At 43.4% G+C, this 71,765-nt stretch overlaps 3 protein-coding genes and 1 pseudogene across 14 annotated transcripts; 2 read left to right on the top strand and 2 right to left on the bottom strand.

Annotated features, from left to right (window-relative positions):
* Nucleotides 1–1,208: 1,208 nt before the first annotated feature.
* LOC306940703 (bifunctional protein GlmU-like) lies at nt 1,209–7,874 on the top strand. The gene is made up of 3 exons (XM_079525830.1): nt 1,209–1,357; nt 6,466–6,651; nt 7,604–7,874. The coding sequence occupies exons 1-3, from the start codon at nt 1,355–1,357 to the stop codon at nt 7,862–7,864; spliced, it is 450 nt and encodes a 149-aa protein (XP_079381956.1). The 5' UTR covers nt 1,209–1,354; the 3' UTR covers nt 7,865–7,874.
* Nucleotides 7,875–22,148: 14,274 nt separating this feature from the next.
* Nucleotides 22,149–47,290, bottom strand: zfyve1 (zinc finger, FYVE domain containing 1). 3 transcript variants are annotated; one of them, XM_079526928.1, is made up of 13 exons: nt 47,214–47,290; nt 43,869–44,422; nt 42,284–42,527; nt 41,438–41,698; nt 40,837–41,051; nt 40,018–40,124; nt 39,337–39,445; nt 38,447–38,544; nt 37,498–37,615; nt 35,100–35,270; nt 30,688–30,868; nt 25,981–26,100; nt 22,149–25,174 (listed from the first exon to the last, which is right to left on the bottom strand). In XM_079526928.1, exons 2-13 carry the CDS (start codon nt 44,412–44,414, stop codon nt 24,939–24,941), a joined length of 2,406 nt encoding a protein of 801 aa, XP_079383054.1. In that variant the 5' UTR covers nt 44,415–44,422; nt 47,214–47,290; the 3' UTR covers nt 22,149–24,938. The 3 variants fall into 3 exon arrangements, with proteins under 3 accessions (XP_079383054.1, XP_079383053.1, XP_079383055.1); XM_079526927.1 differs by lacking the exon at nt 47,214–47,290 and adding an exon at nt 45,362–45,495; XM_079526929.1 differs by lacking the exon at nt 47,214–47,290 and adding an exon at nt 45,362–45,495 and having other exon boundaries at nt 25,981–26,097.
* Nucleotides 31,906–34,669, bottom strand: LOC306940523 (lactosylceramide 1,3-N-acetyl-beta-D-glucosaminyltransferase-like; annotated as a pseudogene). Its single transcript has 2 exons — nt 34,646–34,669; nt 31,906–32,777 (listed from the first exon to the last, which is right to left on the bottom strand). The product of its transcript is annotated as a lactosylceramide 1,3-N-acetyl-beta-D-glucosaminyltransferase-like (transcript).
* On the top strand, nt 46,533–66,642 carry pigh (phosphatidylinositol glycan anchor biosynthesis, class H). Of its 9 annotated transcripts, XR_013792145.1 has the most exons (7): nt 46,533–46,667; nt 48,961–49,176; nt 59,773–59,982; nt 63,152–63,235; nt 63,985–65,534; nt 65,580–65,648; nt 65,727–66,642. XR_013792145.1 is itself a non-coding variant. In XM_079526930.1 (5 exons), exons 2-5 carry the CDS (start codon nt 48,994–48,996, stop codon nt 64,054–64,056), a joined length of 549 nt encoding a protein of 182 aa, XP_079383056.1. In that variant the 5' UTR covers nt 46,533–46,667; nt 48,961–48,993; the 3' UTR covers nt 64,057–66,640. The 9 variants fall into 9 exon arrangements, 1 of the variants encoding a protein (XP_079383056.1); XR_013792146.1 differs by having other exon boundaries at nt 63,985–65,831; nt 66,177–66,642; XR_013792147.1 differs by lacking the exon at nt 65,580–65,648 and having other exon boundaries at nt 63,985–65,523; nt 65,670–66,641.
* The last annotated feature ends 5,123 nt before the right edge of the window (nt 66,643–71,765 follow it).

Genomic DNA, 71,765 nt, shown 5'->3' with positions numbered 1-71,765 from the left:
CAAGTAAGGCATTAATTTACAAAAATAAAATAAAAAACACAAAAAGTTAGAATATGGAGATGAGAGGTTTCTGCCCGACAGCAACAATGTGGGATTCTTATTCATAACAGTAGATTGTATATTGCGGTATTGACACGTTTAAAATGGGAGTAGCCTATACTTCTTCCACGGCTGCTCACATGTGACCACAGTTTTCTGTGATATCTGATGAATAATAGTGTCACAACTCATGGATCAATGATCCAATCAGCGATAGTTTATTGATTAGCTTTGTTGCATTTGTTGAGGCAATGCTATCAATGGAGACTGTTTTTGAAATGCGATCATTGCTACACTGTCTTTGGATGAGGAAATCCCACAATGTCCAGTCTGTCTGTTAAGCACCAAGATAGAACATACAGTCCACATCATAACATTAGGATTCTTAATACCACTAGTTAAACGTACCATTATGATGAACTGAATTACTGGAAAGAGTGTCAAGCCAAACTGCTTCAGTATTGATAATTGGGGCCTGAGCCGTGGCTCAGCGGTCCAGGCACCCTGGCCGGTAGCCCGAGTCTGGCAGTGTGCCGCGGGCTCGACTCCCGATCCCGACGCCCCTTACTGCATGTCACCCCCCCCATCTCTCTCCCCCATTTCCTGTCAGCCTACTGTCTGTCCCTTTATAAAAAATATAAAATAAAGGCAAAAGCCACAAAAAAACATTAAAAAAAAAAGTATTGATAATTGGATGAAGGTCTTTTGTGACTTGTTGACTTTGGAGCTGGCAGCATTGACCCTCTCTGAATATGACAGTGGAGAGAATGATGGACCCTGGACTTATATATATATGCCTGAACCTATATGTGTTGTCCAAAACTGTTACTTTTCAGGATTCAAATACAAAAGTATCGAAAGTAGCAGATCTACAAGCTCAACTTCGCGCCGCGTTTAAAGCTTGTGGATCTGATACTTTTTATGCTTAATTTACGACAAAATAACACAAAAAGTTAGAAAGTTATATCTGGGGAATGGGATCCCCTGGTACCCTCCAAGGACCCATGGGGGGGGTCACCGGGATGACACTTTGAGACCCCTGTAGCAGAGTCTTCCCAGTGAGCCAACATGCAGGGTAGCAGCACCCTAACTCTGTTTGACCAGAATGGAACTCCATTAGTAGCATTGGTAACACCTGTGATAGAAGATCGAGGCCCAATGTCTTTCCAATATGGCTGCTGTGCATAGAGCCATTGAACCCAGGGTTGTTAACATCCCTCTGGTTAACCTCCAAGTCCAATGTCCAGGCCGGAGAGGGAAAGTTATAGAACACATCTAGGTTATACACAAACCCAGGTTTCTGACCAACAACACCATGGTAAGGTTTCTTGCCTTATTTATTGTTAGTCGGTAACTTAATTAATTAATGTTACCAACTTCATTTTCTTCTGCACTAACATTTAGACATTGTCATCGCAAAGCCTCAGCGTGATGATGAGTGGCAGCAAAACAATGATATCTGGAGACAGATATCATCATCCCTGTGTGTGTGTGTGTGTGTGTGTGTGTGTGTGTGTGTGTGTGTGTGTGTGTGTGTGTGTGTGTGTGTGTGTGTGTGTGTGTGTGTGTGTGTGTGTGTGTGTGTGGTGCAATAACACCATGTTGTGGTGTGAACTATCTTGTTGTTTTGAAATGTCATGCGAGTGTGTTTGTATGGTTTGTACATGTTTCAGTAACACTGTGTCACACATGCAGTTACGATTCCACAAAGCTTCTTTGTTGCCCAAATGATGTTGGTGGGAAATTTGGGAATGGAATGGATCACAAAGCTTTAATGTTGTACAGATAATTGTTATATAACATCTAACCTAATATGTGGATTAATCCCTTCTCGTTTTGTTTTAATAGAGAATAAATACGTCTTTATTCTGTTGCTTTAAACAGCATTTTGATCGTCCAGACCTACTGAAATTGTTATTGGTTTCTGGTGAACCACGTCACCAGGAAGCAATTCAATTATCAATTAGTATACTCTAAGAGACCTACAGTACAAGGCTTGTAGGTCGGTTGTAGGTTACGGAATACGGATGCAACGCGTTGTGGGCTTATAGTCAGGGCCGGATTAACACCTCTGAGGGCCCCTGGGCACTGAAGCTTGAAGGGCCCCCCTTCACATGCACGCGTAAATCTTTGTGCGTGCGCGTATTTCCCCAGAGTGACAGCCAGGCAGTAACAAACACATTATTTTTATTTGACCCACATAGTAAGCAAATGGGTAAGAGAATTCGCCAGTTCCAGTGTGTATTTCAGTGTTTTTACCTTTTTTGTGTCTAACCACCTGACGCGCTATGCATGCAGAATGAAAACAAAGCAATGCTGGATGGCGGACGTACGTCTTTTATTCCACCAGAATCACCTCTCCACCTGACCTCACACAGCCCAGTGGGGCCCACCCACCTTGAACAACAGCCAATCACCTGACCTCACACAGCCCAGTGGGCCCACCCACCTTGAACAACAGCCAATAACCTGACCTCACACAGCCCAGTGGGCCCACCCACCTTGAACAACAGCCAATCTAGTGCATTGTTGCTGCTTTACACACAATTGCACTTTTCAGCTGCCTTCTCACTAACAATAAAACACTACTTTTTAGACACCATTTATTTCATTTGGATTATCAGGAAAAATTCCAGTGGAGCTACAAAAAATTAAAATAAAATAAACATTTTCTTGAGGGGCCCCTGGTGCCCATGGGCCCCTGGGCACGTGCCCAAAGTGCCCATATGGTAGATACGGCCCTTATATGTAGACGAGCAAATCGGCTAACCAACCTATGTGTTGAACATGGGCCTTTCCCTCTGGGCTCAACTTTCTTCCAGAGGGTCTCTGGACTGAATTTCCAGATCAGTGAAGTTCTGGTACCCTTTGCGACCACCAAATATGTACAGCTCTCCATTGTAGGTAAAGGCTGAATGCTCCCAGCGTTCTTCTGGAAGAAGCTGTGCAGAAGGTGTTCTCAGCCAGAGGTTGGTCTCTGTGTCAAACACTCTGAGGATGTTGTTGTAGGCGGCGGCTCCTACCCCAAATACAAACATATTTGTCCCGATGATGGTGGCAGAGTGGTGTGATGAAGCAGGAGGTGGAGTGCCTCTGGTGTTAATTAAAGTCCAGAGGCATGAATTAGCTTGGATATCCATTGTCTGCTGTTCTTATAGCTCCTCGAGCCCACCCTGTTTCTTCAGGAACAGTATTTCCTACTTCCTGTTGCTGCTTTTGGTCATGGCTGCCAGTTCCCACCTGATGTTGTGTGGGAGTCCAGACTGCTTCAGATTGTGCTGAATAACCGCTAGTTTGCACAACGTCTTAAGACTAGGATTTAAGTCCAAGACATGCAGTTCATCAGGTCTGTCCAATGATCCAAAGAGGATGATGCGATCTCCCACCATGCAACAGCACATCCTATATGTTGAACATGGGCCATTCCCTCTGGGCTCAACTTTCTTCCAGAGGGTCTCTGGACTGAATTTCCACAGATCAGTGAAGTTCTGGTTCCATTTGTGACCACCAAATATGTACAGATCTCCATTGTAGGTAAAGGCTAAATGACCCCAGCGTTCTTCAGGAAGAAGCTGTGCAGAAGGTGTTCTCAGCCAGAGGTTGGTCTCTGTGTCAAACACACTGATGATGTTGTTACCACCGTTGGTGGCTCCTCCCCCAAATACAAACATCCTTGTCCCAATGATGGTGGCAGAGTGGAGTGATGAAGCAGGAGGTGTAGTGCCTCTGCTGTTAATTAAAGACCAGACCATTGTGGTAGTGTCCATCTTGTACATGTCATTATAGTCTCCAGTCCCACGTCTCCATCCTCCATGGATAAACATGACCGTCCCCAAGACACAGGCTGAGTGGTTGGCCCTCGCCTCTGGAACAGTTCCAGAAACCTTGTTCTTGAACCATCTGTGGGTGTCCACATCAAATGCATAAAGAACATTACAGTGCCTTTCTGTGTCGCAATTATAACCCCCCCAGATGTAGACGATATAATCTATCATCACAGCTGTGTGGCCCCAGTGATTGGATGGAACCTCAAGGTGACATTCTCCTCTTCCAGTAGTCTCTGGGGTCAACTCCGTCCAGCATAAAGCCACTGTGTTGAACACGTGAACACCAATCTGATCCTTGTTGACATCACAGCACCCTCGAAATGAGTAGACTTTGTCTCCCACGGCAACAGCAGCCTGTCTGTGTTCATTAGGTCCTCTGTTCAGATGCAGCGTCCAGAAGAACATTTCTCACAAACAGCTCCTCCGGGGATCAAAGACAATTCCTCAAATTCTTCTCTGTGAATTAATGGCATCCTATTGTGTGCACTGGCACTTATATTGGTTCAGTGGTGGAAACATCACAAACATTGTGGCCAATCAAAGGAGCCGGTGGCTGTTGCAGTCCCTAATATGGCAAACTGATCAGAGTGACGTCATCAGAAGGCCAACAACTTCCTAACTCCACCCTCACACAGCCCAGTGGGCCCACCCACCTTGAACAACAGCCAATAACCTGACCTCACACAGCCCAGTGGGCCCACCCACCTTGAACAACAGCCAATCTAGCGCATTGTTGCTGTTTTACACAAAATTGCACTTTTCAGCTGCCTTCTCACTAACAATAAAACACTAATCTTTTTAGACACCATTTATTTAATTTGGATTAGCAGGGAAAATTCCAGTGGAGCTAAAAATAAATAAATAAAAACATTTTTTTAAGGGGCCCCTGGTGCCCATGGGCCCCTGGGCACGTGCCCAAAGTGCCCATATGGTAGATCCGGCCCTGCTTATAGTACAAGCCCACAACGTGTTGCATCCATTCAAATATACATAAATTATTAACCACAAATGTCACTGTTATTGCAGGGAGTGACTAACCCTTTCTGAAAGCCACGTCGGCATCGCTTGTCTAGCCTGGTTTCTTGCCCCCAGGAACCCAGGCTATCTCGGTCCATTAGCTGAGATCAAGTGTAGGCGATCTCGGTCCATTAGCTGAGATCAAGTGTAGGCGATCTCGGTCCATTAGCTGAGATCAAGTGTAGGCGATCTCGGTCCATTAGCTGAGATCAAGTGTAGGCGATCTCGGTCCATTAGCTGAGATCAAGTCTTGACAGTATCTGTTCTTCTCGACCCAAGAGCATATATGACATTTTTGGAAGTGGGTGTGCACGCCACGCATCGACCTGGTATTGCAGTACCTCCAGGAACAGTGTAGGCCTACCCCCTCTGCTTGTCAAAAGGAATATTAATTTGTATTTGGTATAAATTAGTAAATCACATTTTTTTATAGGACTTAATTTTTATCACGTGCTGTTTACATTTCTGTTCTGACTACTACTTAGTAATCAATCAATCGAAGTCCACAAGGGCATTCCAAACCGTATTTATTTGAATATCAATATAGACAGCAGGCTAAAGTACATTTTTTCCTTTTGATTTCTAACCGTTTTATGTTGTGTTTTTTCTTTCTTTTACATGGTACTGTAGGCTATATTTGTATGTCATTACATATACAAATGTATAATGTAATTAAATGTTCTGATGAATTGAAAATAGAGGACTATGTAAACAAGCCATTGTGCTTTTCTGAGTATTTCAATCCTCTTAGCAGACCTTGTGACCTTGTGACTGACCTGTGCTTCCTTCAAACTGTGCTTACTCTACAAACTGTTAATATTGTTAATTTCAATCAATCAATCAATCAATCAATCAATCAATCAACATTAGGGAGAGAATTATGGGGGTACCTGGCATATCTTTTCCAATGGGGGTCCGTGGGCTAATACGTGTCAATTTGGGGGTCCCTTAACATGAAAACATTTGAGAACCACTGGCATCTAACTATAAATGCGCCACGTCTCTGTCTGTCTGTGTCTGCGCGTGTGTACGGTAATGCAAGTAACTTGAGAACCGTTTGCCCCACCGACTTCACATTTGACACACGTGTTCCACACCCCCACAGGGAGTACAGTTCCCAGCCTTGAGTCGGTGGCATTTATACTTAATGCTAACTTTATGACCTTAAATACAAATACATTGGACATTAAAAAAGACAATAAATCATTAAGTTACCTTACTACTAATATAGACTAGAATATAAATGAAAGCGGGTCATGTTTGGAATAGTAACAGCTGAAGTCAATAATATTATCAGTATTCCCATATTAACCTGCTGCCTCATTAAGTGAAGGTGGGGGCCCTGGGGTATTCTTCTTCTTCTTCTTCTTCTTCGTGTGTGTGTGTGTGTGTGTGTGTGTGTGTGTGTGTGTGTGTGTGTGTGTGTGTGTGTGTGTGTGTGTGTGTGTGTGTGTGTGTGTGTGTGTGTGTGTGTGTGTGTGTGTGTGTGTGTGTGTGTGTGTGTCACTTATTTTAACAATAGAAAAGCATTGCTGATTCAGATCCAAACAATCCGAGTACTAGGCCTATACTTCTTCCACAGTGGACGGGTGGTTCTGCCCTGCAGGTCCATGCGGTGCGGTTTGGACCGGGCCAAGAGCTGCTGGGTGGCCTGCAGGCCTTTGTGGAAGAGAGGGGTCTCTCTGCCCCCTTCATCCTCACCTGTGTGGGCAGCCTCACCAAGGCCTCACTCCGGCTGGCCAATGCCACGGCCACCAATACTAATGAGGTATGCTACTAGCCTATGTCGTCTTATCGCCTGTCCTCTTGAAGTTTCAAGGAGCCCTACTCTTCTAGTGTGATGTGTATTAGGCCACTAAAAAGAATCACACCCGTGTGAAGTGAGGCGCTAATATATTAAAGTCTAACTCATGTTGATTAGGTGATGTAAGGGTGATGTAAAACAAACCAATGCCATTAATAATAAAGAGACAATATGACGTAATGAGTTACAAAATGATGTTTTCCCTTCATTGTCAATGGCGTTTATTAAACAAACATTGAACTAAAGACAAACATTAAACCTGTATATAGGAGGGGCTAGCTCCCCTCAAAAATCACACCTGTGTCAAGTGAGGAGCGCTCTTATCATCGACATCATACATAATCATGACGTTTTGATTGATTGATTGAAGTATTTATTAACAGTTTACAGAATTACAGTACATTTCAAGCACAACTCAATACAAAAACTGAGTGGACGACCAATAAAGCACTACGCTTGTGGGAGAGGGTCCACCATGTTCAATTCATCATAACATTTAGAGACATACAAATAAACACTTCTATATAGCCAAAAAACAGGAAATCATCATCATAAAGGAGGTAAAAGAAAACATATACAGTGAGGGGGAAAAGGGGTGGGTGGGCGATTCAGATTTTACGTAACGTCTATTTGCTCAGACACATATGACGTAAATTCCCCATTCATTGTCAATGGGAATTTAATCTTTCATCTCAGCCATTACCATAAGGAGTTCCCAATGCATCTATGCCTGAATATGGAGTGTGTTGTCTAAGCCCAATTTGTTATCATGGCGTCGGCATAAACCAGCACAAATCAGTCGGCTCCATATATGGGCATGAAAGGGACATGGACTGACACATACAGAGATCTCCATATATGGTCAGATTGGTGTTGCGGACAGTACACATCAACTAATGAACACGTGTTCATCCAGGTGTTGGAGCTCAACGGGCGCTTTGAGATTGTGTCTCTGGTGGGAACGCTCAACAAGGAAGCCCACCTCCACATCTGTCTGGCGGACAACGACGGCCGCACGGTGGGGGGCCACGTTCTGGGCGACCTGGAGGTCTTCACCACGGCGGAGGTGGTCATTGGCGAGGCCGTCGACCTGCGGCTCACCAGAGAGATGGACCAGCAGACCGGCTTCCCCGAACTGGTTGTCCACAGTCGACTCGTTGATATAATAAATAAATGAATCGTCAAAACCCCCCGCTCTCGATTATTCAGTTATCCTACATGAGCCAAGATTAAGTCAGTGAGAGGTTCTACATTTTGGTTTCGATTCTCTTTTCGGGGAATTGCCCCAGCCATAGTATTATGTACTATGGTACTGTATGTACATGACAGTTTTAAGTTTTAACACGAAAAAGGTGTGTCGTCGGAAGTGTCCTTGAGCAAGGCACTTAAATGAAATACTCCCTGAGCACTGTAGGGTGCCCACTGCCCAGTGCATCTAATAGTCTTCAACGTTTCTCAGCCCAGCAAGCACCCCTTAGCTGAGAGAGATATGGCAGGGACCCCACTATACAGTATTGTATAAAGAAATATATTTAATTTATGATGGGGTTAGCAAGTTCTTAATAATTAACACATTGGGCTTTCGGTGAGGGACAAAACTATTGTAAATGATGATGAATGTTTTGGAAAGACAGACGCTTAAAAGATCTCTTTGAGATTCTCCAGTTATGAGCATATATGAAAACAACAGGAATTCAGGTTGATATAGCTGTAATTTTTCATCTCTGACCTATGGGAAGGGTGTGTGTGTGTGTGTGTGTGTGTGTGTGTGTGTGTGTGTGTGTGTGTGTGTGTGTGTGTGTGTGTGTGTGTGTGTGTGTGTGTGTGTGTGTGTGTGTGTGTGTGTGTGTGTGTGTGTGTGTGTGTGTGTGTGTGTGTGTGTGTGTGTGTGTTGCAATAACACTCCATGTGGTGTGAACTATCTTGTTGTTTTGAAATGTCACACGAGTGTGTTTGTAAAATTGTACCTATGGTTTGTACATGTTTCAGTACAGTACAGCACAGTACAACCATACATACAGACAGGACAAAACAAAAGCTCTCCCAAAGATAGCCGCTCCTCCCACCCCACTGTTTCAACCCTAAATAGCAAAGTTCATATGAAGAAAATATACCCATTGAACAATAAAACCATGTTACTAAGCAAAATACAAACGTGATAATAAACAGCAGCATCGAACAAGCAGGGTACAAATATGAGGTTACATGCAAATCAGTCAGTAGCCTATATTATGTTTGTTATAGAAAGACAACTGCCAAGAAGGATACGTTAATTAGAAGCATGAGCACGGTGTTAGAAGGTGTATGAAGATTGATTATTTAAATAAATTTAAGTTTGTAAAATTGTACCTATGTTTTGTACATGTTTCAGTAACTGTGTCACACATGCAGTTACGATTATGATCCACCAGGGGGTGCAGAAGCTTCTTTGTTGCCCAAATAATGTTGGTGGGAATGTTATGGAATGGAATGGATCACAAAGCTTTAATGTTGTACAGATAATTGTTTTATAACAGCTAACCTAATATGTGGATTAATCCCTTCTCGTTTTGTTTAATAGAGAATAAATACGTCTTTATTCCGTTGCTTTAAACGGCATTTTGATCGTCCGGACCTACTCAAATTCTTATTGGTTTATGGTGAACCACGTCACCAGGAAGATATTAAATATATAGAGACCTACAAGCCCACAATGCGTTGCATCCGTAACTCGCTGTGGGCTTGTAGCTCTGCTATTTTTCGATGAGCAACACCGTCGTGCGACGAAGTATGCGTCTGGCTTAAACGTTTTAATTCTCGTTCTTAATTTCTTTTTAAATATTTGACTCCAGGACGTCAGTATGGCTCCTTGTGTCAGGGCGTTGTTCACATTGTAGTGTCACGTGACGCTTAAAATATACATGAATTAACCACAAATGTAACTGTTATTGCAGAGCGTGGCGAGCCCTTTCTGAAAGCCTCGTCGGCGTGTTCATTCGAAAAGTGTTGTTTAGCCTTGGTTTTCATTCCAAGCTATTTATCTCGGGCTCTCACCGAGAACAAGGAATTTTTGCCGGGTGCGCGTCCCATATCGTGCACCCTCTTTGAATTCAAGACAAATATTATTTTTTTCATTTAGTAAATAATTTATTTAATTATAGGATTTTTTTTTATTTGTCTTAACGTCTTGTGAATGACGTGCTGTTTGCATTTCTGTTCTGACTACTACAGAGTAGGACGCCTAATCAATCATTGGAAGTCCACAAGTGCATTCCATTTCCTTTTGATTTCTAACCGTTTTAGGTTGTTTTTTCTTTCTTGTACATGGTACTGTAGGCTATATTTGTATTTCATTACATACAAATGTATAATGTAATTAAATATTCTGATGAAATGAAAATGGAGGACTATGTAAGCAAGCCATTGTGCTTTTCTGAGTATTTCAATCCTCTTAGCAGACCTTGTACTGACCTGTGCTTCCCTCAAACTGTGCTTACTCTACAAACTGTTAATATTGTTAATTTCAATCAATCAATCAACATTAGGGGGAGTCTTATGGGGGTACCTGACATATCTTTTCCAATGGGGGTCCGTGGGCTAATAAGTGTCAATTTGGGGGTCCCTTAACATGAAAACATTTGAGAACCACTGGCATAAATGACTAATTCTTGACTAAAGTGGTGATATGAAAACATTCAGCCACTAGATGTCGGCATGTCGCACTACCCCTTTCACACACTGACTGGTGGCGAGCATCTTTTCTCAAACATTGTCCTGATGTGTGGTTTTGAGGACAACTGTTTTTAATTGCTATTATTGTTCACACACAACAGAAACCAATGGATTATATATTTCAAGGGCAAGAGATCACAATAAAAATCCTTTTTTCGTTCCCGATCCTCCACTCCCACCACTCTAGCTGAGAGTGGGGTGGAGTATAGTAGCAGGTTGCCTTGTTGGTTGGTGGTGTGGGCGGGGCCTTCTATTTGCCTTACTGACTGTTACCCATTTCTTTCCTTGTCAGTTAAAATCATCATACACCACCCATCATTCAGCCTCATCCCACCAATGTCATGTCTTTAACCATCTGTGAACTGAAGACTGAATAAATCTATCGAAATGCCTGGTCTGTGGCCCTCACTAGCTCTGGTCCATAGCCCTAATGCTTCTATGATTCTGCCCTGCATTAAGGCTATGCTACTTTTCGCTTTTAAATCTCACATGGAACTCAGACCAGCCTCTCCTCTTTAGTGGAAATCTCAAGAACGTTTGACCTACTCACCAATACAAAGACGGGTTGTGTCATTAGAAAGCCTACTTTCCTTAGTGAACGCACTCTGAGCACACGTATAAACGGTACTTTTTGGCCAGAAAGGGATTTTTTTCACCGGAGGAAAAATATTCTCTGTGGCAATTCTCTGGGCAATATCGGTAGAGGGTGCATTGGAGTAACTAAAAGTATTTTTTTCCCGGTGGAAACAAAATCCCTTTTTGGCCAAAAAGCACAGTTTATACAGTACGTGTGGTGGGGGGCTCAGAGTGCTCCCACTAAGGAAAGTAGGCTTTCTAATGACACAACCCGTCTTTGTATAGAGGGTATGCACGTGACATCATCATCAGACCCGGAAGTTATGCAGGAATGCCTACTGAGTGGCAAAAAACGACTTTCTGGCCTTGACAGCCCATACATCCAAACAGAAAAGTCCTATCTGATTGCATTAAACAACGTTAAACAATGTTAAACTCATTTTGCATGTTGCTTTGCCACTCGATTTGCCACTCGATGTGCCATTCACTTTAAGCATGCGCATACCCTCTATTGGTGAGTAGGTCAAACGTTCTTGAGATTTCCACTAAAGAGGAGAGGCTGGTCTGAGTTCAATGTGAGATTTAAAAGCGAAAATGGTAAATGGTGCATTTATATAGCACCTTTATCCAAGGCGCTTTACATAGATTGTGCATTACATTCAACCATTCACACACACATTCATACACCGATGGCGGAAGAAACCATGCAAGGCACCAACCAGCACATCAGGAGCAATTAGGGGTTCAGTGTCTTGCTCAAGGACACTTCGACACTAACTCTGGGGGAGCCCGGGTTCGAACTGCAGCCACTCTACCCCTGACCCACCGCCGCCCCGAAAGTAGCATAGCCTTAATACAGGGCAGAATCATAGAAGCATTAGGGCTATGGACCAGAGCTAGGCCCTCACATGCTCTTATAGGCATGCAGGTGTAGGAGTGCACATACAATATATAGCCAGCCTCCTTTTCCCAGTCGGAATACTTTTCCCAGATACCATAATTTCTGTGTTAGCTGATACCGAAGACTGGCATATTCGCCGATGCCGATATCCCTAACCCATGACACGGTATGACAAATAAGGGCAGACACCGCATTAAGTGTGTGTGTGGCCTTTGTGGAAGAGAGGGGTCTCTCTGCCCCCTTCATCCTCACCTGTGTGGGCAGCCTCACCAAGGCCTCGCTCCGGCTGGCCAATGCCATGGCCACCAATACTAATGAGGTATGTTACTAGGAATACGAGACTGCTCACCCCAATTCCAACTCTCCCCAAACGGCGAAGAACGGTCGCCCCGACCGGGAAGAACGGTCGCGGCGAAGTCGCCCCCAAAAGTCCGGAATAATCGCCCCCAAAAGTCCGGACAAGTCACCCCGTAAAACCGTTGTATTTTCGAGGTAACAGGAGAGAGAGAGAGAGAGAGAGAGAGAGAGAGCGAGAGAGGGAGAGGGAGAGGGAGAGGGGGGAGAGAGGGAGAGAGAGGGTAAAGTGTCTACAACTAATTTCAGTGGACAAACAATGGAGGGTAATTCATGCATCAGGTGATGCATGGTAATGCATATGGTAATTAGCTATCCATGGCTTTCCAGAATGGAATTTCCAGAACAATGGAGGGGGGTGAGCCATTCATTATCCATGCATAATTTGACCAACAACAACAAACTGGTTCTAAATGTTCTAATATGAGAAATAAGGTAAAATAAACATGGGGCAAGATATCCATGCTTTGGGGTGAGATATCCAAGCTTTGGGGGCGAGCTATCCACAGCTTTGGGGCGAGCCGCCTTCACTTTTCGAAATTCCGGGGCGACCGTTCTTCACTTTTCGCGGGGGCGAGTTGGACAAGGGGTGAGCGTACCTGTTACCGTTACTAGCCTATGTCGTCTATCGCCTGTCCTCTTGAAGTTTCAAGGACCCCTACTCCTCTAGTGTGATGTGTATTAGGCCACAGACCCCCCCCCATTGGATATTATCGTCGCTGTTGAACATCAATGCTATTGAACATGCTTTGTCTTATCGTACAAACATCATCATGACATAACATGTCTATTTGTTCAGACACATATGACGTAAATTCTCCATTCATTGTCAATGGGAATTTAATGTTTGTAAGATGAAAATCTACACTAATAGCTGAATATAGGAGGGGCTAGCGCCCCTCAAAAGTATTGAACCAATGAAAAGTATTAACTAGAGAATTCGCAATTTTGGGAAATTGAAAGTGTGGTTGCAACACTGATCTGATCTCCATATTCTAGCTGAATATGCAGATCTCCATATTCTAACAGAAGAAACAGCGTTGGCTTGAGTAGCTATATACTATACACAGAATGATGATGATGTCTGATGATGATATATTGGCCCACAAGATGTCACAGGGGGTGGAATAATACATACAAAACTTTTCCACACTAAAACGTTCTGACAAAACCAGCTAACTGCATTGGACCGTCAAACTGTCTGCTGAAGCAGCTACTGTAACTCCACCACCTCTCCCCCTGAGTCTCATGCAAGAATCTGACAATATATAAAGTCACAATACCAACAATCTCAAGTCCGGGAGTGGAAGGCTGTTTTTTGGTTGAACGTGGTTTCGCCAGTAAAAGTTTTTTTCTCAACTGATTCTTGTAGCTTGGGGTCACCTCTTAAGAATTCAAGAGGGTGCCCAGTGAAAATCCAGACAAAATAGAGTTTTATGGCATTTCATGCAAAATGTGTGGTCTAAATGCATCAAATTTGCTTTCTACAGTGTTTATGAAAGTGGATATGCACAACGTATTTGATGATGAATGCATTATTAATTAATGCGTATTAACCCCTTCATGCCCGAAAATTCCATAAAATATATCTTTTGAGATTGTATGCACTATAATCATGTCAAATGTATCAAATTTGCTTTCTACAATCTGTATTAGTGAAACTGTAGCATATTTATTTTCAGGTGGTTGCATATTAACCCTTTCAGGCGATCTATCGAGCATCTTGCACCAAACATGCACCAAACATTTCCCACAAAAATTGTAATGAGATTTCATGCAACGATACTATCAAATCCAATAAAATGTACTATTTAATAGAAATAAAGATGTATTCATACATATGGTCCTTGTTTTTAATTGACAGAACCCCATTAAATAATACAGGTCTATAGAACACAAATATTATTCCACCAAAATTAATGAATAAAGTAACTTTTTGTAAATCATTAGGCCTAAATCATTACAGCTATGAATATGATACAACCACAATTCATACATGTGTAACATTTTTCCTGCTATGCATACCTTGATGATTTTGATCCATTCACACACACATTCACACACCGATGGCGGCAGAAACCATGCAAGGCACCAACCGGCACATCAGGAGCAATTAGGGGTTCAGTGTCTTGCTCAAGGACATTTTGACACTAACTCTGGGGGAGCCCGGGATCGAACTGGCAACCTTGTGGTTACCATCCGGTCACTCTACCCCTGAGCCACCGCCGCCCCCATTTGCAATAGCAAGATTGCAATAGCTGATGTCATACATCTAGTCTGAACATGAGATGACTTTCCACCGCTTCGACTGTGGACAAGACCGCAGTGATCACTTAGGAATGGATCAGTACGATTGTTTTCGACGAGTATGGGTATGCTCTGCCGATTGATAAAATGAAAACCCGGAAAACGACAGGATTAAGGTTGGTGAACATGCGTTAATATTAGGACCGCGCTGCGACATCTTGCGGTTATGTTTAGGTGAGGGTATGAGGAGGCTTGTCGTTTTCAGTAGGCAGTAGACCAAAACGACCGGATTAAGGTTGGCGAACATGCGTTAATATTGGGACCGCGCTGCGACATGCTTGCGGTTATGTTTAGGTGAGGGTATGAGGAGGCTTGTCATTTTCAGTAGGCTCCCAGCATGTCCAGTAGACCGATAAGATCGGTTAACGTGTCATCAACTCCAATCGCAGCCAGTAGGCTCCAGACTACATGCAGTAGGTCCGATCGGCTAGATAAGATCGGCGTAATAAGTAACCTACTGGGAATTATCGGTTGATTTTCGGTCGAATTCTCCATCTGATGTTATGGCCTCTACTACCTGAAAAGCTACCTCCACATGTTCAAGGGTATTTTTATGTGACACCACCCATTGCTAGTTAAGGAAACTATGGAGAAACTAGACTACTATTCTGGGAGAAAATAACCTACAGGTAGCTGCTCTACCACCAACACATCAATCATTAATTGAGAATGTTAAGAGCCCACTTTTAAAAAAAAACAAAAAAGCCAAAAAAAACCCTGCTCTCAATTATTCAGTTATCCTACATGAGCCAAGATTAAGTCGGTGAGAGGTTCTACATTCTGGTTTCGATTATCTTTTCGGGGAATTGCCCCAGCCATCATCATCATAATTTTTCGACCGCGGTCGAGATCATGGATTTCACAATGCCACGCCAGACTTTCCGGTCCTTCATTGCCATCCCCAGTTCCTGTCCTGACTCCCTAGCGATGATCAGGGAACGACAGTTTTCTACCTCTGGTCTGCTTTGAGGCAGGACTCCAGAGAAGAAGGGAAGATATAACCTCATTGTCAGCTCTGTAGCAGTGGCCGGCAAACTGTGTTCTTCTGGATCGGACTAGTGAAGAAACACGGGGAAGGTTGCCGTATATTAGATCAGTCGACATGGGTGGCTCTTCCAAGACAGATTTTGACAGATCATGACTCTGATGAAGACCGCAAGGTCGAAACGTTAGTCTTTTGTATACTTTAGCACCTAATAAAAGGCTCTAAATGTCCGTGCTTCTCCAGTCTCTTCTCCTTCTGCAACTCCAGTCCTTGTACCTGTGAAGCACCGGATCAGCCGCTTTTGGCTTGAGGCGCGTTGGTAGACTCCCTTTGTACAGATTTTGCGCTCTCATTAGAAGGTGGGTGTAAGTGCCATCCAACCGTTTCTCTTGTTTCTTTAAAAGTGTCCATGTCTCGGAGCCATAGAGTAGAATCGGCTCAACGGTCGTCCTAAATATTTTTACTTTTAACATCTTCCTAGATCTTATGCATGTCTTTGCAGGCTGATCAGGCCATACCCTTCCTAGTTTGAAAGTCCTTTTGGGAAGAAGATATGAACCCAAATACTTGTAGTCATCAACCTGTTTCAGATGAGTGTTGTTAAGTGTTTTTATAATGTGGTTATTGTTGGATTTGCATATATTTACGTATTCAGTTTTTGTCTCGTTGAGATAAAGACCAACACAGTTGGAGGCCTGCTCAAGAGACTGAAGGAGAGCCTGAGCGTATTCCAATGATTGACTGATAAGCGTGATGTCATCAGCTAAGTCAGTGTCGGTTAGGTATTTAGCAGGATGACGAGAGCTTCTCCTAGGGTTTAGTTGGTAGCCCTTATCATTGATAGTATCAACTGACATACGAAGAACATAATCAACAACAATAATAAATAGAAACGGGGCAAGTGTGTCACCTTGGAGAATGCCAGCAAGGATGGGGAATGATGGTGTTTCTCTGTCAGGGGTAAGGATGATCGCTGAGGTATTTGTATATAGAACTTTTATGGCATTGATCATTTTAGTCCAGCCATAGTATTATGTACTAGTACGGTGCTGTACATGACAAAAGAGGTGTGTCGTCGGAAGTGTCCTTGAGCAAGGCACTTAAATGAAATACTCCCTGAGCACTGTAGGCTTAACCTGACTCCGCTAGATGGGGCAGCAGAGTGTACTCTCTGCTGCCCCATCTGGCGGAGTCAGGTTACTGTAGGGTGCCCACTGCCCAGTGCATCTAATAGTTGTAAATAGTCTGCAGAATGTGGCAGATGTTACGACACTGAGTGATTCAAATGGTCTTCAACGTTTCTCAGCCCAACAAGCACCCCTTAGCTGAGAGAGATATGGCAGGGACCCCACTATACAGTATTGTATAAAGAAATATATTTAATTTATGATGGGGTTAGCAAGTTCTTAATAATATCACACATTGGGCTTTCGGTGAGGGACAAAACAATTGTAAATTATGATGAATGTTTTGGAAAGACAGACGAAGATCTCTTTGAGATTCCCCAGTTTATTACATGAGATGAGCATATGAAAACAACAGGAATTCAGGCTGATATATCTGTAATATTTTTATATTTCATCGCTGACCTATGGGAAGAAAACTGTGTGTGTGTGTGTGTGTGTGTGTGTGGGGGGGGGGGGGGGGGGGGTGGTGCAATGCAATTACACTCCATGTTGTGGTGTGAACTATCTTTTATCGACTATCAACTATCGTTGTTTTGAAATGTCATGCGAGTGTGTTTGTAAAAGTGTACCTGATGGTAAGTGTCACACATGCAGTTACAATTATACTCCACGAGGGGGTGCAGAAGCCTCTTTGTTGCCCAAATAATGTTGGTGGGAATGTTATGAAATTGAATGGATCACAAAGCTTTAATGTTGTACAGATAATTGTTTTATAACAGCTAACCTAATATGTGAATTAATCCCTTCTCGTTTTGTTCCATAGAGAATAAATACGTCTTTATTCCGTTGCTTGAAACGGCATTTTCATCGTCCGGACCTACTCAAATTGTTATTGGTTTATGGTGAACCACGTTACCAGGAAGCTATTCAATTCAAGCATAGAGTAGGCTAATATATAGAGACCTACAAGCCCACAATGCGTTGCATCCGTAATCCGCTGCGGGCTTGTAGCTCTGCTATTTTTCGATGAGCGATACCGTCGTGCGACGAAGTATGCGTCTGGCTTAAACGTTTTAATTCTCGTTCTTATTTTCTTTTTAAACGTTTAAACTCCAGGACGTCAGTATGTCTCCTCGTGTCAGGGCGGTGTTCACGTTGTAGTGTCACGTGACGCTTAATATACATAAATTAACCACAAATGTAACTGTTATTGCCGAGAATGGCGAGCCCTTTCTGAAAGCCATGTCGGCATGATCATCGCTTGTTTAGCCTCTGGTTTCTTTGATCCCATGCTACTCGGGCTCTCACCCTGAGAAACAAGTGTAATTTTTGCCGGGTGTGCCGGCCTCGGTGCACTCTCTGTGACTACGAAGATAATTTTTTTGTTTGGTATAATTTAGTGAATCATTTAGGGGAGAACGGGGTAAGATGAAAAACTTTTTGCTTAAGTTGTCAAAATGAGATGGCAGTAAAATCTAATGATCTACCCATATTTCAGGATGTCTTATTGTGGTCATGTGGCTCAATTTGCCTGAGGTATTAAGGGGTAAGTTGAACCACATGATATTTTAATGTTAAAAGCTTAAACTTGAACAGATAATGTATTCACTTACCGACAATAATATAATAACAGTTTTCCCTTTTGCAAATAGTGTTATTTATTTGTTTATTATTTAAACAATATTAAGATAATTAAATAAAGTTTGTTATTCAGAACCTTATATTTGCAATATTGTTAATACAGTATTGCAAACTTCTCTTAAATGAGTATGTACATGCAAATTAAAGGTCATTCAGTATAATTTGAGTAGCAAAGACTTAATAAAAAAAATATGAATAGTGATTCCCATTGACTCAATTTACCCCTGGACATTTGTTCATTTTACCCATAGCCACCATTTTAGAAAACACTAGACTAGAATAAGCTACAGACAATTTATTTGCTAAATGATTCACATGGTTCTATCCATTGGCAAATCATCAATGTGTATGATATTACATTTTAGACCTAGGTAAATTTTACTTTGACTGTTTTTTTTGTGTAAAAGAATGTTTTTTTATTTTCCCCATGTGCTTCCCAACTTCACAGCCAGGTGTAAATGATGGATGCTTACTAGATTTAAGGTCACATTTTTGATGAATTGAACATGGTGGACCCTGTTGTAAACAAGTGTAATGCTTAATTGGGTCGTCCACTCACAGTTAACAGCCTTTGTATTGAGTTTGTGCTTGAAATGTACTGTAATTCTGCAAACTGTTAATACAATTTTCAATCAATCAATCAATGGCAACACAGTTTTCTAGTTTTCTAGATAAAGGGGGTGGTTCAACTTTAGCCTGGCTAATAAGCCAGACTAATATCACACAACACTGTCGCGGTATATTAGTCTGGGCTGGCTCCACTTGGATTTCATTTCCCGGGGGGCGGGTTCAAACATTTTCTCTTTGACGCAATTGGTCAGAGCTACTGTCAGTCAAAGGTCTCAAGCATTGAACGTCACTGTACCAAAGCCCGCCCATATTGCATACCGTGTCCCGATTGGCCCGACCTGTTCTCGGTTGTAGGAAAGAGGCGTGCTACTGAGCCTCGCCAGACCCTAATCCGCTGGCAGGCAATTTTTTTTGCCAACGGCTGATTCGGTCTGGTTTATTAACCAGGCTAGTTCAACTTAACCCGCTGGCTCATCTTCCCCGTTCTCCCCTATTTATAGGATTTGTCTTGTGTATGACGTGCTGTTTACATTTCTGTTCTGACTACAGAGTAGTAATCAATCAATGGAAGTCCACAAGGGCATTCCTATCCCTAAGTACTTTTTTTCCTTTTGATTTCTAACCGTTTTATCTTGTGTTTTTTTCTTTCTTTTACATGGTACTGTAGGCTATATTTGTATGTCATTACATACAAATGTATAATGTAATTAAATGTTCTGATGAATTGAAAATAGAGGACTATGTAAACAAGCCATTGTGCTTTTCTGAGTATTTCAATGTGTGTTAGCTGATACCAAATACCGATACCAGTGTCGTGATCTCGTGTTGTGTTTATAGCTATCTAGCTATATATCTCGTGTTGTGTTTATAGCAGACTCCTCACTCATATGTGCACTTGCAGTTTTGGCAACTCTTAAGCAAACTCCACATGCCCCAACATACATTTTAGTTACCTGCCATAGTGTCAACCCCTTACCCCTGTGTCGGATTGGTGGTTAGACTGGCATATTTGCCGATATGACCCAATATGACAAATAAGGACCGATACAGTATCGGGACATCTCTAGTTACTAATATAGACTGAAGTAATTAAAGCGGCTCATGTTTGCATGTTTGGAATAGTAACAGCTGAATTCAATAATATATCAGTATTCCCATATTAACCTGCGGCCGCATTAAGTGAAGGTGGGGGCCCTGGGTATATTTTAATAGAAAATCATTGCTGCACTTTTTTTTAAAAAGTCCAAACAATCCAAGTACTATGCCTATAGAGCGTCGCAGTCCCGCCTCCTACCCTGGACCAGGAAATGAAATCCAATGCATTATTCTCATAGACATTTCTTAAAGTATTTATTTAAAGACGGTTACGCCGCGGACAAAGCCAACTCGAGTCGTGACAACTCATGACAACACAAACAATATTTTGGACCAAACAAATAATTACAAAGAAGAAAAACAACAAAAAAAGTGTTGTAACCTGCCGTTTTTTTCTTCTTTGTAATTATTTGTTTGGTCCAAAATATTGTTTGTGTTGTCATGAGTTGTCACGACTCGAGTTGGCTTTGTCCGCGGCGCAACCGTCTTTAAATAAATACTTTAAGAAATGTCTATGAGAATAATGCATTGGATTTCATTTCCTGGTCCAGGGTAGGAGGCGGGACTGCGACGCTCTATACTTCTTCCACAGTGGACGGGTGGTTAAGCCCTGCAGGTCCATGCGGTGCGGTTTGGACCGGGCCAAGAGCTGCTGGGTGGCCTACAGGCCTTTGTCATCCTCACCTGTGTGGGCAGCCTCACCAAGGCCTCGCTCCGGCTGGCCAATGCCACGGCCACCAATACTAATGAGGTATGTTACTAGCCTATGTCGTCTTATCGTCTGTCCTCTTGAAGTTTCAAGGAGCCCTACTCCTCTAGTGCAGCGGTTCCCTTTTTGGCCATGCACCCCCGTTACCTCCTGACCTAGCTGACGCACCCCCCCACATGGAAATATAAATTGCATAAGCTATATAGACACATACATTTCCTATTTATCCACATATATGCACATACATGAACCTGAATATGGCTTATATATGCAGCCATTGCAGCGTAGGCTATATTCTGCATATACTTGCCAAAGTTGCCATATATTGGCAAAATATGTTAATATATTTAAGATAAAACCATAGGACCACCAATTGGCCTTTTCATGTTGCGCACCACAAGGGGTGCACGCACCACAGTTTGGCAACCACTGGTCTAGACGACCAATTTGGAAGAACCCCCCTCTAGTGTGATGTGTATTAGGCCAGGGGTTCTCAACCCGTGGGTCGCGACCCCTCGGGGGGTCGCCAAATTATTTTAGGGGGTCCCCAAATTATTTTCAAAATAGCAGACCTACAAGCTCGTAGCGCGCCACTCGGTGGCGCGCTATGAGCTTGTAGATCTGCTATTTTTAAATAGCTAAATTATAACAATGCTTAAAACACCAAAAGGGGTTCCCGCCCAAAATGGTTTAAGGTTATTGTAGCAGTCAATTTATATTGGGGGTCGGGAGGGGGCGGGGCGGGGGTACCGAGATGTTGCCAAAGCATTTTCGGGGGTCCCCGGCCAAAAACGTTGAGAACCCCTGTATTAGGCCACAGACCCCCCCCCATTTGATACTATATATCGTCGCTGTCTGACAGAAACTAGCTATATATTTTTTTCTTCTTTTTTTCATAAATCAATGCTATTGAACGCGCTTTGTCTGTGTCTGTTTAAAAAATCACACCCGTGTGAACTGAGTGGTGTAAGGTCTTATATAGACTGATCAGCTGTGGTCTGACGTAATGTCTGACGTAATGAAATCACACCCGTGTGAACTAGATGACCATAGCAACCATGCTCATTTTTTTGGTACAGACAGACAGACAGACAGACACGTAAACTAACAAAGCCAGTCGTAGGAGTGGTTTACACCACTCAAAAAATCACACGTGTGTGAGTGAGGGGCGCTCTTATCATCGTACATCATCATGATGTAACGTGTCTATTTGCTCAGACAAAATAGCTACACTGGATCCATATGGATCCACAGGTTTCGAAGCGACGCGTTTCGAGCTTGTAGATCTGCTATTTTTCTACTTTTTAATTTGAATCCTGAAAAGTAACGGTTTTGGACGTATGAGGTTTCCACCCGACAGACAAGACCTTGTACATTAGACCCGAGCACTCAAACTTGCTTGAATTTCAACCTGTGACATGTAAAATGCACACGCACACACACAATTCGATGTCACACAGGAAAAAAATAACTATATGTAGGATTGATAACAATAGTTTATTCTTTGACTTCAAATGCCAATTTTACAGTATGTGTATGGACATTTCATGCAAGTGCAAATGTACACCTGTGTAGATCGTGTTTTACGAGCTCAAATCTACAAGCTCTTGAATTTTGCAACACATCTACCTTCATTTTATTAATATTGCACTTTACATTGAAAACAAATCTAGATACCATACAGATGTAACTAGTGAGATTAGACTAGAGGACCTGAGCTGTGGCCAGAGAAAACAATAATTTCCTAACATGACTGAATATTTTTTGAGGGGCCAGCCTCATGCAAAGAGTCTTGTTTTCATCTAAGACTTTTATATTCCACAGTTCTCCTGTGTGAGGCGGACAGGCGGTCAGTCTCCGATAGCAGTTCCTGACACGTCGGTTTGGATTGCAGTCAGATTATGTCTGGTCAATAGTGGTGATGATATACTATACCTATAAAACACACAAAGAGGCCATTTATAAAATCGAATTTCCCCCTTTATACAGTAACACAGTAGAAGACAAAGAAAGGAAGAAGCTTGCAGGGCTGTAGGAAGACTAGGGAGTAGACTGGAGGAATGGGATTCATTTTAACCAATCTTTCCCTGCTTTACATTATTAAACTACCTACCTAGGCCCTCACACATAGTCATATTTGGTCTGTCGGGTAGAAACCTCATATGTCCAAAACTGTTAACTTTCCAGGATTCAAATAAAAATACCAAATAAAACGGCAAACGTTGCAGATCGACGAGCTCGAAATGCGTCGCTTTGATGCTGCAGCTTTTGATACTTTTGTGTGACGCTGTATGATCAAGGAGGGCGTTAAATTTGCGGAAATAAATAATAACAAACAAAGTCAAAATATGGACATGAGATTTCTGCCCTGACAGCAACGACTTAATAAAAGTGCTTATATGAGAAAAGTAATGTAGTCGTGTGGAGTGAGCCATACATCGGCTTCTCCACATCAACAGATACATTGAGGGGAAAAAAGAGAAAGCATTGTTTAAAAAGACAAAAAAAAGACGAACGAAAGTATTGAATTTTGTTCATTAAAGGCCCAATCAATGATACAAATGTAAACAAAGCGGGGAACCCCACCACCGAAAAGGAAAAATAATAGAGACATTTGTTTTTAATTTCTAGATGACTGACTCAGTAAAGCAGTATATTTGTATTTGAGGGCTGTTGTATGTTTGTTTGTAAAGATGGGAAAAAAAATAGACCTACAGTATACTTTGATTGATGATGGTGATAAGTAGCATTATTTTCCCTTATTATTATTAATTATTATTCTCCCAAATCAAAGTCTAGAGATTGATTTGTTTGATAATATAACCCTAATAAGAGGCAGGCAGAGACAGTCCTGGATGGACAACATCAAGGAATGGACAGGCTGCAGCTTCCAGACCCTGCTACGCACAGCTGAAGACCGAGAGCGCTGGAGATCCCTGACTGCCCAAGCATCCACCATGACACCCCTACGGCCCCCTAGGCCATGGGATGAGTAAGATAACCCTAATTTATATCAACAGATTGTCAAAAAGGTTGCCGTGGTTTTATACAAAATGGACGAGACGGGACGGAAGAGGTAACGTCAGAATTATCCCAAAATGTACTCAAAACAAGCATGTCTGATACTCGCGCATCAATGTATTGCATTGTCTAATAAATCAGTGGTTCTCAAACGTTTTAATTTCAAGTACCCCCCAGTTTGGGGTGAATTAAGCCACGGACCCCCATAACTCGTGCGTACAAAAGGAACGAGTCTGTTTGGTTCCATTTGTACGCGCTCAGAGTTGTAGACCTGTAAAGGTCCATTTGGTTCCTCCTATCTTTGAGAACCACTGCTATAGATCCAGGGTGTCTTACCGCCCCTTCTGTTCTGTCTTAACAAAGGTACTCTGCACACTCTAAAAGGTGTGTTCACACCGGACACAATAACCATAATCGAGTCACTTGAATCGCGGAAGCCGAGTTGCCCCGACTGACATTTTGTGAATTTGGTCGCGGCAGCATCGGCTATAGCCTACTGTATTTGTACTGTATGTTCACTTGTGTGTTTGGTAATATCTTTCTGTTTAGCGAGCACAAGCACAACGTGTCCTTAATGTTATGTGTTAAGCACTTTGTATTGCTTTGTTGTTGAAATGTGCTATACAAATAAATTTGCCTTGCCTTGCCAGAGACAAGAGACAAATCTCTTCCTCACTAGTCCATTCACGCACAACATCAAATAAACTACTTCTCCGACTGGATACTTGAGTCGGATGTCACTCTTGTTTGCCTTTGCTTCAGTTGAAAACGTTTCAACTTGATGGCGAGATTCCCGCTAGAAGCGAAATACATCGATGTCGCCATCTTAACGTTGATTTAACATTGAAACGCCTCGCTCTGGCAAAAAAAAGAGAAGGTGTTGAGTGCGGACAGGAAAAGCCAAGATTAATACTGGAGTTACGCATCGAAAATAGCCAATCCACACACTCACAACAAGCTTGTAGATCTGATACTTTCAGTGCTGAGGCATGATGCGCAACTGCGTATGAATCAGGCTAAAACGACAACCAACATCAGCTGGAGCTCTTCAGACGAGACTGGAAGCTGTAATCCACCCCCCCAACCACCTAAACCCTATATGATTGACTGGTGGCCAGTGTATTTTCTGTTATTGTGGGGAAAGCTTTTGCTGAAAATAGCCGATTGACACGCTCACGGATGCTGGGGTTTTAAGTGGATAACGGGGCGGCTCTTCTGGACTGTGAACCCGGTCTCGTTCCGGTCCGGTTCCTGCTAGAGCTCCCCGGGTTTCTGGCTGCACCCGTTGCAGACCCTGACGTGGTGGTCCCAGCCGCGGGAGGGCACGGCCCGCCGCTCCTGGGAACAGTCGTCGCACACGCCCTGGCCGCAGGCGCGGCAGTGGTGGATGGACAGGCGGGCGGCGCAGAACTCCTTGCGACACCCGCAGCACGCCTGGATGTCCTGGTCCGGCACCCAGTAGGCCGGCCGCGCCGCGTCTTTCACCAGACCTGGAGGGCAAGTGGTGGAAAAAAAGCGCTCAAATGTTTTACTTAAGTGAAAGTATCAATGCTGCCATGTAGAACTACTCCGTTACAAGTAAAAGTCCGGAATTCAAAATGTACTTGAGTGAAAGTGCAAAAGTATTGGTGTCTAAATGTACTTAACATACCGAAAGTAGAAAGTGGTCATTATGCAGAATGTCTCATTTCAAGTTTTCAAATGTATAAATATCTTTTGAAAATAGCAGATCTACAAGCTCACAATCACAGTCACGATGTGACACATTGTGAGCTTGTAGATCTGCTATTTTGAAATGGCCAAACCCAAAATCTACCATTTTCCACTGACAAACTAAATGAAAACTAAACTATGATGACTAAAACTAAGACTAAACGAATAAAAACTAGAATAAAATGTCAGGAAGGGACTAGTGGACAAGAGATCCAGTATAAGTCATTTTACACTTGGTTGCATGTGGAAGTAGCAGATCTACAAGCTCACAACGCGTCGTGCTGCGACGCGTTGTGAGCTTGTAGATCGGCTATTTTCAGCAAGTGTAAAAACAGTCATTACGACAGCATCAAGGCCCGCCAAAACACATTTTAGTCGACTAAATCAACTGTAGATTTAGTCGACAAAAATCTTATGATAGCCTATTTAGTCGACAAAAACTAGACTAAACACTTCAGCCCTCAAATACAAATATACTGCTTTACTGAGTCAGTCATCTAGAAATTAAAAACATTCCAGGCGACTAAAATGTGACTAAAACAAAAAATAAACTATTCAAGAGTTGTACGGAGCGTGGTCTCACCCAGTGGGATGTCTATGGCTCCTACCACAGCTCCCAGTGTGTTCTGGACCGCCTCTCCCACCTTCCTGGCGATCAGAGTTCCTCCTTCCTCTTCCTCCAACGCAGCATCCAGCAACTCTGCTAGAGGGAAGCGCACGCACGCACGCACGCACGCACAGAAAAGCAAGTGTGCCTTTAATATTCTGTTCTTTATAGCGCAGTACAAGTACAAACATGTACAAGTATACAAATGTATAGCTACATTTAAGCAGAGGGCACGTCAGATAGAACAACACTAGACGCACAGCCTTCTTTATTGTGGTTCATAACACTTACACTGAGTGCAGCTTTAAAGGAGTGCTGTGATGTTTGTACCTTTTCTGTTTTGCATGTGTCTATGGAGTTAACATTACTCTACTAGACCCCCAGGTGTTTTGCATGTGTCTATGGAGTTAACATTACTCTACTAGACCCCCAGGTGTTTTGCATGTGTCTATGGAGTTAACATTACTCTACTAGACCCCCAGGTGTTTTGCATGTGTCTATGGAGTTAACATTACTCTACTAGACCCCCAGGTGTTTTGCATGTGTCTATGGAGTTAACATTACTCTACTAGACCCCCAGGTGTTTTGCATGTGTCTATGGAGTTAACATTACTCTACTAGACCCCCAGGTGTTTTGCATGTGTCTATGGAGTTAACATTACTCTACTAGACCCCCAGGTGTTTTGCATGTGTCTATGGAGTTAACATTACTCTAATAGACCCCCAGGTGTTTTGCATGTGTCTATGGAGTTAACATTACTCTACTAGACCCCCAGGTGTGCATGTGTCTATGGAGTTAACATTACTCTACTAGACCCCCAGGTGTTTTGCATGTGTCTATGGAGTTAACATTACTCTACTAGACCCCCAGGTGTTTTGCATGTGTCTATGGAGTTAACATTACTCTAATAGACCCCCAGGTGTTTTGCATGTGTCTATGGAGTTAACATTACTCTAATAGACCCCCAGGTGTTTTGCATGTGTCTATGGAGTTAACATTACTCTAATAGACCCCCAGGTGTTTTGCATGTGTCTATGGAGTTAACATTACTCTAATAGACCCCCAGGTGTTTTGCATGTGTCTATGGAGTTAACATTACTCTACTAGACCCCCAGGTGTTTTGCATGTGTCTATGGAGTTAACATTACTCTAATAGACCCCCAGGTGTTTTGCATGTGTCTATGGAGTTAACATTACTCTAATAGACCCCCAGGTGTTTTGCATGTGTCTATGGAGTTAACATTACTCTAATAGACCCCCATGTGTTTTGCATGTGTCTAGGGAGTTAACATTACTCTACTAGACCCCCAGGTGTTTTGCATGTGTCTATGGAGTTAACATTACTCTACTAGACCCCCATGTGTTTTGCATGTGTCTATGGAGTTAACATTACTCTACTAGACCCCCAGGTGTTTTGCATGTGTCTATGGAGTTAACATTACTCTACTAGACCCCCAGGTGTTTTGCATGTGTCTATGGAGTTAACATTACTCTACTAGACCCCCAGGTGTTTTGCATGTGTCTATGGAGTTAACATTACTCTAATAGACCCCCAGGTGTTTTGCATGTGTCTATGGAGTTAACATTACTCTAATAGACCCCCAGGTGTTTTGCATGTGTCTATGGAGTTAACATTACTCTAATAGACCCCCAGGTGTTTTGCATGTGTCTATGGAGTTAACATTACTCTACTAGACCCCCAGGTGTTTTGCATGTGTCTATGGAGTTAACATTACTCTAATAGACCCCCAGGTGTTTTGCATGTGTCTATGGAGTTAACATTACTCTAATAGACCCCCAGGTGTTTTGCATGTGTCTATGGAGTTAACATTACTCTAATAGACCCCCATGTGTTTTGCATGTGTCTAGGGAGTTAACATTACTCTACTAGACCCCCAGGTGTTTTGCATGTGTCTATGGAGTTAACATTACTCTACTAGACCCCCATGTGTTTTGCATGTGTCTATGGAGTTAACATTACTCTACTAGACCCCCAGGTGTTTTGCATGTGTCTATGGAGTTAACATTACTCTACTAGACCCCCAGGTGTTTTGCATGTGTCTATGGAGTTAACATTACTCTACTAGACCCCCAGGTGTTTTGCATGTGTCTATGGAGTTAACATTACTCTAATAGACCCCCAGGTGTTTTGCATGTGTCTATGGAGTTAACATTACTCTAATAGACCCCCAGGTGTTTTGCATGTGTCTATGGAGTTAACATTACCCTAATAGACCCCCAGGTGTTTTGCATGTGTCTATGGAGTTAACATTACTCTAATAGACCCCCAGGTGTTTTGCATGTGTCTATGGAGTTAACATTACTCTAATAGACCCCCAGGTGTTTTGCATGTGTCTATGGAGTTAACATTACTCTAATAGACCCCCATGTGTTTTGCATGTGTCTATGGAGTTAACATTACTCTACTAGACCCCCAGGTGTTTTGCATGTGTCTATGGAGTTAACATTACTCTACTAGACCCCAGGTGTTTTGCATGTGTCTATGGAGTTAACATTACTCTACTAGACCCCCAGGTGTTTTGCATGTGTCTATGGAGTTAACATTACTCTAATAGACCCCCAGGTGTTTTGCATGTGTCTATGGAGTTAACATTACTCTACTAGACCCCCATGTGTTTTGCATGTGTCTATGGAGTTAACATTACTCTACTAGACCCCCAGGTGTTTTGCATGTGTCTATGGAGTTAACATTACTCTACTAGACCCCAGGTGTTTTGCATGTGTCTATGGAGTTAACATTACTCTACTAGACCCCCAGGTGTTTTGCATGTGTCTATGGAGTTAACATTACTCTAATAGACCCCCAGGTGTTTTGCATGTGTCTATCGAGTTAACATTACTCTAATAGACGCCCAGGTGTGGTTATAATATTCAAATATGTCTTCCCTGTGTATTTTTGGTTTCTTCCTGAAAGCTGAAAGCCTTTGAGTCAAAAGGCCCAATCGAAATAACACCATTTTAGTGACATCATAACCCTAATCCCTCCCACATTATCATACAACAACAGCTGTGGGCGAGGCTTAAGTTCAGGTGGGTGGCGCTAAGGTGAGAACCAGGTATACTTAATGAACTGGTGGGTGTGTCCACATAAAAACATCATTTTAACACTTTCTGTACACTTTTTTTTTTGCAAGAAATCTTCCTCCTAGTATAATCATAATACCTGATGATCATGTTTTAGGGGGGGATCACGGCACTCCATCTTTAACCCATTTTGGGCAGGAACCCCTTTTGGCGTTTCAAGCATTAGGTTATACTTTAGCTATTGAAAAATAGCAGATCGGGCACGGTGGCACAGTTGGTAGTGCTGTCGCCTCACAGCTAGAAGGTCCTGGGTTCGATTCCCGCTCGGGGCGCTGTGGGTGCTGGCGGCGTGTTTCCACCCGTTTCGACTGGTATCAACCGACAAGACCGCAGTTATCAGTTAGGATCAGCGCGACTTTTTCGGATGAGTATGGGCATGCTCTGCCGACCCAACGGCTCAGTCGGTAGTTCTCCGTGATTATTTCGCTTGATAATCACTGATGTCCTGACGGAGGCGCGCCGTGTCTGGTGGCCTTGAGCTACGTGACGCACCGCCGAGCGAGGCGCTAGCCGAGCCGAGCGTTGCGAAGGCCACCAGACCCGACTCAGCGCCGTCCGAGTTACGTCCCGATAGGCAGAGAATAGTATATATTAGTAGCTCCTAGTTTCCATGCGCCGACAATAGTTGGAAATGACACGTCCACCAGGGGGAAACCTTGACCAGGACATCAGTGATTATCAAGCGAAATAATCACGGAGAACGACTGAGCCGTTGGGTCGGCAGAGCATGCCCATACTCGTCCGAAAAAGTCATGCTGATCCTAACTGATAACTGCGGTCTTGTCGGTTGATACCAGTCGAATCGGCTAGTGTTTCCTCCTCTGCGTCATCAGTGCCCATACCCGAGGCGGGGTTGGCGAAAGGGCCTTTCTGTGCGGAGTTTGCATGTTCTCCCCGTGTCCCCTAGGGTAGGTACCCTCACAAAAACATGCAGTAATCCTGGTCTCTAAACAAACTGCCTCCCCCTGGCCAGCCGGGGCGCCTGATTGAGGGGAAAGGAACTGGTTGGAATAACGTGTTCCTTCCACGCGCTACGTCCAACCAGGGAAACTCCCCCCTGTCATGTGTAAAGGAGAAACATGGACACTCAGGCAGGAAGGAAGCATGAGTTCAAGTCCGTTGCTCTCCCCATGTCCCCCATATATGGGGACTAGGTTGGCGGAGGGTGTGTAGATACCAGGATCACATTAGATAATTGGCACAGGTGTGAAAAAATGGGTTACAAAATCGAGGGATAAAATTAAAATTAAAAAAAAGAAAAATAGCAGATCTACAAGCCCGTAACGCGGCGCTACAAGCTTGTAGATCTGCTATTTTTGAAAGATCGTGAAAATGTGGCACAAATCTTTGAATATATATTCTTTCAGAGCAAACGTTTTTAACTCAAATCTTTGCTTCTGGGGGGGGGGGGGGGCCCTGGAACAACATATTTTCAGGTGGGGGTAGGCGGCCAATTACATATATTTTGGGGGGTCCTTGACATGAAAATGTTTGAGAACCACTGACACAGAAACATGGGGTTTTTCAGAAAACTGTCATGATGTAGAAGACACTTGTAGAATTGATTCATAACGTACCGGTGGGGATCCCTCGGTTGTGGAAACAGGCGTCGCACACCCTGACGGGGGCCAGGCCCCAGCCCCGCTCCGGGACGGGCCGGGTCTTAGAGGAGCACGCGTCACAGAAGCCCTCCCCACACGCACGGCAGTGGTGCTTGGTGTCGTTGTGCAGGAAGTCCAACTCACACTTGTGGCATTTCTGCGAACAACATCTTTATCATCATCATCATCCTATAGTATAGTCCTATAGTTTGTATAGTTTCAATGTACAGATTATACTTGTTTGGGGGGGGGGGGGGGGGGGGGGGGGTATTGACAGATTATTTTGGTACATCGGTCGTTTGTGAATGATGCCATGTTCCATTAAATCATATCTGTCAGGTCACGTTAAACTCTGTCCCGGCTTTCATATCATTACTGTACTGTCACACCCCAAACCGTGTGTGTGTGTGTGTGTGTGTGTGTGTGTGTGTGTGTGTGTGTGTGTGTGTGTGTGTGTGTGTGTGTGTAAATGGTAAATGGTGCATTTATATAGCGCCTTTATCCAAGGCGCTTTACATAGATTGTGCATTACATTCACCCATTCACACACACATTCATACACCGATTGCGGCGGAAGCCATGCAAGGTACCAACCAGCACATCGGGAGCAATTTGGGGTTCAGTGTCTTGCCCAAGGACACTTCGACATGTAGCCAGGAGGAGCCGGGATTCGAACCGCCGACCCATGGATCATTGGACGACCTGCTCTACCTCTTGAGCCACAGTCGCCCCACAGTGTGTGTGTGTGTGTGTGTGTGTGTGTGTGAGAGAGTGTGTGAAAACCAACCAAACGCTATTTTAGTGCTCGGACGGACCCAGCCAGGGACAAAGTCAGAGACACACATAGCTGTCTATAGGAGTGGTTGCACCAATCAAAAATCACACCCGTGTGAAGTGAGGGGCGCTCTTCACATCGTACATCATCATGCAGGGGTTGACACCGGGGTCTCAGAGGCACTTGCCCATCGGGCAAGTACAGGTCATGTTCTACTTGCCCAAAGGTTATGTCCACTTTCTCCCAAAAAATATTGTTAATTACCATTAATGAATAATAACAGCACTATAACATGAAAATATAGCCTTGCAAATGCATAGACCCCCATTTGAAAAGATAAGACGGGGGGGAGCTCCGCGGGCCGTATTTGGCGCTCCGCGGGCCGTGTGGCCGCCATTTGAATACCACTGCTGTAGGGCCTACACAGCATCTATAAACGCTGCCTTACAGGGGAAGGTGTCAAACGTTTCGGGTCTACACAGCAGGGCCTCTTTCACCGACCTGCAGTTCGTCTCGGAGGCGATCTGCTCCACCTGCGGGTCTGTCACCGCTGCCCAGAGCTCGTACATGTCCTTGACATTTTCGCCGTGCGAGTTCATCATCTGCCTGTAGATACACGGGTGGCGGGACGCCGTGGCATTCCCCGCGAAGAACACGTGATCCTGTGGCTTGACGCCCACGAGGTAGGCGCAGGCGCTCATGACAATGTCATCCATGTGGATGGAAGCGTTGAGGGTCAGCGAGCCCTGGTAGATCTTCTCCACCACGTCCCGGGACACCACATACCCGGAGCCAAGCGTGAAGTCAGGGTAGGTTGGCCATGGGTACGTTTCCATGGGCATGTAGTACTTGCTGTTCTTGTCTCGGATCGGGGGTCGGCCGCTTCTCACGCGGCCGACCCACAGGTCGGTGACGTCCCTCCGGGCCGCGTCCCGCAGGTAGTCAACCAGGCAACCAGGTTGGGCGTGTGGACCAGCGTGTCGTCGTCGACCGTCATGACAAAACGGGCGTGGCCGCAGCGCTGGCGCGCCCAGCGAAACTGCATGAGCACCTTCAGCGTCAGATTGCGGAACGTGTCTGCAAAGTCCTGCTGGATCAGGTCACCGTGGAGGCGGTCCTCGGCCTCCAGCGCCTCCTGGACGTCCCGCTGGATCTGCTGATGACCCGACATCATGGGCGCTCCCAGTGCGAACAGCACCTTGATCGTGACTCCCTTGGAGTGCCGGATGTACGTCTCATTGCCCCAGGTGGCCCTGATGGCGGCTCGCCGGTCGGCGTGCTTCGTAGTGCTCTTGATGAAGATGAGGAGATGGACGTCTACCACGGAGAGTCATCCTGAACATCTCACCTCTATCTGCTCTTCGGGAAGAGTTAGAGATAGAGGTGAGATGTTCAGGATCATATTCATCAGCATTCATCAGTGCTCAGCTCTTGCGCACTGCGACTCACCGGTCCAAGAGATGGGTCAAATGCGGACTGTAGAGAAAAATGTCACTGACTGCGGTAACGTGTATGACTAATCACACGACTTTGACTTTGAAAAGTGCGGATGATGGGATGACACTGACACTGTTCAGCCTGTGACGTAGTGATGTGACATCGTGGCGATTGATTGGTCTCCGCTGTGACGTCACAGCGTGGTGATGTATCTGCATACTATTCCACCAAGGCTGCTTGTTGTTATTTGACTGTGGCTCAGGAGGTTGTGCAGGTTGTCCAATGATTCGTGGGTTGGTGGTTCGAATCCCGGCTCCTCCTGTCTACATGTGGGCAAGACACTGAACCCCACATTGCCTCCAATGAGTCGGTCGGTGTGAGCTCGCCACCATTGGTGTGTGAATGTGGGAAGTGAGGACGCTGGTGTTGACTGTTTGCCGCTTCACCTCCCAATGTATGAATGAATGAACATTGTAAAGCGCTTTGAGTAGGCACGTAGTGCATAGAAAAGCGCTATAACATGCACTCCACTCCATTGCACTCCACTGTTAGGTTGTATTCTACATTTAATTTAGTGCAGTTTCCATTTTCCTTTCAAGACAAAAGTGTGTAAACACAAACATTGAAGACAAGTGAGGACAAAATAATGAGATGATGTATGATGTCGCACTGCACTCCCTTGTGGGTGGGGGGGGGGGGGGGGGGGAACACATGTGTCGAATTTGAAGTCGGTGGGGCTAACGGTTCTTGAGTTACTTGGATTACAGACGTACACATGTGTACACACACAGAGGCTTGGTGCATTTATAGATAGATATAGTCCTACTAGACCCCAGCAAATTACATCTGGCCACAAAAGATCACAGGTTATCTATGCCATTGTCTGTTGCGCTTTGCTCGATCTATGCTCTGTGATCAACATGGTTCACCTCCAGTCTAGGAAAAGAAAAATCACACCCGTGTGAAGTGAGTGGTGCAACTCCGTGTGGGGGTCCCCGGAAATTCCAGGCAGTGCATCTCCGGCCGATAGGTGAGAACGGGTTTTCCGACATGCTAATGGGGGGGGGGGGGGTGTCATTGAAAACAAAGGTGGCTTGCATGCTGTGGTTCGCTACTAACATAAATTTGCATGCACACGGGTTGCCCAAAGTAGGCTTTTTTTTTCTTTTTTTTTCGCCACCTCTCTTCGAAGTTAGACTGGGCAAGCTCTAAACTGACTGGGCCTCTGGACCCTATGCCGTGATCTCACACACACACACACACACACACACACACACACACACACACACACACACACACACACACACCAACGCTTTCTCTCTCCTCTCTCGTCTCAAGTTGATTCAATGCTGTGCAGCCAGCGTGCTGCGCACGTATGCAGTGAGGCAACTCAGGAAAGACGCAAGACTCCTGTCCTCTCTCTTAAAAGTTTCCTTCCAGAAACTTTAATAATGATGTTGCTTCGATGCTTCTCTGCTTCAGTGCCAGGCACAGCGCGGCTCTCTGTCTCTAGACTCCTCGACAACTAACTCCATGCAGAGACATAGCTCCGCCTCTGCAAGCCACAAGCCCACAACGCGTCACTGATGCAACGGTGGCTTGTAGATCAGCTCTCTTCCCTGCTCGTCTATTATTAAAAATAAATAGATAGTGTGTGACTGCGTGTCTGTGGGAACCAATAGAGAGAACCGAAATTGAATTATTGTAATGGGTACCCGGTACCCAAGCACATTCGGTTCGGTACATGCTTGGTCCTGAGCTTCGGGACCCACCCCTAGTCCCCGGAACATCCAGACCCCCAGGAACGCACCCAGGGGGCCGGGTGATTCCGGCGAGCCTCCCCACGTCCGAAATGGTCAAAATGACAGAGTGTGTGTGTGTGTGTGTGTGTGTATGTGTGTGTGTGTGTTAGGCACACACACACACACACACACACACACACACACACAAACCAACCAAACACAATATTCGTGCTCAGACGGACGGACACAGCCAGCCAGCCAGCCAGCCAGGGACAGACACACATAGCTCCTTAATGGAGTGGTTGCACCACTCAAAAATGTGATTCTTGTTATTAACCATTCACAATTTCCTATTTCCATTTTTTTCCAATAATTGAATCGTGACACCATCATAATGGTGAGATAGCAGAAGATTCACAGCCCTGCTTACGTACCAGGATGAGGGAGTTGGGTATCCAGTAAGCGGGGGCGATCTGGTCGGTGAGCCAGGAGGTGACGGCTTTAGCAGGCTTGACGCTGAGCTCAGACACAGACTGGGAGATGTAGTTCACTCCGTCCAGCAGCCTCTGAGCTGCGTTGTGGTTGTCTTTCAGGAAGCCGTCCGACTGCAAGCCAGAGACACAATGATGACGTTAAGGAAGATTTACGGACATGCCGTTTTCTTACCTTAATCTGATGTTATTCAATGCAAGGAGGAGTGGCACAGGTGAAGAATTCATAACTCCATTCCCAGCTAGCCCACTGCAGCTCTGAGCGTGCGCAGTGGGTTTAACTCTTTGGCTGCCAGGGGGTGGACACCAGTTTTGGTCCCGGGTGCCACTTTTCCCGTTATAAATAAAAGAAAGAAAATGTAATTCTATTGTGCATGTAATGTGCATGTCATAACCTGCACGCCAGATTAGAGGAATTTTCAAAAACATGGATTCAAAAAAATAATAAAAACAAATATATTAAAAAAAAATCACCCACTACGGCAGCCCATTTTGGACAAGAAACACTGGGGTTTCACACTACATAATGTGACATTATTCACATAATTCATCACTGCATAATGTGACAAATTGTGACATTATGAAAGACAGATGTCTACCCGTTTGATTTTCTTTCTTTTTAAGCCATCAAAATAAGCGATTTAGCGTTAAATCCACCGTGCACGCTCATGGGCTCGGGAGGGAGTTATGTAAATGTTTAACCTGTACCACTCGTTCTGACGTTCTTGCATGGATATAGTAACATTAGATTAAGATACGAAAATGGTTGGCCCTGACTTCTCCTTTAACAAGCAGCATGCCATGTGAGCAATTTAGAATTTAGGCATTTAGCAAACACCCTTAATCCAGAGTGATTTACAGTAATCAGTCTAAACAGCATAATATCCAAAAAATCACACCCGTGTGAACTGAGTGGTGTAAGGTCTTATATAGACTGATCAGCTGTGGTCTGACGTAATGTCTGACGTAATGAAATCACACCCGTGTGAACTGGGTGACCATAGCAACCATGCTAATTTTTTGGTACGAACAGACAGACAGACAAACTAACAAAGCCAGTTGTAGGAGTGGTTTACACCACTCAAAAATAATCTGTACATTGAAACAATAGGATGCCAGATTTGTATCACTGAGGACTAACCCCTTGCCAGCTGGTCTAGATGTGAGCATTGAGGACTACTGTAACTCAGTGATTCCCAACCTGTGTGCACTTTAGTGTGCCGTTTGAAATGGCCAGCTGTGCCGTTTGATTTTAACAGAAGTAGCCTCGGTACCCAGGCTTTTATTTTCGTTGAAAACGAAACGAAAACTCCGACCGAAAACTCTGACCCTCCCCAGACAGCATACTGCAGGGCTCAGTGGGCTCCCATGTGGTCCATTGTTGCAATTTGCATCATCATTGTTGTTGTTCCCATCCCCACCAGTCTAACGACCCTCGGCCATATAAATGCTAATGTGTGGCTTTGTTTACATGAGGAGATCACCTACTCGCCTGGCACGTACTGTATCAAAAAACACTGCTTGCTGCTCTGTGCATTCCTAACCTCGGGTCACCAGGCTTTCAGTGTGTTCCTGCCGGTGCGTTCACACGGGCAGTTGAAACGATGCAAAACGCGTTGTGAGTTGATCATGTGGAGCCTGCTTTTTGCTGGTGTGCAGTGGTGTCGATCTTTTAAGCTGACCTACAAGCCCACACTTTGTTGCAAAGCAGACCTACATACAGCTGAACTGCACTGCAACAGTAACAGCAGATGATTCACAACAATAAAGAGAGAGAAACAGAGTGGTCCTTCATGTTTCACGTTCGCTGTTGTCATACCGTCAATTCATAATTATATAAGTTTCTCAAACGTAACTTTCAAGTGAACTTTATGGAAACTTTAGGGAGAAGTCTTTCCTGCCTGGCTGCGGTGAACAAACACTTGTGATTCAGCGTGTCACAGACAGTGAAGACGCTCTTAACTTTCTGTGTGTGCACTGACTGCACAGCATGCACTCAAACTTTGTTGATCATGCGTGACATTTGTGTTCGCATTGGTATGTCAGGAAATAAAATATATTACAAATATATTTGTAATATATATATATATATATATATATATATATATAGCCATCTTGTGTATATGAGAGCAAATATTTTGTTCTGGTTACAAATACATTGTAGCAGCTGTTTGTGTGTCTGGAAAAAGTATATACACATTTTATATATATATATATATATATATATAAATAAAAGTATATCATGCACCCCCCCCCCGCATCTAGGTGTGCCCTGGGATTTTTTGGCTATGAAAAGTGTGCCCTGGCAGAAAAAAGGTTGGGAAACACTGCTGTAACTAACCCCTGGCCAGATGTGTTGGATCTCGGTTCGGACCACTGTGTCGACGGGATCCTGGTTCCCGTACCAGTACTGTCTGCTTCTGTAGATCACCCCGCAGTTGGGACACTCGATCACATACCTGGACAGACCACAAGTTGAATCCAAAAACCTACAGTTTGCTTTGTATGTAATGAAATGTGAAATATCGTCGGTGTCGGGCAGAATTATTGTATCTCATATTTCAAGTTTTAATGTAAATGAATGCCATACTTTGTCTTAGGACAGTGTTGCACAAAAGTAGCAAACATAACTGATGTTCACAACCTGCGGCGCAATGTGAACTTGTACATATGCTATTTTTGCTAGATTTAAAGAAAATGTAAGTATAACACAAGTGAGTAATAGGTTTTATAAATATTGAACGAATGAATGAAGTATTAAAAAGAGCTTGTGACTAAATAACTACATTGGATTCATTGGAACACAATTCCTGAGAAGTGAAAGCAATATTGTCGCCGGCAGCAGTGTTGATTTCATCAACTAAAACTAAGACTAAATATACTGACAATTTCGTCAACAAATAAAAACTAGACTAAAATGTTAGGAAGGGACTATAGTGGACAAGAGATCCAGTATAAGTCATTTTACACTTGGTTGCATGCTGAAAATAGCTGATCTACAAGCTCACAACGCGTCGCGCTGATCGGCTATTTTCTGCACGTGTAATTACGATGGCATCAAGGCCCACAAAAATACAGTTTAGTCGACTAAATCAACTGTAGATTTAGTCGACAAAACTCTTATGATATTTACTAAAACTCGACTAAAACTAACACTAAGATATTCAAGGTGACTAAAATGTGACTGAAACTAAATAGAAACTATTGAAGAGACTATGACTAAAACCAACAGTGGCCGGCAGCGAGGATGCGTATATATGCTTATATGTGTGTGTTGCGGTAAAACGTACCCTGACCAGGCGTAGATGGCCAGACCGAACCAAGGGCTGTCGGACGACGCCGTGGTTTTAGGAACCACGATCACCTCCTTCCCTCCTTCATAGCAGGCCTGGCGAAACAAACACAGATGCAACCAAACATATCTTAAATGGTTTTTTTTGTGGCTTTCGCCGTTATTTTATATTTTTTTATAGAGGGACAGACAGTAGGCTGACAGGAAATGAGGGGAAGACATGCAGTAAAGGCCGTCGGGATCGGGAGTCGAACCCGCGGCACACTGCCAGACTGGATTACCAGCCAAGGTGCCTGGACCACTGAGCCATGGCCCAGGCCAACCAAACATATCTTACCATCTGTTTTGTTTGCTGAATTGCTTCAGTGTCTACATACAAAAATGAGTACGTTGAATCGTTCTAGGTGTACCGTATTCGGCTTTAATTGGTTAATGAAACTAATGGATTTAATCGATTGTGAAGAAATCATCGTTTTTTTGGTAAAGATACATTTTTGGGCTTTTGTGCCTTTATTGATAGTCACAGTGAAGACGGAGAGGAAAGAGGGAGAGAGAGAGAAGGGGAGAGACATGCAGCAAAGGTCATCATGAACGGGACTCGAACACGCGACACGCCGTCAGGCAAGAGCCTATATGTAACATGCGCCTGGACCACTAGGCCAGCGGGCACCCGAAATCATCATTTAATACAATAATATTTTTTATTTATTTAATATAGATCAGCTATTTTCTTAATTGTTTTGTCGATTGTGAAAAAAGGAGCAATTGCAGCTCTTGTGTGTGTGTGTGTGTGTGTGTGTGTGTGTGTGTGTGTGTGTGTGTGTGTGTGTGTGTGTGTGTGTGTGTGTGTGTGTGTGTGTGTGTGTGTGTGTGTGTGTGTGCGCGCACCTTGCAGGTGTAGATGCGGTTGTCGTACTGTACGGAGTAGCGACATCGATGTTTGGCTTCATGGTTAACATCCTCCTTCATATGGTTCATACTGTTCTTGCAGCCTGACCTGTACACACACACGCACACGCACGCACACGCACACACACGCACGCACACATTTAGCTGAGGTACAGTATATAGTATAAAAATATACAACTCATTACATTTCGTCTCTGTCGGGTAGAAAACCTCATACAGTATGTCCCAAAACTGTTACTTTTCACGATATAAATTCAAAAGCATCAGATCTACAAGCTCAAGCTTGCGGATCTGCTACTTTGGACGATGCTCTTGTGTGACGCCGTAGTGTGATCAGGTAGGACATTAATAATTCACGAGAAAAAACACCAAAGGTTAGAATTATGGAGACAGGAGGTTTCTGCGCGACAGCGACTATCTCTTCTGTCCATTGCGTTTAGGCAGTGCCACGGCGCTAGAGACGAGGCTGTTGTGTTGTGGTGGTTGAGGAGGGTGGAAAAGGAGACCCACAGCTGAAAGACAGATGCTGGAGCAGGTCGTGTGTGTGTGTGTGTGTGTGTGTGTGTGTGTGTGTGTGTGTGTGTGTGTGTGTGTGTGTGTGTGTGTGTGTGTGTGTGTGTGTGTGTGTGTGTGTGTGTGTGTGTGTGTGAAGACACTCACCCACAGCTGAGACAGATGCTGGAGCAGGTGAAGTATTCATCTGGAAAGAAGCAGTTACTGTTCACGTGTTCATCTGGGATGTCCCCGCTGAAGCGCTCACTCAACGCCTGTAGGGGGCGACAGAGACACAGAGACAGAGAGAGCGAAGTAAGTACCTATTATATATATTTTAAATCACACCTGTGTGAAGTGAAGGGCACTCTAATCATCATCAGGAATGGTGGTCACTTATTGGCCAAGGGTCCCCACCGACACGCCGATTTGCTCAGACACATGATGTAAATTCTCCATCCATTGTCAATGTCATTTAATGTCTGTGTTCAGACAGAATCCACACAATAGCTGTTTATAGGAGGGGCTAGCACCCCTCAGAAAAGATAGATCTACTATCTACAAACTACTTTTGTGTGGGGGTATTTTACTTAACCAGTGTTCTAAGTATCATGTACACAGGGCTGGACTGGGTAAAGAATTCGGCCCTGACATTTGGCCCAGACCGGCCCGCCACTACCGGCAAGCAGATAGCAGATACTCTACCGGCCTGCTCTGTCAAGGCACACACAAACAAGCCCAAATACCACCACTTTTACTGAAAAATATGCCTCCATGTTCTGATAATTACCATAATAACCGGCCCATTCACCGGTGTCTGGTACGTTGGCCAGTCCAGGCCTGCCTGCATAACATTAACCCATTCAGGACGGGAACCCCTCTTGGTGTTTTAAGCTTTTTTGTTTGGTTTTATTTTTAGAATTATACTCGGGTCTAAATGGTATAGTTCCAGTTCTTCACTCTCAACTCCTGGACCTCCAGCGTTACCTGCAGGGCCTTGTAGACGACGCTGGCGGAGCGCGGCGAGCGCGTGGTGTTGTTGTCCAGCAGCAGCTCCACGCTGTGCAGCAGGCCGCTGAAGTCCGTGGGAGGGTTGTAGGTTCGAGTCCCGCGGTACTGCACCGAGCTGAAGGCCTCCGGGAACACACACAGCTTCCTGAAGCGCTCCGTGAGCAGGCGCTCCGCGGAGTCTGATGGCTTGTCTGAGAGAGAGAGAGAGAGAGAGAGCGAGAGAGAGAGAGAGAGAGAGAGAGAGAGACGGAGACGGAGAGAGGATGAGAAAGGGAAAGAGAATGAGAGATAATTAAAAAGTTATTGTGCAGGTATTTCTCAGATTCCAGGTATGTGTGTGCGCGTGCGTGCGTCCATGTGTGCATGCGTGCGTGCGTGTGTGCGTGCGTGTGTGTCTGTAATAATGAATCACTTTTTCTGAACAATAAAGCCATCACACGTTTAGCACTGCGTACATTGCTGCACTAGACAAATGGCCTCATTGATAACTTGATATGTGGGGACTTTCTCTGGATAAGAGACATCTGCTAAATGCCTTAAATTGACATTAAATACGCTGTGTGTCCTCCTGTCCTACCGGTCCCCAGCAGCTTGGTGTGCACGGTCTCGTGGAAGATGATGACGGCGGGGCCCAGCGTGGACAGAGGGACGTCCAGGCCACAGCGGGCCGTGGTGGCCTTCAGCTCGCGGGTGAAGTGCTTCAGGTAGGCCTCGGACGCGTCGCCCAGGAACTTGAACAGGTCGTCGTGCAGGCGGTCGGCGTGTGTGCGGTAGATGACCAGGTCGGACACCGCCAGCACCTTGAGGAGCAGGCGGGTCTGCTGGCCCTGGTTGGATCCTGCATTGGGCAACAAAAAAATACAAACACGGGAGAGAGGAGTGAATGTTTAGAAGATTGTTTCGGGTCCACGATTTGAGAACCACTGGTCTACAAGGTTCACAAGATGTTTGCTTTGGTGTGCGTTCTTCCCCGCTGCGTTATACCCCATTTCATATTCTGGAGTACGACGGTGTTGCTTGTCGCAAAGCAACCGATTTCAAGCAAACGATGCATCACAGATGCACTTGAAATTAGTTATTTTTCACCACCATTCACCATTTGTGCATTAAAAATTATTCCATTTGTGCACACTACAGAGTTACAGACGTTATAGAGTAAAGCATAGCATTGCTGCTGGGCAGAAACGTCTTATCTCCATATGTAAACTTTTTGTGTTTTATTAAATGAACACCCAACTCAATCATACTACACAGCGTCACACAAAAGCATCAAAAGTAGCAGATCTACATCTGCAGACCTGCTACTTTTGAATTTGAATCCTGAAAAGTAACGGCTCTGGACATGTGAGGTTTCCACCCGACAGAGACGACGGCACGGCGCAGGAGTCAAGAAGACACATCCACCTGGGGGTTCAATGCTTACCGGCGCCCAGCAGCCCCTCCGTGTCGATGATCACCACCTTGTGTAGGGGGTCCATGGCCGCCCACACGCCCACGGTGCAGGACTCCTGGGTGGGGGAGGTCTTGAACACCTCCCTCCCCAGGAAGAAGGTGTGGTTGAGGGTGTGCGACTTGCCCTCGCCGGTGTTGCCAAAAATAGAGACCACCTTGAGGAGCTGATCTGGCTCGCAGCCCAGCCTGCTGACAAAGGCGTCCTCGCCCTTCACCTGAGAAGAGAACGAGAGGGGAGAGCGAGATATTAAAGAACCGCGTCGCTGACGGCCAAGCTACACCAGGCTTTTCGCGCACAAAACGCTGCGCGTTTAGGGTAAACGCGCGAGAAAAGCCTGGTGTAGCTTGGCCGTGACACGCATGGAGTTCATCTTGTAGGCCCTTGCACTGATTGATCATCGCGGCGAGGAGCTCCACGGAAAGGTTCTAGCCACTCCGACGCTTCAGCTGTCGTCCCGCATTGCAGCGATGCACTGGCTCCCTAAAATGGCTCGTAAAAAGGTGACTGATTTTGACAGCTGTGTTGATTTTAGAGTTGTTTTTTTTCTATTTTAATTTACAGTTAGAGATTTGAGTGTTTGTGTGTGTGTGTGTGTTTTCTTTTTTGGCAATTGTGTTGATCTTGATTGTTGTTGCTGTTGAAGGGCACTATAGCCCCTCCTATATACAGGTTTAATGTTTGTTATGCCATAAACAAACATTAAAAACGACATTGACATGGACAGCCATGTTTGTTTTGTCTGATAATTACGTCATTAAAGATGATTAGCGCCCCTCACTTCACACGGGTGTGAAGTGAGAATTTTTGTTATGCGTATACCATTTAATTTATGTATAGCCTAGTAGCCTACTTATATCTGTGCTTCTGCATGGCAACCACATTTCCCAGCTGGGACCTATAAAGTAGCCTACTGTATATAGCTGCATGTAAACAAGGATCAAAGGGGTGATATGACTGATGGAGATATTCTTATTTATTTATTCATTTTTGCACTCGTTCAAGGATCTTAGGGCCGATTCATACTGTAGAGCCTACAATGTGACGTCATTTGAGGTTCGGGGGGGCGGGTACCGTCCTAAAGTCGGCTCTTCGGTGCTACTGAAAATGTCTGACACACACACACACACACACACACACACACACACACACACACACACACACACACACACACACACACACACACACACACACACACACACACACACACACACACACACACACACACACACACACACACACACACACACACACACACACACACACACACACAACCTGCTCCAGCATCTGTCTTTCAGCTGTGGGTGCGTGGCTCTACTTTTCCACCCTCCTCAACCACCACAACACAACAGCCTCGTCTCTAGCGCCGTGGCACTACAGCGCCGAAACAGCGGTAAAATAGGAGTATGAATCGGCCCTAAGGCAGTGGTGCAGTTCCCGGGGACCCTCAGAGTCGCTGGAGGGGATTCCAAATGGACTCTTACACAGGTCTGTGACTCTCAGAGTCCTTTGATTAAAAAAGAATAATAAAACGGTTGAGAGGCACTAGTATACTCACCCGCATCTCCTCCTTCTCGTCCACCAGAAGGAAGCTGCTGACTGTCTCCAGCTTGGCCCTGAGCACCTCCATCATCTCGTCCTCCGGGGCCAGCGGAGGCTTGCCCGGCGGCGGGTAGGGACTCATCGGGTGCTTCCTCTTGTTGACGCCGCTGTGTGTGCGCTTCTGGCAGTCCACGCACAGGTTGATCTTGCAGCCTTGGCAGCGCACCACAGCCCTCAGGCGACCGCCGCTCGAGCAGCTGCCAGTGTTGTTGTGCGTGCCACCACCACCGCCGCCGCCGCCACCACCACCGCCGTCTCCTTTACAGGAGTCGCAGAAGGGAACGTGACCCAGTGCAATCCGAACCCGGTCGTGATTCCTCATGCGCTCCTGCCGGTGGAGCTCCAGTTCGCAGCGGGCACACTGCAGGCTGCCGCACTCGTCACACTCGAAGGCGGCCTCGTCTGAACCCCCGCACGCATAGCTCTCCTGGCACACCAGCGCGGCGCTCGTGCCTTTCTCCGCGGGGGGAGGAGGAGGAGGAGGAGGGCCCGGGGAGCTCATGTCGACACCTGTTCAGCATCCAGCAGTGGTGGGAAGAAACACATGTTGTTTATTTCCCTCTGACATACAGTGCAGTGCAGTTGTACGTGTATTTTACGACCTGGGGCTGATTCTATACAAAATGCTTTCTAAATCAGTTCATCTCAATCTTTTTTTGTTCTTTTTTTGTACCAAGGACCCTGCAAACTACCCCATCCCCCCCTCAGAAGATTTTTCAAAAAATAGCAGATGAACAAGCTCGCAGCGCGGCACAATGTGACACACTGCGAGCTTGTAGATCTGCTAAAAGTGGTAATAACAAATTACAATGTAGAAATACAAGTTATTTTTAAGCCTAGAGTATTCCATAAAAGTATACGTAAAAGTACCAGAAGTAAAAGCACTTATGTGTCAGAGAAGGTGCCACTGATTTATGTTTTTTATTTTATTTTTTCCCCAAAAGCTGAGCTTGCAGACCATGTTAATTAATTAGGTATTAAGTATAAAATAGGGCTTAATTGGTTAGAAGTGTATGTTTTGTAGATCTAACTCAGTGGTTCCCAAAGTGGGGTCCTTGAGGGAGCTCCAGGGGGTCCCCAGCTAAATGATAGTTTGGAACCAAATGGACCCTTATGGGTCTGTAACTCTGAGAGTGTACAAATGGAACCCGTTACATTTGTAACGGGTCCATTTGGTTCCATTTGTACACTCTCAGAGTTAAATTAACATTGATTTTACAATATAAATTGGGGGTCCCAGAGAAATAAATGCCATTAAATGGGGGTCCGTAGCCTAATGCATGTCAAACTGGGGGTCCTTGAAATTTAACGGGTTGAGAATCACTGCTAGAGCCGTAGAAATCTTCTCTATGGGGGTCCCTGGCATATCTCTTCAAATGGGGGTCCGTGGGCAAATTAATGCTAATTTGACAGTAGCAGTATCAAGTATTGAAATACCTATAGGCCTACCTCAATATTGTGCTTAAGCCGAGTACTCGAGTACTTATCCAGGTCTCCTTAAGGTGCTGATTCACTCCCACAGCTGAAACTTCAACACTACTGTGTGACACACTATGGCACAGATCACCTCCAAGTCACTATAAAAACTAATTATATATCAACTAATATCTTCTTCAGTCTCCCAAAAGTTAACTTCTCTCCATTACAACTATATAAGACTATTATGGAATATAAAAAAACACTCCCTGGCTGATATATATGATATGACAGCTCCAAGCAATAACTTTTAATCATACATGACGACCCACATTATATAAGGCTATAGCCTTACTATACCTACATGAAACGGAGCTCATCCATTTAACGGTGGCTGTCAATCATCCTTTGCTTTATCAGTATTCAGCCGCTTGCCGGCGATGCCATTTTTCCTTTTGGTCAATAAATATCTACCAATCTAATCCACTGCATATATGGACCGTGACACTCTAAAGACTGTAAGGCACTGTCGATCCTGGTCGTTATGCCACGATTACACCAAGTGACACACTTCTAGAGAGACACACGTAAACAAACAACCTTCGTTAAAAATTGACCTATTGGGAGATCGGCAGACGGACAGTAATAACAGTAGTAATAACAGTGTTATTACGCTATGACTCCGACAATAAAACCAGTGCTACCCCCAATTTAGTACAAACGAAGCGCTAATGAACGCGTCGGTGGAGATATAAAATAATTTGATCAGATCTCCTGTTAGATGATGTTGCTAGTTTACATCAGCTGATCGACTTGTTTTCATCCACAGTGGTCAAAGGTTATTATGGTGTGCGTGGCATTGTGGGAGATGTAGGATTTAATCATAATGGCTGCTCTGGGTGTCTTGTTGTAGTGGGAACATTGTCCTACATATTATTGTATGAAAATGTGTGTTTCTTGTATGCCACATATAAATAAATGTGTATTTGTATTATTCTTTCAAGTATTTGTTTGTTTTCTTTTGACCAATACATTTTTTTAGTAGGCTTACTAGGCAATTTACTGTTCACCATGTAATATAAACATAAACCATACAAATAATTTCAAACACAGACAATTGTAATATTATCATGAGACTATTTTCTAAACAGACAATATAGTGAGCAGCGTTGAGGTTTAGTGAGAGGAAACAACTCCATTCCCCATAATGCTTTGCACATTCTAGCGGCTGTCAATGAAAAAGCCAGATTCTTTTTTTGCATCATTTATCCTCCTCATAGTATACTTTTAATATTCAGTATTTACTCCGCGCTCTGGTCTTGATCTCGGCCGTTTCCATGTACGTATCTACCACCTTATGACACGTTGTGTTTATATTATTTTTCCTTTACATTTTGTTTTAGCCGACTGGCTACCATGCTATAGTGTCACTGTTGTTGCTATGCTAATGCTAATCAACATTTCCAATGTTAAAGCAGTTTACTTTATACTTTGCAGTACGACTGTGTCGCTTGCCTAGAAGAATACGAACACCCTCGCACGATGTTGTATATGAAATCCTTGAATGTTTTTTCAGTTATTTCATGCATGATTTATGATGTATTGATTGATTTATTGATGATTGGTTGAGGTTCATTTGCCTGGCCTCTGACACAAACAGTGGTTGAGGAAGTACAGAAACATTTTTTTTTTTACTATTAGTTGAAACACACACCACAACATAAAGATAAAACTACTTACAAACAAAAGGGCTGTTAAATATTTGACTTGAGTAAAAGTAAAATCTCAAAATTGTTTGCATCAACTGTACCAAAGTAAAAGTATATAGGCTCCTACTACAGAGGAGCCGAAACACACACCACAACATAAAGATAAAACTACTTACAAACAAAAGGCTGTGTTAAATATTTGACTTGAGTAAAAGTAAAATCTCAAAATTGTTTGCATCAACTGTACCAAAGTAAAAGTAGGCTCCTACTACAGCGGAGCCTACTACTATAGCCTACTGGTAGGCAGAAAAATGGTAACCAGAATAACCCGTTCTGAGTGAAACTCCTCCATATGCACTGGCCCTATAAGCACATTTTGTATAAAATTCGAAAATTGGGAGCTGATTATGGCAATGCAAAGCACTGACCTCATGGAGATCGGCTATTTTCGAATAGCCAGAAAATAAAACAGGGCTCAAGTGCAAATGGTTCATGTATATTTTTTGTATGTATTAATTAAATAAATCAAATTTATCATAGTGAAGTAAAGAGAACATTTCCCATGGGGTATGGAGTGGAAGTAAAATGTATTACAAATACAAAATGGAAAACGCTAAAGTAAATGAACTCAAGAAGTGTACATACAGTATTAGGGCCCTATCATTTTGGCTATTTTTTATATTTCAAAATGGTTCAAGCTCACAATGTATTGTCAGTATTGATATCGAGTCGACTATTATACTATTTCAAAAATGTTTTGCAAAATTGTAAAATAAATAAGAGGTGAAGACAAGACAGATTTAAAGGGCGCACCTATAGTTTATTACTAGCGGTTGCCCAACTGTCCGTGGCAAGTAAATAAAACGTTCGGGCAAGTGGAGTTTGCTTTCAGATTGCCCAGCGGCCGGCGGTCAAGTGCATTCTCTCTCCATTAAATATTAATGGCTATTCACGAAGAACAATGCTACCTATTTACAACTAGCAGTTGCACTCATTCTGGTTTTTCAAAGTGACTGTAGCAACTCTCACTCTGCAGTTATCGATTGGATTTAACATTATCATTTTCTGTTGTTAGCGCAGATTTTAAAACAGACTATTTACTTTTCGGGCAAGCGTCATGACTGTTGGGCAAGTAGAACATGACCTGTACTTGCCCGATGGGCTAGTGCCACCGAGACCTTACGTAGGCCTGTCACACATAATCGCCTAATCGCTATTATTTGAGATAATCACAATTATTTTTGTAATAATTAATAATAATAATTGTTTCCATGTTGAAAAATGTTGATACATTCTCAAACATTTTTCAAACATTTGTGTGAAAATTAATCGTCAACTTAAATGTGTAATCGTGACAGCCCTAGACCTTCGTGTCAACCCCTGTATTAACCCATTCTGGACGGAAACTCCTTTTGGTGTTTTAAGCATCATGTTATACTTTAGCTATTGAAAAATAGCAGATCTACAAGCTCATAGAGCTTGTAGATCTGCTATTTCTGAAAAATCGTGAAAATGTGGTGCAAATCTTTGAATATATATTCTTTCACAGCGAACAGTTTTAACTCAAATCTTTGCTTCTGGGGGGTGCCTGGAACAAAAAAAAATCAGATGGGGGTCGGCGGTAACCTGACTCCGCCAGATGGGGCAGCAGAGAGTACACTGGGTTCCCTCCTCCTGCTCCCATCTAGGAACTCTCAGGCAGACTTGATGCCCGGCCACAAAACGGCCTGGCCAATCAGCAGCAGCTATCCCGCCTCTAGCTGCTGCTGATTGGCCAGGCCGTTTTGTGGCCGGGCATCATAAAATATTTGGGATCCTTGACATGAATTATTGAGCACCACTGATACACTGTCGTGATTTAGAAGCCTTTTTAAAATGTCGACGTCATTAAATCAAACTGTGGTTGATGTGACATCATGACAGACACTGCTGCTGCTGCTGCTGCTGTGCTCCACGATGGAAGAAGAGGAGCCGGTCTTCACGGACATCGACGGCAGGAGCATCTCTCTGGACTGCCAGAGTCACTCCAGCTTCTGCCGGGAGTTCACCGTCAGCTCGGCCAAGCTGTCCATCAGCAAGGTGCTGGTGGCCACCTGCTGCGTGTGGCTCCTGGCCTACACAGTGTTCTTCTTCACACAGGTGCGCGTGTGAATTGAATGATTGATTTTGCAAATTTTATTTCACAGTATGTAGAATGGGTACATTTCAAAGCGAAAGCACAACGCAATACAAAAACAGCTACTTTGAGGACGACACCATGCTCTACAATATTATTAAGCTTTATTAAAGACTTCTATGAAAAACAGGAAATCATCATATAAAGAAAGTAAAAAAAGGGAAAAACATGTACAGTATGGGGAAAAATGGTGTTTGGGGGGGATGGGGACCTTGACTTTTTATTCTTTTATTTTTATTTTTTACAGGGGGCAGTTTTGAATTGCAGCCGTCTGTAGGTGCTCTTTGAGAGTGGTTTTGAAGGAGTCAAGGGATTCACATTTCTTAATGGCTGTTGGTAGGGCGTTCCCCATTTTAGTGGCATAGGAGCGAACAGCGAAGTGAATGTAATGTAATCCCTTGTTTGAGCCGAATCTGGGTTGCATGTGGTTTGTTGAACTCCCTCTGGTGTTGTGAGTGTGAACCTCGTTGATATTAAGGAAGTATTTAGACAGATACTTGGGTATCTTGGTGGTGTAGCGAATCTTGTAGACCAGGCTCATTGCAAGATGCTGTACTCTGCCGTCAACCTTAACAATGAGGGTCTGCCCCTCAACTGTACTCCGAGCTCAAATAAAGTTTGGGTTATGATGATGATAAGGTAGCGGTGGGAAAAGTACTACTCTACGTTTTTTTCTTTTTTTACTTAAGTAAAAGTATCAATACTGCAATGTAGAAACACTCAGTAACTGTATTGGTATCATTGGTATCATTATGCAGAAGAATGTCCCATTCCAAAAAAAAAAAAAAAAAAAAAAGTATAACCTATAGATCTTTTGAGTTTGCAACGCATTGTGCGCTTGTAGATCGGCTATTTTCAAATGGCTGAAATGTATATGGCAATAAAGTGCAATAATTTGCCTCTAAGATGTAGTGGAGAAGAAGAAAAATTGAACAAGTATTGAAAATTGGAAATGCTCCAGTAAATCACACCCGTGTGAAGTGAAGGGTGTTCTTATCGTACATCATCATGACGTAACATGTCTATTTGCTCAGACACACATGACGTGAATTCTCCATTCATTGTCAATGGGAATTTAATGTTTATGTAAGACTATCTACACTAATAGCTGAATTTAGGGAGACAATACCTCAAGATTTGAGATTTTTCATTTAATTGCCCGAGCCCCATGTCCAAATAATGGAGTGCCTCACAGCTCCATATTTGAGCATGACTGATGTCACTGAGTGCAGTGACATCATATTGATGTAGCGAGATTCGCTGGCGGACATATACGCTCCACTGAAGAATGGGTTCGTTGTCCTTGTCCGAAGCTCTGACGAAACGGCAGGAAAAGACAGCGGGTGACCCTTCGAGAAAGCGCTGTCCGAGCAGAACGTCCTCTGAACGCCGCATCGCAGAGTTCCAATTTGCGCACGGTTCAGTGAACAAGAGGATGTACTTCCTTAAGACCAACCGGCGCCCTTTCCAGACTCTGAAACTCCCTTCCTCCTTCCTTCAGAGGAAGCTTGATAAGTGGAAAGAGTACGAGGACTTCCTGCTGGCACCGCAGCTCAACAAGCATGACTACGAATCTAAAAAGGACGGCTGGCAGCTGATAGAGTGTGGCTGCTGCTACGGCCAGTTTGAGTTTGACCCAGAGATCGTGACCCAGTGTTCGGACGGTCATCTCTTCTGTAAACAGTGCCTGGTCAAATATGCCCAGGAAGTGGTCTCTGGCTCCGGACGGTCGGAGCTGAGCTGCATGATGGCGGGCGGGGGGTGTGACTGCTCGTACCCGGCACAAGAACTGGAGAAAGTCCTGCCGGAGAAGGTCCTGCGTCGATACCACGAGAGACAAGCGGAGGAGGCGGTCGCCGCCGTCGCCTGCGACGAACTGGTACGCTGTCCGTTCTGCAACTTCCCAGCCCTGTTGGACAAAGGCGTCTCGGTGTTCAGATGTCCCGACCCCAGGTGCCGTGAGGAGAGCTGCAGGACGTTGCGCGTCCGATGGAAGCAGCACGCGGGCAAGACGTGCAAGCAGCTGCAGCGGGCCCTTCTGCCCCGGGACGAGGAGACCAGGATCAGGGTGCTCTACGAGGAGCGCATGACGGCGGCGCGGGTGAGGAGGTGTGCGACATGCGGCGTGGCCGTGGTCAAGACCGTGGGATGTAACCATGTGATGTGCCGCTGCGGCGGCCACATGTGCTACGTGTGCCGAGTGCCCATGACAAAGTGCAAGTGCTCGCTGTTGGATGCGCTGCGGCCGCAAGACGAGGACGAGCGGATCATCCGGGAGATCCAGGAGGAGGGCGAGGCGCAGCTGAACAAGGAGAGTACATATCGCTCACGCAATCGGGTCGGTCCAGAGCAAGGCTATCGTGAACATAATTTGTTCATTCATACACTTGCATTATGCCTGTTCTTAACAATTTTATTTATTATTATTATTACAATGCTCATACCTAAATTAAACCGTTTCATCCCTAACTTTGCCGGCCGGCGTGGAAGACTGTGTTAATGGACATGAGTGCACATTTTTATTATTGTAGCTCACAGTGAATTGTAAAAGAGAACTTTGCAAATATTGTCACAGCATATATGTTGTCAATTGTGATTGTTTGGCACCTGGCTCTCCTGCAGTACTGGTGATCTTCTGGTTTTAGCCTGATAGAGTTTCTCAAGTTCTGGGTTTGGTTTCCTAATTTGCTTTCAAGTAATTTGCTGTCTTTTGTAAGTTTAGTCTTCAGTGTTTCTTCGTCTTTGAGGTATGTGGTAAAAATCACACCCGTGTGCAGTTATCATCTTACAACATCGATTTAATGTTTGTTGTTCTTCATTGTCAATGTCATCACAAATTTGGTACACACAAAAACCCAAAACTGGGCATAGGAGGGGCTAGTGCCCCTCAAAAATGTTATTTATAGAACCCACCGAATATTAAACAAATCAGAAGCAAATACAACTAGAAACAAATCGCTGCAAGCAGCGATAAGGCATGACCAAGCAGGAAGGCAATACGAATAATATGCACAAGAAACATGGAAGACTAAACTTGAGAAAAAGACCATGGAATTGTGACAGGGTCGGTTTTTTATAGTGGGGGGCAGGTAAGGGTTCTTGAAGACTCAAGAGCTCTACCTACCGAGCTAACAAGCAAAATCATTCAGTGTTTTTGTAGCAAGTTGCGCAAGGATAACTAATAAGGTGGGTATAAAGATTTATGAATTGACTGCGTATAAACCAGAAAATATACCAGATTCGGATGAGGAGCTCAATGAGTGAAAACCAATGAAATGAGTCTGAAACAGGGATTAAAGGTTAACTGAAAAATTATTATTAAACTTCAGAGAAAATAAACAGCTTTGAACATTCATGAAAAACAAACAAATGGGGCCCACTTTAAGTTGTTGACTTGAAAAGTCCCAGTTCAGTTCCTATTCAGTTCAGGGAAAGCACTCCAATCCTCTTTCTCCAATTTGGAGAACCAGATTACCACATTTATGGGTGAAGGTGGGTTCAGAGTTCCGGGTCGGCTCACCAGGTCTGGGTACCATCCGGTACCAGAACCATCCATGCAAGGGAATCCTTTCACGACACACAAAACCTGAACTGAAAAGCCAGGTGTCCAAATCAGTCTTTGTTTCAAAATCATTGTTGTACAACAAATAATCTATCAATTCATGAGTAAAGAACCTGATTTGATCAGGATCAAGTTCTTTATACATGTTTCCCACTAAACAAATCAGTTTCTAGCATTGTTACGGCCCTTTAAACTTGGCTCAACCAAGGGCTAACATAAAAGGACACAAAGTCAGATCAAAAGTTTACAAAGATATTACACATTTATTTAAAATCCTGCATTGCAAAACAGGGACTGAAATAATACTTTATGTTTATGTTTATTTATTTGATATGGACATAACAATTGCATTGCTCATTGCACAGTTGTACAAATTGTAGATGCATCATTTACAGTGTGTTAGCACATGTGCTAATTTTCACCACTTGTCCACAGGAGACTTTTCTAAAAAATACAATTTAGTTTAAAAAAAACACCCAATCAAATACAAAAAATTATACATTCTAATAATATTTACAGCAAAATTAATCTCAAATACACATAAGTAAACATAATCACTCTAGTAACTCAAGCTATAAATGTGAACACAGTTGATTTGATTTCAACCATAGTTTGAGTCCTCTGTAGAACACGTTACCATCCGTCTCTAGTTTTAGAACCGTAGGCAAAGAGTTCCATAGGTTTGCTCCCTTTACTGAGAAGGCAGACTGTCCGAATGAGTTGTTACACCTGGGAACAATACAGTTACCACTTGTTGAGGCTCGTGTGGTTGCTCTACCAGAGCTCGGAAGTCTAACAACCAGTCCAGAGAACAGAGGTGAAACATGACCATGTAAACATTTAAAAACCAATTTGATATTAGAAAAAAACACAACATTTTCAAACGTAAAAAGGTTGTGTTTTTTTAAGATACCACAGAGGTGCCATCAGAGGTGCCATCTCATCGGTTACTTACGACCAGCCCATCTGAAACTTAACTAATAACAGCAACAAAAAGGGAACACAACTGTTCAGTTTGGGTGTTTGGGAGACAATGAGCTGCTGGTCACATCTCCTCTTATTATATAGCCTGCAACTAATCAAGAACAGCTGACACAGGGTGTGGCAGCCAGAACTCTCAGGTGATTGACAGGTGAGGCACTTTAGACCAGCAGAGCCACAGGCACTACAACAGAACAAAGTAAAGACAAAATTTCACAAAACGGCAATTTTCATTGGCTCATAAAACCTTCATTTTTTCACTTAAAAAACATACTTTCCCATCCGTATAGGTCCAAAGTTCACGTGTAGAAGTTTTCGTGCATTTTGATCAAAGATCATGGGAGGAGATGCATTTTAATTGATTTTCATATAATTCAAAATGGCGGGTGATCTAGAGGTCAGAGGTCAAAAGTAAGAGCACGGTACTTGTTCGGCATGAGGAGACGCATATGTGTGTCGAGGTTTCATTGCTGACGGTCAAACGGTTCATGAGCTATGCGTGGTCAAAGTTTGCATTTTCAATATAGCGCCACCCTTTGGCCAATGGTTGTGGGCTTCACATCCTCACCGTTTGGCATGGCCCTCTACCAATTTCGTGAAAACCGACTGCACGGTTCAGCCAGAACTGCTATTTTTGGCGGAAGAAAAAAAACTACAAAAACAATAAAGGACCAAGTCCTTTCAGGACTGCTTGGTCCTTTAAAGATTCACAGAGTTGAGCGTCATGGTTGCCTAACTCTATAGGAAACCACACTATTTTAGGCAAAAGTGTTTCACTGAGTTGGGTATGTCACTAGTGTATACTGTCCAATCAGATAAAGGGCAAAGCTCACAAAAGCCTTTGGATCGCTGGTCAATCAGAGGGGAGAATAGAGGAGTATTTATTGCGAACGCAGTGATTGCGAACGCAGTGAGCATTTACTATGAGACCCAGCAGATCATGTCTGTCTGTCTGTCTGTCTGTCTGTGTGTGTGTGTGTGTGTCACGCTGTAACACCACCCGCCTGCCACCAGAGGGCACAGCTGTATCACACACAAAAACACACGTGCACGCACACGCGCACACACACACACACACACACACACACACACACACAAACAACTTAACTAAAAAAAAAACTTAACTTAAAAAAAACGTAACTTAAAAAAAAATTAAAAAGAAAAAACTAATTTATTCTAATTGTTGTTATTGCAATTTACGAGCTGCGTTCGCTTCCCGCGTTTGCGCGTCTTACTTGTATGATATAAACGTTAACGATTTGCAGTGCAATTATAGTCTGCTTGCCTATAGGCAACCGCACAAAAATAACCTTAACACAGGTTAGGAGTTTTTGTTTTGTTTTGTGCCTATTCTACAAATCATCTTTGTCGGGTGTGTACAAAACTGTTTCTTTTCAGGAGGATTCAAATTCACAGCAAAAGTAGCAGATCTACAAACTGTTCCTATATTGTTATCTAATTATCATCGTTATTTTAATAGTGTAACTTAGGTTTTTACACCAGTGGTTTTCAACCAGTGGTCCGGGACCACCAGTGGTCATTGAGGGGGTTCCAGGTGGTCCCCAGCTAAATGATGGAGAGGTGGTTGGAACTTGGTACAGTATGTTAAGCAAATCAAAAAAGCAAAGTTACTATATTTACCCAGGGTATCTGGGCTAAGCTCAATAACTTGTTTCCAGCCAGGCCCTGCTCATAGAACATTTCATGGTAGTGGTTCAATGCCTTGCTCAAGGGCACTTCAGCGGCGTGTCGGACCGCTGATTCGAACTGGCGACCTTCCGGTATCAAGACCGCTCCGCAATCCGTTCGGCCACTGCTGCCACTAACCAAATGGACCCTTATAAATCTTATAAATCTTTAACTCTTGAGAGTGTAAAATGAAACCAAATGGACCCTTACTGGTCCACTTGGTTCCAAGCTACGCTCTAAAGAGTTAAATTGTTGTTAAACATCTGCATTGCTTAATTTGTCAGGAAGTCCACACAATTAGAGAATGTAGAATAAAGTGCAATAATTTGCCTCTAAGATGTAGTGGAGAAGAAGAAAAACTGAACAAGTATTGAAAATTGGAAATGCTCCAGTAAATCACACCCGTGTGAAGTGAAGGGTGTTCTTATCGTACATCATCATGACGTAACATGTCTATTTGCTCAGACACACATGACGTGAATTCTCCATTCATTGTCAATGGGAATTTAATGTTTATGTAAGACTATCTACACTAATTGCTGAATTTAGGGAGACAATACCTCAAGATTTGAGATTTTTCAGTCAATTGCCCGAGCCCCATGTCCAAATAATGGAGTGCCTCACAGCTCCATATTTGAGCATGACTGATGTCACTGAGTGCAGTGACATCATATTGATGTAGCGAGATTCGCTGGCGGACATATACGCTCCACTGAAGAATGGGTTCGTTGTCCTGGTCCGAAGCTCTGACGAAACGGCAGGAAAAGACAGCGGGTGACCCTTCGAGAAAGCGCTGTCCGAGTAGAACGTCCTCTGAACGCCGCATCGCAGAGTTCCAATTTGCGCACGGTTCAGTGAACAAGAGGATGTACTTCCTTAAGACCAACCGGCGCCCTTTCCAGACTCTGAAACTCCCTTCCTCCTTCCTTCAGAGGAAGCTTGATAAGTGGAAAGAGTACGAGGACTTCCTGCTGGCACCGCAGCTCAACGAGCATGACTATGAATATAAAAAGGACGGCTGGCAGTTGATAGAGTGTGGCTGCTGCTACGGCCAGTTTGTGTTTGACCCAGAGATCGTGACCCAGTGTTCGGACGGTCATCTCTTCTGTAAACAGTGCCTGGTCAAATATGCCCAGGAAGTGGTCTCTGGCTCCGGACGGTCGGAGCTGAGCTGCATGATGGCGGGCGGGGGGTGTGACTGCTCGTACCCGGCGCAAGAACTGGAGAAAGTCCTGCCGGAGAAGGTCCTGCGTCGATACCACGAGAGACAAGCGGAGGAGGCGGTCGCCGCCGTCGCCTGCGACGAACTGGTACGCTGTCCGTTCTGCAACTTCCCAGCCCTGTTGGACAAAGGCGTCTCGGTGTTCAGATGTCCCGACCCCAGGTGCCGCGAGGAGAGCTGCAGGACGTGCCGCGTCCAATGGAAGCAGCACGCGGGCAAGACGTGCGAGCAGCTGCAGCGGGCCCTTCTGCCCCGGGACGAGGAGACCAGGATCAGGGTGCTCTACGAGGAGCGCATGACGGCGGTGCGGGTGAGGAGGTGTGCGACGTGCGGCGTGGCCGTGGTCAAGACCGTGGGATGTAACCATGTGATGTGCCGCTGCGGCGGCCACATGTGCTACGTGTGCCGAGCGCCCATGACAAAGTGCAAGTGCTCGCTGTGGGATGCGGTGCGGCCGCGAGACGAGGACGAACAGATCATCCGGGAGATCCAGGAGGAGGGCGAGGCGCAGCTGAACAAGGAGAGTACATATCGCTCACGCAATCGGGTCGGTCCAGAGCAAGGCTATCATGAGGAGGGGTGTCTGTCTGGGACCTGGGTTGCAAGAGCTCTTGTGTTATGTTTTCTATTTATCTTTTTTAATTGGTTTAGTTAAAGTTGGTAATTGTGTAAGTTAACTCATGGGCCATAGTTAGCCAGATGTTGAGTTAAGTGGGTTACCAATTACAGAACTGTTCCTTGGTATAGTCTTGCCTAGTATAAGAGGGAGGCTGCAGGGGCAGTGAGTCAGTTCAGTTGGGCTTGGAGCAACCAGAAGGTAACACCCAGGGAGAGCTGCTAGGGGGCCCTTGATGGAAGGGGTTTAGCCTGATAGAGTTTCTCAAGTTCTGGGTTTGGTTTCCTAATTTGCTTTCAAGTAATTTTCTGTCTTTTGTAAGTTTACTACTTACTACTACTACTTACTACTTGTTCGGCATGAGGAGACGCATATGTGTGTCGAGGTTTCATTGCTGACGGTCAAACGGTTCATGAGCTATGCGTGGTCAAAGTTTGCATTTTCAATATAGCGCCACCCTTTGGCCAATGGTTGTGGGCTTCACATCCTCACTGTTTGGCATGGCCCTCTACCAATTTCGTGAAAACCGACTGCACGGTTCAGCCAGAACTGCTATTTTTGGCGGAAGAAAAAAAACTACAAGAACAATAAAGGACCAAGTCCTTTCAGGACTGCTTGGTCCTTTAAAGATGCACAGAGTTGAGCGTCATGGTTGCCTAACTCTATAGGAAACCACACTATTTTAGGCAAAAGTGTTACAAGAGTTTCACTGAGTTGGGTATGTCACTGTATACTGTCCAATCAGATAAAGGGCAAAGCTCACAAAAGCCTTTGGATCGCTGGTCAATCAGAGGGGAGAATAGAGGAGTTTTTATATGATATAAACGATTTGCAGTGCAATTATAGTCTGCTTGCCTATAGGCAACCGCACAAAAATAACCTTAACACAGGTTAGGAGTTTTTGTTTTGTTTTGTGCCTATCATCTTTGTCGGGTTTGTACAAAACTGTTTCTTTTCAGGAGGATTCAAATTCACAGCAAAAGTAGCAGATCTACAAACTACATCACATGCTTTCCCAGTTTTAATGGGTTAAACAAATATTAATGAGAGAGACCACACAACTGGATCGATCAACATGTTTGTACATGTTTAACCTATGTTCCTATATTGTTATCTAATTATCATCGTTATTTTAATAGTGTAACTTAGGTTTTTACACCAGTGGTTTTCAACCAGTGGTCCGGGACCACCAGTGGTCCTTGAGGGGGTTTCAGGTGGTCCCCGGCTAAATGACGGAGAGGTGGTTGGTGGTACAGTATAGTATGTTAACCAAATGGACCCTTATAAATCTTATAAATCTTTAACTCTTGAGAGTGTAAAATGAAACCTTACTGGTCCATTTGGTTCCAAGTTACGCTCTAAAGAGTTAAATTGTTGTTAAACATCTGCATTGCTTAATTTGTCAGGAAGTCCACACAATTAGAGAATGTAGAATAAGTGATATTTTGATCAACGTTTGCCTGTTAGGCTGTTATCTCTCCTAATTACATCAACCAAGCATGGAATTGTGTGTGTGTCTTGGGTCTGAGAGGCTAAATCTCATCAAATGGTGGTCCAGCATGGCCCAAAAAATGGACCATGCTATGAAAAGAGTTGAAAACCACAAGAGTCAGTTGTTGTTTGTATTCTGTTTTATGTTGTGTTGTTAGGGGACCATGTTGGGTTCAGGGACCATGTTGGGTTCAGGGACCATGTTGGGTTCAGGGACCTCGGGGGCAGTGGTTCCCAAACCTTTTAGCTCGAGACCCAAAAGAGAAATTACCCAAACAAGTAAAAAATAGCAGATCCACAAGCTCACAACGCGTCGCTTCGCGCCACATTGTGAGCTTGTAGATAGGCTATGTTCACTGCTTCTTAAACATTTGTTTTGTAATTTATGGAGTATTCTTAGATTCGCAATGTATATGATGTACAGTAGAAAATGTATTAAAGCTGAAGAAAAAGTAAAAAACAAAACAAAAAAACAATTACAACAAAAATGGACCATTGTATGGTGATGTATTGGTTTGAATGCATTGTTGTAGCAACCACAGATAGCACCTCTGTGTGAATAGAAAGATTTGAAAGAACTAGAAATGCACTCTGTCGAGGTGCCAACTTGCGCCTTGCACACGTACACACACAAGTACGTATGTACATACATACATACATACATACATACATACATACATACATAGTATTTATGTATGTATGTACCTTAGTTACGTCATCAAGAATGGTGGTCCTTTATTGGCTGGTGGACAACACCAACATACTTTGGACAACACCGACATACCCAGCTGATCGCAGTACTTGCGTGCTCTGCTTGCTCAAGTAACAATACAAGCATAAATAACTGCATGAAGCTGAACAAGCTTCAACACTTCTGTTGAAGTTTGAACTAGATTTCTAGCACAAAGTATGTGGAAGTAGTTAGATGCTCCCCAAGAAATGTCCCACAATGACACCCTATGCTGTGTGTCCTTCCCTGTGTGTTTGTAACGGCACAGGTCACGGCGGTCCTGTCCTCCGCCATCATCGTCACCCTGGTGGGCATGACGCTCCACATCCACCTGGTGAAGGTGGACCACGAGTCCCTGCTGCTCATCGGCTCGCTGGGCGTCCAGCTGTCGTCCAGCTACGCCTCGGGGCGAGAGAGCACCACGTTCATCGAGATGAGCCGCATCAAGGACATCGTCATCAACGAGGCCATTTACATGGTGAGGGAAATGCTCTGTGGTGGGAAAAGTACTCACTAGGCCTGAGGTCGAAGTCTTCTGAAAGAATATATATTCAAAGATTTGCGCCGCATTTTCACGATTTTTCAAAAATAGCTTGTAGGTTGACCTACGCTACGAGCTTGTAGATCTGCTATTTTTCAATAGCTAAAGTATAACATAATGCTTAGTTAAAACACCAAAAGGGGTTCCCGTCCAGAATGGCTTAAAGAAAAAAAAGTAAAAGTAGCAATACTGTAATATAGAAATACTCTGTTACAAGTAAAAGTAATTCAGAAATTCCTTGAGTGATGTATAAACAACTTTCAAATGTATAAACAACTTTTGAAAATAGAAGATCTACAAGCTCACAATGCGCCACATCGCGACGCATTGTGGGCTTGTAGATCGGCCATTTTCAAATGGCCGAAATGTACAGTATATACTAGTAAGTAAGTTTCCAAATAAATGTTGTGGAGTAAAAGTACAATATTTGGATCCAAGATGAGTAGAAGTAAAAGTATTGGAAAGTAGACTCAAGTAAAGTGCAAATGTCTCAAAACTGTACTTACTTACTTAAGTAAATGTGCTTAGTTACTTTTCCATCCACCACTGAAAAAACCTTTTTGCTCTTCGGTTGCCGTTCGGTTTAGAGGGCAACCCATGCGCAGGTTTTTGGGTTCGTTACCTATCAACAATTCTAGACATTTCTAGACCCCAGTGCTTCTAGACCCCAGTGCTTCACAAAGCTTTTCACATCAAGGACCTCCGAATGGATATGAATTTGTCTGCGCTGCGCGCACCCTCCATCTGCAAATGTTTTGTGCCAGGGACCCTCAGAAGGGAACATCTTTGTTTTTTATTTATTTTAAGATATTTTTGGGGCTTTTTCTGCCTTTGATAGGTTGAAAGTAATCTGACAGGAAATGGGGAGAGAGATGGGGGGGGGGGGGGGGGAAGACACGCGGCAAAGGCCGTCGCGATCGGGAGTCTAACCCGCTGCACACAGTCAGGCTGGCTCAGCAGCCTAGGTGTCCAGACGGTTGAGCTAACCGTCCGGTCCGCTTTATTAGTATTTTAAATCTGAATTGTTTGAGATTGTTTGGGCAACACGGCATAAAATGTCTTTAAGGAACTTTTTTATGATCTTTTTTTGATTTTTGATTTTTTTTAGACGCTGAGCCCAAGTACATATTGAAGATAAAAGTGAAGACGCCAAAAGTGATTGGCCGGAATTACATTTGTGATGATTCGATTGGTTGAGAATGGAATTTATGTATTTATATATATGATATATTTATGTATGATGATCATGTATGATGATAAGAGCGCCGCTCACTTCACACGGGTGTGATTTTTCTTAATAAGGTCGGTTCCTCAATTTTTGAGGGGCGCTAGCCAGCCCTCGAATGGCTTTTGAGTATTACATCATGTGGTAAACAAATCTATGGACTTTTTAATGTTTGTTTAGAGCACTTCTTTGTTTTGGGGGGGGGGGGGGTGGCTTTTCTGCCTTTATTTATAGATTACAGCGTAGATAGACAGGAAATGTAATAGAAATGTATTGATGCATTGCATCGTTATTATCTAAACATGTTGATTACATTATGTTTGGTTCCCAAACGTTTTCATGTCAAGGACCCCCAAATTGGCACTTATTAGTCTGCGGACCCCCATTTGAAAAGATATGCCAGGGACCCCCACAAGAGAAGATTTTTACGGCTCTAGCAGTGATTCTCAACCATTTGAATTTCACTGCCGTTATAGGAACCTTACGCGCCTGATTAAACCCCTCGGGTTTGCATCATCCTTTCGGGTCTTATTTCTCAACAATGAGCGCCACGCCGTCAATTATCCCATGCTTAGTTCATTAGTACGGCGACATTTTTTGATAATTTATGCGTCTCAAAAGGCGCGTTGCTAAATGGCTCAATAGCGCCCCTACAAATTGTCAACGCTGAAGCCCCACAATACGGTTTTGCCTACATAAATTGGTACACAAGACCTGTATCATTTCACCGACTTACAAAATAGTCACTTGGAGCCATGACCTAGACTTAAAGGAAGTCAGCCGTTTGGATGTTATAGTGGAAGTTTGACGGGTCATAAGTCCCTACCGACACTTCCGGCTATGCTGTCTCTGCCTTATATTGTGACCAGGCTTTTCTCTTCGCAGAGGAGTAAGGCTGGGACCGAGGCTACCCTTCATTGGTGTAACCCTGTGTCCTTCATTAGTGTTACTTAGCATTAGTTCAGTTGTAATTGTCAGTTTTCTCAGAATTCTCTCACTGTGTTTTCTGTGTACGAGTACTATGCGTCATTGTCACGGGGCAGCCCGTGCCCTATATACACACACACTCTGATTAAGGACATTGCACGCACGCACACACCACACAGACTGTGGGTAGTGGGCCAGACAGGTCCTATCATGATATAATGTCAATACTGTTGATGAATGCATTTCACTATTTATTCACAACATATTCAGGTGTCATAATGATGTACAAATGTTTATTGTTTATTGAAACCTGTGGTTAGCTCATTGGCACTGGTATGGCCTCTCCAGTGCTGGCACTCTTCTGTCAGACTCTGAACTGCTGAACCAGAGCAGGGCTCAGCCAGTCAGCTTAAGACGGGGGGGAAGGTGCCAAGTACTGTTGAGGAGTAGGGGTATTCCACAGTGTTGATGACAGTATTACTATTATCGGTGGAAATGATTGCAAACCCAAAGGATGTTTAGACTAAAATAGAACATCTATTTATGTGGTGATGTTGTCATGTTCAGCGGATATCTGTGAGCTTGTAGATAAGCTGTTTAGATTTAATTGCTTCTCTGTTTGTGGTAGGATCCTCTCATATAAAAGGGAGACTGCAGGCAGAGCTAGTCAGTTATGCTCGGGCAGGCAACATGCTGACAGCCCAGTGAGAGAGCTGCTAGGGCCCATTTCATGGGTGTAGCCTAGTTCAGTTTTGTTATTTTTCCTTTGTCCTAAGTTTGCCATTAAGTATTTTTGAGTTCTTTATTAAGTATTATTTTTGCTGTTTTTTTGTCATTGTGAAATATCTGCACTGGAGCTGGAGTGGGAGAAATAAAATCCATACAAAGCATCGCTGACTGTTTTTGGAGCCTTGGCCGTTCGGGCAACTTCACAGTCATGTCTTGTCGTTTCAGCATCGAATCATCTACTACCTGGTCATATTGCTGAAGGACCCCGCGGACCCCAGTGCAGTGGCCAGTGTCGTCCCCTTGTTCCAGGTAAAGGCAAGACAGAAGAGTGCATCAGCGCTTAACCCATTATGGCCTGGAACGCATCTGTGACTGTGTCACCTTAGCTTTTAACGACTTTAACCATTATTTTAGCTGTTGAAAAATAGCAGATCTACAAGCTCATAGTGCAGCACAGAGTCTAATTTCGGAGCAATTGACACGCTGAGTAACGACAATGAATACTAATGAAGTGGACAGCCAGGCACACTTTAGTAATGAAATTAAAAAATATATATATATATAGTTTTTTTTAAATTAAATTAGAATAATTTGATAAAATTGAAAATGACCAAACAAACAAATGTAAGAAATTTCATTAAATTAACAAAACAATTATTAAAACGTTGATTGCCAGGTATTAATTCTTCCACCACCACTTTTCAGTGTTTTTACCTTGTCGACCCACATCAGGACCTGCGATGTGTCCAGCATGTAAACAAAGGCTGCCTGGAGGGTTGGACGATCCTCTTTTTTTGTTTTTTGCCGATCTACAAGCTAGCAACGCGTGTGATGCAACACGACACACATTAATTATTAACCGTTTTTGAATAGGGTGGAATCTTAAATGTACTCATTTGCTTGGTTATATTTTACAGATTTTCATGTTTTGAAACGTGTAATCGCTGGTCTAGGACTCTTCCAAAAGATCGAGATCGGACCCAAAAATGTGGCATTGGTCGCGTTCTAATCACCATTAACCTGTCTGTAACAAAGGTATTTTTTATATTGTCTTTCAGAGCTCAAAGCCGAGGCTAAGCTGCTTGGAGAAAGTTTACAAAAGCTGTCAAGAGATCTTGTCTAAATGCTGACGACATGTTGGAAACCCCAGCCAAGCCACTCATAGCCCTGCTGCAGGTTAGACAGCATAACATGAATGCTTTACTCCACATGTCACTCATTTTATTGTCCGTGGAGTAACCCACTGGTTTGTCATTTGTCTTTTGGTACATCTCTGTCTTGTAGAGCAAAAACAGGCAGTAGCTTTTAAAAAATGTGATTTCATCAATACAAACAACTGAAGGTTTTCAAAATTGGTACCACTTAGAACGGATCGGTTTGCAGGACAATAGCCATGAAGGTTGAGTTTTGGTGTTGGTTCAGAGATTCTTTTTCTGTTTTAGTTTAGGCATGGTGTTTGTTTGGAGATGTTATGTTTTGGTTCAAGATTTGAATGAGTGAGTTACTTTGGTTTACTCAACATTAGGCCTGTGACCTGTCACAATCATGACATTTACTTAACAATTAATAGTCATCTGCTTTTGGCGATGGACATTGGAGCATATAAATAAAGTGTAGTATTTCTGTTTGTAGGGCAGGTGTAACAAGTAAAGTAACTATACAAATAAATTACCTACAATGACCAGTGCCAATAATGAAAATAAACAATGGACCATTATTTAATAATGGAAGGAGGTAGACCGGTTTCAGGCAAAGTATTTACTTTATTTTAGCTTGGCGACAACATTTTGATCTCTTCATCAGGCCACCGGCGATGTGTGTCTAAATGGGTATCATTATTTAAAAATGTCACATTTTGAAAAGGGGTTAGAAATAGTGGAAATAGTTGACCTTCAAGCTCACAACCCATGGTGTTGTAGCCTCTAGATCACAACCCATGGTGTTGTAGCCTCTAGATCACAACCCATGGTGTTGTAGCCTCTAGATCACAACCCATGGTGTTGTAGCCTTTAGATCAGCTCTTTTCACTATTTTTCCTCAACACTGTTTGTGTGGCCATAATGTAAGTGGTTAATCGATGATATACTGTATAAAAGATTGGAGTCGCAAGATTACATGCAAACAATCCATTCTTCGATCCCTGGGGGGTCCTTGAAATGGCAGCAATCATGAACAAAAATTCATGAACAAAGATCCTGCACTCTACTCTTGCTCAGCCGAATCCGTTTTATTCAAATGAAATGAACATGACGTTTCCCTCCCTCTGGAATCTGGACCTTCATCAAGATGCCTTGAAAATGAAAACCTTTGAGAAGCACTGAACCAGAGGTTATAAAGTTAACCAGAACGCTCGGCCCAAAACAAACTCGCCCCCATTATTTTTCCTCGCCCCCTGTTCTTGTGGAATGTGTTTTATTTAGGGTTAGACATAGTTGAACTGAGGTTACGTAACGTTTAGGAATAAGGATGGGTTTAGGAATAGTTTTACTGAGATTAGGTTCAGGCATAATTTCCTGAGGTTACGTTTAGGAATAAGGTTAGGTTTAGGCATAGTTTTACTGAGGTTACGTTTAGGAATAAGGTTAGGTTTAGGCATAGTTTTACTGAGGTTATGTTTAGAAATAAGGTTAGGGTTTGGCATAGTTTTACTGAGGTTATGTTTAGGAATAAGGTTAGGGTTTGGCATAGTTTTACTGAGGTTATTTTTAGAAATAAGGTTAGGGTTTGGCATAGTTTTACTGAGGTTAAATTTAGGAATAAGGTTAGGTTTTTGGCATAGTTTTACTGAGATTATGTTCAGGCATAATTTCCTGAGGTTACGTTTAGGAATAAGGTTAGGTTTAGGCATAGTTTTACTGAGGTTACATTTAGGAATAAGGTTAGGTTCAGGTATAGTTTTACTGTGGTTATGTTTAGGAATAAGGTTAGGGTTTGGCATAGTTTTACTGAGGTTATGTTTAGAAATAAGGTTAGGGTTTGGCATAGTTTTACTGAGGTTAAGTTTAGGAATAAGGTTAGGTTTTTGGCATAGTTTTACTGAGATTATGTTCAGGCATAATTTCCTGAGGTTACGTTTAGGAATAAGGTTAGGTTTAGGCATAGTTTTACTGAGGTTACATTTAGGAATAAGGTTAGGTTTTTGGCATAGTTTTACTGAGGTTATGTTTAGAAATAAGGTTAGGGTTTTGGCATAGTTATACTGAGGTTATGTTTAGGAATAAGGTTAGGTTTTTGGCATAGTTTTACTGAGGTTATATTTGGAAATACCTGGTGATGACCGCTCCCATCTCACCGGATTTGACCCAGGGCGAGCGTTCTCGCATTCAACCAGATCACTTCATATTAACAAGAGAAAGGTGAATAGCACATTAGCCAGGACCTCTTGTTGAACACTTCAGTTAAGTTCTACTGTGATTTCTAATTATTTTAAGTTTTGTTCAATATATTTAGCACTGTTAGAATAACCTATATGCTTACCCTGTGAAGCAGCCAAAGCCAATTGTTATGTATATACAATTATAAATGTATTTAGAAACTATGAGAATTTGAAGTTATGTCAAACTGACAATTTAGAAATGTCTTTTCTATCTGAATATTAATTATTTATTCTGTTATTTTGTGTAGTGGTCTACATTAACCTCCTGTTTCCGGCTGCTATGCTGTATTTAATAAAACAATTTGCTGTAAAACTCATGGACATTGTTGTTGGTAATGTGATGATAATTAATAATTAATTCATATGTCTAAGGCCTTAAATTGTCAAGTTTTTTTGTTTCTCAAATCTGAGATTTGAAAACAAATACAATCTATAAAATCTATATATCTATATATCTTTGTTCTTTTAACTGTTGGGTAGCACTTTATAGTAACTATTAAGCATTAATTAAACATAAGGACTTAGATATAGGTGAGTGTGTTAAAACATGTTTCATGAACACTTAATCATACTCAAACCCATGATTTTAGTTAATAGGCGTTGGTGTATTTTGAGTGAGCCCATGTAAAGTCAGGCCTATCTATGTCACATGAAGCATTTCTAAATGAGATTGAGGCAGTGATATTGAAAATGTCAATACAATCATTAAGCAAATTTAAGAGTAGGTTATTCATTGTGATTAAAAACCTTTATAACTATGTTTACCAATGCTTTAGTAATGTATGAATAATGCTACACAAATGATGAGTTTATGATGAATTTAGCATTTACTAATGCTTAACAATAATGCTTAACAGTGTACAGTTATAAAGTACACTGTTGCAGGTTGAGCCACTGTATATCAGCCTATATTTTGAGGAGCTTTACTCCTCATCACCAGTAGAGGGCAGCATTACACTGACTGGCACTCACAGATTTATTAGCCGTTCCTGTCCATCAGATGGATGATGTCATGTGTGTTTCAGTGCATACTACATCACTGTGGGAGGCACTTTACTTTAACAACAAGGTGATTCATTTATACTTTAATTTCATGAATCAAATGTAGTTGATGCAATCCTCCACTCTCCCATTCTGGACGGGAACGCCTTTTGGTGTTTTAACTAAGCATTATGTTATACTTTAGCTATTGAAAAATAGCAGATCTACAAGCTCATAGCGCGCCACCGAGTGGCGCGCTACGAGCTTGTAGGTCTGCTATTTTTTTTAAATCGTGAAGATGCGGCACAAATCTTTGAATATATATATTCTTTCAGAAGACATTTTTTTTTAAATTTCGACGTCAGGCCTGGTTGCTTCTCTGGTACTTTTGGCTTCCCATGGAAATTGGTTACAGCTGTTTTTTTGCTTTAGTAGGTCCGTTGCTGAAGGCTATAAAATGTGACTTCTGACCTTATTTCCCCCAAATTCCCTTGAAGCCTTGAAGCTTTGCATGTGTGTTTGTGTTTGGTTCATCTTTATTTAAAGTGATCCAGAGGTGCAGCGTGACCAAGGACTGTTCATCTCGTCTCTGTCGGGTGGAAACCTCACATGTCCAAAACTGTTACTTTTCAGGATAAAAAAAAATGCAAGCTCAACATGCGCCGCTTCAGACCGCATTTCAATCTTGCAGATCTGCTACTTTTGATGCTTTTGTGTGACGCTGCAGTATGATCAAGTAGGGCGTAAAAAAAAGGTTTCTGCCTGACGACGAAGTTCTCAACAGGGTCACTCAACAGGGTCCAATGATGGAAAATGCATTTCTATATCGTCGCTTATATATATCCATATTTCAACTATTGCCCTACTTATGTTATACAAGAGTGTGCCACAAAAGTATCAAAAATAGCTGATCTATTTCCTGCACTGCGAGGCCTTGTGAGCTTGTAGATCGGATTTATTCGGCTAATGTTCCCCATCGGCGCAGGGACCTTGAGACTGACACCAAGCAGTGTGGACTGACATGGAAACAGCTGGAAAAGAAGGCCCAGCATAGAGGACTCTGGCAGACTGTAGTCAACAAACGGCCTATGCTCCATGCCAAGGAGTGTAAGCAAGTAAGTAATGCTCCCCATCACACAAACATTTTGCAAACCCCCTGTAGTAAATCTTAGAAACCCCACAAGGGGTCCCGGACCCCCTGTTGAAAGACCCCTGTTGGACACTTCATCATTCATGACCAGATTGAGATTTCCTAGATTTGAGATATTTTCATCTAAAAAATAAAAGTTACATATATTTTTTTAAGTATAGAACTGTGAACTAAAATGAGTGTGATTCATGGATTTGATTTGATTCAAATATTAAGTAACTCTGGGACCCCAATCTACACTGTAAAATCATCACTGTTAAATTAACTCAAATGGAACCAAGGCCCCTTTTCCACTGGGGTTTAACTTGAACCGGTTCGGTTCTGTTTTCCCGCCTAACATTGAACTAGCCTGGGTTCTAGCCTGATTCGCTGCGTTCGGTGAATCTGTTGTGTCACTCAAAGTGACAATACAAATCCACGGATCGCAGCAAATCAGGCTAGAACCCAGGCTAGTTGAACCAGTTCAGAGTGTTTCCACTGTTCAGAACCCTCAAAGTTGGTTCGGAACTCATGGAACCAAAACATTTCTGCCGGTTCCTTGACGAGCACCATGGTTCCAAGAATCTAGAACGGCACCAGTTGTAGAACCAAAGTTGTATTGGTGGAAAAGTTGCCCAAGTAGGTTCCAAACAGTACAGCAAGTATTAGACAAGCTAAAAGGCTAATTGTTTACATTGTGGTCCTATATGTAGGCCTACTCAATTCATCGTCACAGACAGACAGACCCTCTTAGACTGCTACCTCTTTTCAAAGCCATGTTGTAAAAGAAACACTGTCTCCTCTGATGAGGTTTCACAGATGGCAAGGTGCCATGCACAGTCTTTGATCTTTGCTCCTTATCTCACTCACTGGCAAATTGGTCAAGTCAAATTTGTATTGTAGCCCGATGTGATGTCACAGATGATCACGTCCCAAATAAGAGCTGCACATAAAAACAAAACCATAACAAGAAGCCGTACTAAGCAACATGTAAAAAGAAATCACACTCGTGTGAAGGGAGGGGCACCACTGTGCCACATGACATCACTGCTCAAAGCAAAGTTAAAAGTCCATAGACTTGGCTGCCACATGACATGGGACAAATAAAGAGTACAATGAACCTATATGTACGGTAAAAACAACATTTTGAAATTTTTCATGGACATACACAAACACTGTAGGAAGATGAAGATACAATAAGCCTATCTCACAGAATTTCCCCGCCCCCCTAAATACGCCCCCTTTCGGGGTTAGTGGTGATAGCGTGACGTCACTCCATAGACGCTACATGTTAAAAGAGGTTATTTAAGAAGTCTACAACTTTTGTTTTCTCAAGGTAAGGTTTGTTCTATCTGCTCGACCTGATTTACCATCTTGTTTGCTTCATAATAATATTGGTCTGTCACATTTTTACATTAGAAAATGTACTTAGATTCTCCAGAGAAAAAAACGTGTAAATGCCCATGTTAAAGTCACCACTATTTACCGGAAGTGGGCGTGAAAAACGGGCTGTGAGATAGGCCTATTGTCGAAGCATGGATGACTTTGTTGTTGTCTTTGTTCAGATTAAATGACTGATTAGTAGTCATTTCGCTCTGTATACAGCTTCAAAAATGGAAAAGCACTTAAATCATTTGCCAGCCCATTCTATGGACTTTGAGGATATTACAATGTTTGTTTAGAGCACTTTAGAGCCAGAAGTCTATGGAGTTTCATGTTTGTTTAGGGCACTAAATGACAACACAAGACATCATGTGGCCCATATAAATACATCTTGCGCCTTTGTCTTACTTTTTTATTTTCCATTTCTGCTACATGCACTAGATTTATGACCAATACTCTTCCACAGCATCAGGAGTTACAGAACGCTCCTCTGGAAAACTGATATTCATCTGACAGTAATCACGGTGTCATGTGAGTTGTTTCTATATCTCCTTCCTGTATCAGATTGGCTCTTCCTCAAAAGTGCATTTGCCTGTATCTCTTATCTAAGGTGGTTAGTCAGGTTTTCTTGTTTGGTGGAAGCCTCTTTATCTTTTTAACCACTTGCACACCTCCAGCATCCCTATTATGTGGGGAATATTGGACAAACATATAGGTGATCTACAAGCTCACACCGCGTTGTAAGCTTGTAGATCGCTATTTTTGAGGGGCGCCTATATAACTTTTGTCCCCACACGTCTCAATATTTTGCCATTGACGATGAAAGTAGGAATTAGGTCAAATGTCCGCTAAATCTTGTCCCCACAAGTCTCATATTTGCCATTGACAATGAAAGGAGAAATTAGGTCAAATGTCCGCCAAATATGATGTAAATTTAACCAACCAATCACATAAATTCAGTTGTTCATGAGATGATGTATGATGATGTATAATGATAAGAGCGCCCCTCACTTCACATGGGTGTGATTTATTTGTATAGATTTGGCGTAGACTAGTGAAAAACAAATGTGCAGTTTCAACTCGGCTCAGTTTGGCTTAAGGGTTTAAGTGTTTAAAGCTCTATTGTGTCATTTTCTTTAGTGAGAAAATATGTCATGGTAAGACTTAAATTAAGGTTGGGTCTACAATGCGTAATAAACACATTTATAATCCATTATAATGCACTTTATGAAGTCTTATAAGCACATAATGCATTTTAAATGTGATTATAATGCATTATAGACCTGACCTTTAAGTAAGTGTTATAATGTTATAATGCATTATAGACCTGACCTTTAAGTAAGTGTTACTTACCATGCACTTGTGGTGGTTGTATCTGGTCTCCCTGCTCTTCTATTGAGACAATTAGATCTTTGATCTTTGTTTTGACACGACCTTTGACACGATGGCGTTTCTGGTTTGACGCGAGTTTTGACCTGAAGGTCAACATGTCATTTCTCCCCTGAGTAAACAGCCATGGAGGCTCTATTGGCTCAGTGGCAATGCAACGTCAGCTCTTGTTCAGGAGACGCGGGTTCAAATCCAGGGCAGAACGGGAAACTTACATAGTGCAGCATTTAGCATTTATCTACATTTAGATGACAACTTAGAGCCCGGCCAACAATGCCAGCCAGATGTTCTGTCAAAAGGTGCAAAATGGTCTGATCAATTTGAAAAACTTGAATTTGATTTCAGATTCTATTTTGTAACACTTAACATATAAGCAAACCTATAGGCTATAACCCTATAAAGCTTTTACGAAATAGCCCAATCTGCAAGCTCCAAATATGCGTCCCCTTGACTCCCCTTGTACAGTAGAACACCGTCCCCATGACTCCCCTTGTACAGTAGAACACCGTCCCCTTGACTCCCCTTGTACAGTAGAACACCGTCCCCTTGACTCCCCTTGTACAGTAGAACACCGTCCCCTT

Source organism: Electrona antarctica, assembly GCF_951216825.1.
Source record: "Electrona antarctica genome assembly, chromosome: 17".
In the NCBI taxonomy this organism is placed as follows: Eukaryota; Metazoa; Chordata; class Actinopteri; order Myctophiformes; family Myctophidae; genus Electrona; species Electrona antarctica.
Note: the sequence above shows the minus strand (reverse complement) of the source record. Positions and strands in the feature narration are given on the sequence as shown.

Excerpts from the sequence above, each read along its gene's own strand:
- zfyve1 (XM_079526928.1), bottom strand. The coding sequence starts at position 44,414 with ATGAGCTCCCCGGGCCCTCCTCCTCCTCCTCCTCCCCCCGCGGAGAAA. Across the intron at positions 42,528-43,868 it reads ACGAGAAGGAGGAGATGCGG|GTGAAGGGCGAGGACGCCTT; the intron begins GTGAGTATACTA and ends TTCTCTTCTCAG. Across the intron at positions 38,545-39,336 it reads ACCGCATCTACACCTGCAAG|GCCTGCTATGAAGGAGGGAA; the intron begins GTGCGCGCACAC and ends TTGTTTCGCCAG.
- pigh (XM_079526930.1), top strand. The coding sequence starts at position 48,994 with ATGGAAGAAGAGGAGCCGGTCTTCACGGACATCGACGGCAGGAGCATC. Across the intron at positions 49,177-59,772 it reads CAGTGTTCTTCTTCACACAG|GTCACGGCGGTCCTGTCCTC; the intron begins GTGCGCGTGTGA and ends GTAACGGCACAG. Across the intron at positions 63,236-63,984 it reads GTGTCGTCCCCTTGTTCCAG|AGCTCAAAGCCGAGGCTAAG; the intron begins GTAAAGGCAAGA and ends ATTGTCTTTCAG.
- LOC306940703 (XM_079525830.1), top strand. Across the intron at positions 6,652-7,603 it reads CGGCCACCAATACTAATGAG|GTGTTGGAGCTCAACGGGCG; the intron begins GTATGCTACTAG and ends GTGTTCATCCAG.